Source organism: Amblyraja radiata, chromosome 2 (assembly GCF_010909765.2).
Source record: "Amblyraja radiata isolate CabotCenter1 chromosome 2, sAmbRad1.1.pri, whole genome shotgun sequence".
Lineage (NCBI taxonomy): Eukaryota > Metazoa > Chordata > Chondrichthyes > Rajiformes > Rajidae > Amblyraja > Amblyraja radiata.
The window spans coordinates 80,231,360-80,303,448 of NC_045957.1; the positions used below are offsets into that span (position 1 = coordinate 80,231,360).

The window sequence follows — 72,089 nt, forward strand, 5'->3', positions numbered from 1 at the left end:
TCAGAGGGTAGACAGTCAAAGGGTATAGCTTTAAGGTGAGAGGGCCAAAGTTTAAAGGAGATTTGCAGGGCAACATTTTTAACAGAACCCACTGTCAGGTGTGGTACCACCTGGCCGCAGGAGCAGTCCTCAGTGGAGGTCTCTCTAGAAGGGAGTCCTCCCCCTTTACATCCGGGACCTGGGGTGGAGAGTGTTGCACAGAGCTGTGGCATGTAACAGATATTTGAGTCGCTTCATGGACTCGCCAGCCGCCTGTCACTTCTGCAGCAAGGAAGAAACTCTGTTTGATGTATACTGTATATGGAGTGTGAGAGGCTGCAGCACCTGTTCGACTATCTGAAGGGGCTGCTTCTTAAGTTTTGGCCGCACTTTAGCCACATGTTTCCGATCTTTGGTCACCTGGTACAGGGGGGGAGGGTCGGGAGGGGGGGGGGGGAGGTCTCCCTGTTGGTTTGCTCCTGGGCCTGGCCATTCATGGGTACTGGCAGCGGGTAGTCGATGGTCACACCAGAGTCAGCTCCCTGCCCCTCTTCTGGGCCTAAGTCCATGCTCACGTGTGCCTGGAGCGTGAACACACGGTGTCTACAGAAACTCCGGAGGCCTTCTGTGAATGCTGGCCGCCACAGGTGGTCGAGCATATTATTGATAAAGATGGCGATATTTAAATTTGATAACTGTTTGTTTGTAATCTGCCAATATATGCAGTCTTTGTTCGTGTTACTTTTCTGAATTTTTGTTTGTTTTGAATAAGTATTTTGTATTATAAAATATATATCATATAACTATTAAAAGTTTGATCTTGTATGTGGATGTATTTGTTTGTGTGTGTGTTTGTGTGTGTGTTTGTGTGTTCTCACACCTTTGCGAAAAATCTACGTGGTTACGATAAAATATTTACATATTCTGGTTGACATTTTTCCCGTAGAGATTAAAATGTGCTTATCTGAAAATGTAATGCTTTATTTCTCAACTTATTACTGGAAATGTTTAAAAATATGACAAAACTTTGAATTTAAAAACGACTGCATTTCGCTGACGACGTCACAATGGGTCTGCTCCGTGCGTCGTCTTCCATGCGCTGTGAGTGATGTCACCCCCCCCCTCCCCGGTTATTCAAAAGATGCAGAAAGAACGAGCAACCCTGTACTGGAGTCACTCTCTCGGGTCGCTCTCTGGGGTCACGCTCTCGGGTTGATGCCTGCCTCTGTGTCTCTCTCTGTGCCTCTGCCCTCTCTGTGCCTCTGCCCTCTCTGTGCCTCTGTCCTCTCTCTCTCTACCACCCTCCCTTTCTAGCCGAGCCTGTGAGTTGGGGGCTATGAGTGAGTGGATAGGGTGGGGATGGGGGTGGTTGAATAAATGGAGCGAATGAATAATATTAATAGAATATCAAGGGGAGTGGTTAATGTGTGTGTGTGTGGGGGGTGTGGTTAGTGTGTGTGGGGGGTGTGGTTAGTGCTTTTATACATCTTCATAAAATGGGCGGTACAGTGTCGCAGCTGGTAGAGCTGCTGTCTTACAGCTTCAGAGAAACGGGTTCAATCCTGACCTCACGCGCTGTCAGTGTGGAGTTTCCACAATCTCCCTGTGACTGTGGGTTTCCTTTTGGTGCTCTGGTTTCCTCCCACATCCCAAAGACATGCAAGTTCATAACATAATTGGCCACTGTAAAAGAAAAGCCCCGATTGTGTAGGGGTGGATGAGAAACATAGAAACATAGAAAATAGGTGTAGGAGGAGGCCATTCAGCCCTTTAAGCCAGCACCACCTTTCATTGTGATCATGGCTGATCGGCCCCAAACCCATGCCTGCCTTCTCCCCATATCCCTTGATTCCACTCTTAGTGGAATCAAGGGATATCTAACTCTCTCTTAAATCCATCCAATGACGTGGCCTCCACTGCACTCTGTGGCAGGGAATTCCACAAATTCACAACTCTCTGTGTGAAAAAGTTTTTTCTCAGCTCAGTCTTAAATGGCTTCTCCTTCATTCTAAGTCTGTGGCCCCTAGTTCTGGACTTGCCCATCATTGGGAACATTTTTCCTGCATCCAGCTTGTCCAGTCCTTTTATAATTTTATATATTTCTATAAGATCCTCCCTCATTCTTCTAAACTCCAGTGAATACAAGCCTAGTTGTTTCAATCTTTCCTCATATGACAGTCCCGACATCCCAGGGATCAATCTCGTGAACCTACGATGCACTGCCTCAATCACAAGGATGTCCTTCCTCAAATTAGGAGACCAAAACTGTACACAATACTCCAGATGTGGTCTCACCAGAGCCCTATACAACTGCAGAAGAAAGTGGGAGAACATAGAACAAGTGTGATTGGGTGACTAATGGTCAGCGTAGACTTGGTGATTAGAAGGGCATGTTTCCATGCCGTATCTCTAAGCTTAACAAAACCAAATAAGATTACTCATCTGTCTACCCTCCGAAGATTAAATTCCGAGCTGCTCCAACCTCTTATAACTCCGGCTGTCAAATCTTGGGAACATTTTGATAAATCTTCATTGAATTTCTTTATCTTAATGAAGGTCTTTCCAAATCATGGTAATAAAAACTGAAAAAATAAGTTCCAATACCAGCTCACCCATGTCTAGTAAAATTACGACATAAAGTCCCAAATCATATACTCAATGCCCTGACTGATGAAGGCCAGCATGCTAAACACCCCATGTACAACCCTGTCTCCCTGTGACTCCGTCAGGGAACTGTGTACTTTTATGCTTAGGCCTCTGTTCTACAGCACTCCACAGGACCCTGTTGTTCACTATGAAAAACATACCCTAGTTTAACTTCCCAAAATGACACCCATGTTTTGATATTATTCCCTTATCTGAATAGAGTGGCATTTGCTAATCCTACTTGCTTATCAAGGTCATGCTGTAATTGTTGATAACTTTCTTCACTGTCGATGATACTACCACGTTTATTCAGAAGATTATAAAACTACAGGTTAATTGCTGCACTCATGAAAGACTACAGGGACAGCTAATGTTAAAATAGTGGAACCTGCCTGCACTCAAGCATCAAAAGGTTGAAATCAACAGATAGCTGATGTTGATTCTCCAACAATTTACCACTTCACGGTTCTAATGTTTGTGATCAGCAACTCTATTTATCTCTCTTTGAGCCACTGAATTGTTCTGAGAATAGATACTGTATTTTTGCAGGTTTGTTTGTGCGGAGATGTCATGCAGAGTTCTGCAAGGAGTTGCGCAAGACCAGACTGAATGCCCTGTTTCTGCAGTCACCTGGGCACTAGAACATCATGTTTTAAAAAATAAAGCAGTGAGGTAACAACTCAAATAAAAAATATTACATGGCAGAAGCAGACAATAAATTGGGTTATAATGTATGTGCAATGCATTGCATTTTGTGTAAGAAATAAAATGAGTCAGTCAATGGTTAAGAGGAAAGATTGAAGGCAAGAATGATCTTGGCAGAGAGCTCTGTCCGAACCTAACCCTTCAATTATTACTATGTCTTAATTTTGAAACACCCACTCGACACTGATCAAATTAAGATGGAATATGAGCATTTATATGATACTAGACCAAGTGCAGACCCGTTGGGTCTGTTTCCCCAATGGCATTTGCGGGGGGGCGGGGGGGGTTGAGAAGAGGGGAGGGAGGGGAGAGGAGGAGGAGGAAACGGGATAGATTTAGGAGGGAAAGGAGAGCGGGGTAGGGGGTGTGAGATGGGGAGAGAGATGTGGGGGAGGGGGGATGGGGAAGATGGGGGGGAGGGAGGGGGAGAGGGGTGGGGGAGAGAGGGGAAAGAGTGGGGAGGAGGAGAGGGGTAGGGGGAGTGATGGAAGAGGGACAGAGGGATAGGGGGAAGGGGGTGGGGGGAGAGAGGGAAGGGGGTGGGGTAGAGAGGGAAGGGGGCTGGGGGAGAGAGGGATGGGAGAGGGGTGAGGAGAGGGGGAGGAGAGAGTGGGAGAGAAGTGGTAGAGTGGGGAGGGAGGGAGGGGTAGAGGGGTAGCGGGAGTGGTAGAAGGGGGACGGGGGAGTGGTTGGAAGAGGGACAGAGGGGAAGGGGTGGTGGAGAGAGGGGAAGGGAGCGGAAGAGAGAGGGGTGGGGGAGGGAGAGGCGCGGGTAAGGGGATAGAAGTGGAAGAGTGGGGAGGGAGGGGTAGGGGGAGTGGTGAAAGAGGGACAGAGGGGTAGGCGTAAGGGGGTGGTGGTAGAGAGGGAAGGGGGGTGGGGGAGAGAGGGATGGGTGGGAGAGGGAGAGGGGTGAGGAGAGGGAAACATAGAAGCATGGAAATTAAGTGCAGGAGTAGGCCATTCGGCCCTTCGAGCCTGCACCACCATTCAATATGATCATGGCTGATCAACCAACTCAGTATCCTGTACCTGCCTTCTCTCCATACCCCCTGATCCCTTTAGCCACAAGGGCCACATCTAACTCCCTCTTAAATATAGCCAATGAACTGACCTCAACTACCTTCTGTGGCAGAGAGTTCCAGAGACTCACCACTCTCTGTGTGAAAAATGTTTTCCTCATCTCAGTACTAAAGGATTTCCCCTTTATCCTTAAACTGTGACCCGCTTGTCCTGGACTTCCCCAACATTGGGAACAATCTTCCTGCATCAGACAAATGCAATTCAGGACTTTTCTCTTCACAAGCAAAGTCAGAATGACGGTTAGTGAAGAATTCGAATATTCGCTGAGCGTTCAGATGCTGCGCGCGCCTCCTGCACCAAAGGGGGGGTGGGGGGGGGAGCATGTGTCATCACACACAAAGATCTTGTAGCGGAGAGCTCCGCTATAAGATCTTTGGTCACATACTAAGCACACGCCTCCACAAACAGATGAGCGTCTTCTTGAATGGAGAGCGCGTGGCCGCCTCCACAAACAGTCACACACACTGAGGACCCGCCCCCACAAAAAATATTTTGTGAGGAAGGGGAGGAGGAGGGTGGAGAGGGAGAGGGGGAGGGGAGAGAGGTGAAGGGGGGGCGGAGCGGTTGGAGCGGGCGTGCATGAGTTGAGAGAAGAGAAAAGGGCAGAGAGAGAGAGAGAGGCTGGTACAACAACAAAAAAGCTGGATAAACTCAGCGGGTGCAGCAGCATCTATGGACCGAAGGAAAAGGGCAACGTTTTTGGCCGAAACCCTTCTTCCGGGTTTCGGCCAAAAACGTTGACCATTCAATTAGCTCCATAGATGCTGCCGCACCCGCTGAGTTTATCCAGCTTTTTTTATGTCTACCTTCGATTTTCCAGCATCTGTAGTTCCTTCTTAAAGACAGAGACTGTGCACGGTAAGGGAATAAGGAGGGAGAGGGGGTAGAGTGTGGAGGGAGGGGGAGAGTGGAATTGGAGGGGGAGAGGGGGGGGGGGAGAGAGAAGTGGAAGAGAGGGGAGGGAGGGAGGGGGAGAGGGGTAGCAGGAGTGGTGGAAGAGGGACAGGGGGAGTGGGTGAAGAGGGACAGAGGGGTAGGGGGAGGGGGGGGGGGGGAGAGGGGAAGGGAGGGAGGGTGAGGGAGGGAGAGGGGTGGGGTAAGGGAAGAGAAGTGGGAGGGGTAGGGGAGTGGTGGAAGAGGGACAGAGGGGAAGGGGGCGGGGGAGAGAGGGAAGGGGGTGGGGTAGAGGGGGAAGGGGTGGAGGAGAGAGGGATGGAAGAGGGGTGAGGAGAGGGGGAGGAGAGAAGGGGGAGAGAAGTGGAAGAGTGGGGAGGGAGGGAGGGAGGGAGGGGTAGCGGGAGTGGTGGAAGAGGGACGGGGGAGTGGTGGAAGAGGGACAGAGGGGTAGGGGAAGGGGTGGGACAGGGAGGGGAAGAGAGAGGGGTGAGGGAGGGAGAGGGGTGGAGTAAGGGGAGAGAAGTGGAAGAGTGGAGAGGGAGGGGTAGAGGGACTGGTGGACAGAGGGGGTAAGGGAAGGGGGCGGGGGGAGAGAGGGAAGGGGGTGGGGTAGAGAGGGAAGGGGGGTGGGGGCAAGAGTGATGGGTGGGAGAGGGAGAGGTGTGAGGAGAGGGAAACATAGAAACATAGAAATTAAGTGCAGGCCATTCGGCCCTTCTAGCCTGCACCACCATTCAATATGATCATGGCTGATCATCCAACTCAGTATCCTGTACCTGCCTTCTCTTCATACCCCCTGATCCCTTTAGCCACAAGGGCCACATCTAACTCCCTCTTAAATATAGCCAATGAACTGACCTCAACTACCTTCTGTGGCAGAGAATTCCAGAGATTCACCACTCTCTGTGTGAAAAATGTTTTTCTCATCTCTGTCCTAAAGGATTTCCCCCTTATTCTTAAAGTGTGACCCCTTGTTCTGGTCTTCCCCAACATCCGGAACAATCTTCCTGCAGCTAGCCTGTCCAACCCCTTAAGAATGTTATACGTTTCTATAAGATACCCCCTCAATCTTCTAAAATCTAGCGAGTACAAGGCGAGTCTATCCAGTCTTTCTTCATATGAAAATCCTGACATTCCAGGAATCAGTCTGGTGAACTTTCTCTGTACTCCCTCTATGGCAACAATGTATTTGAGCATTGGGCATTGTGACATCACATGATGGAACGTTCACCACGGGCTGGGGCTCCTGCAAAGGCATATGTAAATGAATCCATTCCGATTGGACATCTGTGAGCATCAGGTATTGTGACATCACACAATGGAACGTTCACCAACACCTGGGGCTGGTGCTGCTTCTATGGGTGCGAAGCCAGTTTATTTTTGAAATATTGGGGGGGGGGAAGGATTTGATTAAAAACGTGTACTTAAACACGACGAAATGTAATGAGGAGCGGATACTTAGAAAGAAAAGTGAAATCTCTACCGAAATGGAAAAGATATCGGCGATTCTGCGTCTGGTTTCGGAGTTGCAGGGAATCAAAGGAAGAAATGCGGCCGGAAGCCGTACATGTAAATGGATCCATTCCGATTGGACGTCTGCGAGCATCGGGCATTGCGATTGGACATCTGCGAGCATTGGGCATTGTGACATCACACGATGGGAACAAATCGAAAGGCAGACAGGCAGCCGGACGGACGGCAGGCGACATGCACAGAGTTTTAAAGATAGATAGATATGTATCCACTCATCAATTACTTTACATTTATAAATGTGGCTGGTATTCATTACTTGGCAACTTTCCCAGACAAATATACTGCTGTGACAAGTATGCATAAAATCCCACTACATCAGAATGACCAGTCGGTGTGAAACAAAGGAATACTGGCTCAGGATCTATGAGTCGTCCCTCTGCAATGCTGTGATAGAGGGAAATGTTTAAAAAATAGTTTGGAGGTAGTTAAATTGCACTTAAGGTTCAACATTAAAATTGGAATTTTCGTAAAATATTAAACTACATATATCTGATAGAAAAGTCTGAGCATTAGGGATGTTCAGAATTACTCTGGAGAGCTATTATGACAATGAATTGAGTACTGCCGCAAAAATGAAATGCCAAGTGAAATGAGTTTATTAATAACTTAGCGTGATCAAACCAATGGTGGAATCCCTGAAGAACATTTGAGACATTGGGCTGAGAAGAACCAAATTTTTTGGAAATGATTTTACAGTGTTAACCGTTGGTTCCCTACTTTCAAATCAACCGAGTTGGCTTTCTGATGTAGGGAAGGATATTACTAGTTACTTACGTCAGGTATATGGGACTAGGGGAGATTATGTGTTCGGCACGGACTAGAAGGGTCGAGATGGCCTGTTTCCGTTCTGTAATTGTTATATGGTTATTATATGATTATATGGTGTGGCAGAATTGGTAGATCTCAAACCAGCAAACATCTAGTGCAGAACAAATACAGAGAATCGAGCTTGGAACTCTAGTTTAACGCTTTGCAGAGCCAAGAGAGGAATACAATACAATACAATACAAATTTATTTGTCATTTGAACCTCGTTGAGGTCCAAATGAAATGTTGTTTCTGCAGTCATACATACAAAAAGAAAAGACCCAAGACACAACACAATTTAGACAGACATCCATCACAGCGCATCTTCTCCTCGCTGTGATGGAAGGCAAAAACGTATCTCTCCCCTGCACTCCCCTCTCCCCCCCGATGTCAGTCAAAGCCCCCGGCGGGCGATGGTAGTTGTCCCGCGGCCATGAACGCCGCGCCGGGTGATGCAAGGCCGCGCTCCGGGTCTTGTTGTTGGAGCCCCCGTCGGGTGCTAGCAAAGTCCTGCGGCCATTCCAAGCCGCGCGGGGCGATGCCAGGCCCCGCTCCAGGTACTCTTCAACCCCGCAACTCGGGCGGGAGAAGTCGCCGCTGCAGAAGCCCCGAAAAGCGGTCTCCCAGCAGGTACCCGCGGGCTCCCAGTGTTCCTGTCCACCGGACCTGCGGTTGGAGCCTCCGAATCTCCGGGGGTCGGGTCACAGCAGCACGCCACCACAGCTCCACCCGCTCCGGACTAGGCCAGCTCCGCGATGGTGAGTAAATTCCGCAGCTCCGCGACTGGAGCCCCAGGTCGTTCCTGCTGGAGGCCGCTCCACGTTGCAGCCCCAACGACAACGGAGACCCGACAAAGAAAAGGTCGGGTCTCCCGTGCAGGGGAAAGATTTTAAAGTTTCCCCGACCCCACACACTTACCCCGTCAAAAAAATAAATAAAAACTACATTAAAAACAAGACAGAAAATAATAAAAAGACAGACGGACTGCAGAGGCCGCTGCGACGTGAGTCGCGCCGCCCACCGGAATAGATTGGGTAGATGCACATAATCTCTTGCCAAGAGTAAGGGAATTGAGGACCAGAGGGCATCGGTTCAAGGTGAAGGGGAAAAGATATAATAGGAATCTGATGGGTAACTTTTTCACACAAAGGATGGTGGGTGTATGGAACAAGCTGCCAGAGGAGGTAGCTGGGACTCTCCCAACGTTTAAGAAACAGTTAGACAGGTACATGGATAGGACAGGTTTGGAGGGATATGGAGCCAGTGTGGGCAAGTTGGGCCGAAGGGCCTGTTTTCACACTGTATCACTCTATGACTATGATTCTATACAGTCATAAAGTCATAAGGTCATTGGTAATAGGAGCAGAATTAGGCCATTTGGTCCATCAAGTCTACTCCGCCATTCAATCATGGCTGATCCATCTCTGCCTCCTAACTCTATTATCCTGCCTTCACCCCATAACCCTTAACACCCATGCTAATCAATAATCTATCTATCTTTGCCTTAAACATATCCATTGACGTGGTCTTCACAGCCTTCTGTGGCAAAGAATTCCACAGATTCACCACCCTCTGACAAAATAAATTCCTCCTCATCTTCCTCCTAAAGGAACGTCGTTTTATTCTGAGGCTATGACCTCCACTACAACTAGTAGACAATAGACAATATACAATAAACAATAGACAATAGGTGCAGGAGTAGGCCATTCGGCCCTTTGAGCCAGCACCGCCTTTCAATGTTATCATGGCTGATCATCAACAATCAGTAACCCATTCCTGCTTTCTCCCCATGTCCCCTAACTCCACTATCTTTAAGAGCTCTATCTAACTCTCTCTTGAAAGCATCCAGAGAACCGGCCTCCACCGCCCTTTGAGGCAGAGAATTCCAGACTCACAAATCTCTGTTTGAAAAAGTATTTCCTCATCTCCGTTCTGAATGGCTTACACCTTATTCTTAAAATATGGTCACAGGTTCTGGACTCTACCAACATCGGGAACATGTTTCCTGCCTCTAGTGTTCCCAAACTCTGAATAATCATATGTTTCAATAAGATCCCCTCTCATCTAAATTCCAGACTATACAAGCCCAGCCGCTCCATTCTATCAACATGTTTTCTATGTTTCGATGGGTTATTCATAGGGGACGATCAGTCATGATCACAATGAATGGCAGAGCTGGCTCGAAGGGCCGAATGGCCTCCTCCTGCACCTATTTTCTATATGACAGTCCCGCCATCCCGGGAATTAACCTTGTGAACCTATGCTACCCTCCCTCAATCACAAGAATATCCTTCCTCAAATTTGGAGACAAAAACTGCACAAAATACTCCAGGTGTGGTCTCACTAGGGCCCTGTACAACTGCAGAAGGACCTATTTGCTCCTATACTCAACTCTTCTTGTTATGAAAGCCAAAATGCCATTTGCTTTCTTCACTGCCTGCTATACCTCCTCATCCCCCGGAAGTGGCGGCGCTGTGATACGGCTGCGGCTCGCCTGCAGTCTGTCTGTTTTTACTTTTTTGTGTTGTTTTTTTTGTCTAGTTTAGTAATTTTTTTGGTTATTAGGTTGTGTTATGTATGTGGGGGGAGGGTGAAAGGGCTTTCTGTCTCTCCCTTCGGGGGAATGCGACTTTTTTGTCGTATTCCCCTTCTCTTCCCCCGTCTGCGCTGAGGCCTAATGGCGGAGCTGGCGGCCTCCAACCTGCGACCGACCTCGAGGGTCCGGAGGTAGAGCCAGCCAGGAATCACCAACGCGAGGCTGGCCGTCTTCGAGCTGTGGCGACGTCCGGGTAGCGGCACGACTCGGCGCTCCGGTGAGGGCGGACGGCGCGGACCTGAGACACTCCTGTGCGGGTGGCACGGCTACCGGCTGGAAGGCGCTCCCGTGTGAGCAGCCCGGTGCGGGGCTGAGACGCTGCCGTGTGGGTGGCCTGGCTACCGGCTGGAAGGCGCTCCGGTGAGGGCGGACCGGCTCCCGGCTGGAAGGTGCTCCCGTGGGGGCAGCCCGGTGCGGGGCTGAGACGCTGCCGTGTGGGCGGCCCGGTGCGGGGCGGAGACGGTGCTCCGGCGGCGTTCTGGCGGCGGCGACTTGGATCTGGGGCTCGGCCGCGGGCCAGTGGAGGAAAATGTCGGGAGCTCGCAGGTCACAGGCTGGTGCCTGTTTTCCAGAGCACCCGTTGCAACAGCTGCGTCCGCTGGACTGGAGGGCGGCAGCTTCGACCACCACTGGGCCGCGGAGCTTGAACCGCGGGACTGACTTACCATCGCCCAGTGGGGTATCGCCTCAGCGCAGAGGGAGAAGAGGAGGGAAGATACAGTAACTCTAAGACTTTTGCCTCCATCACAGTGAGGAGGTGTTTGGTGAACTCACTGTGGTGGATGTTAATTTGTGTTTATTGTGTTTTGTTATTATTACATGTATGGCTGCAGGCAACAGCATTTCGTTCAGACCGAAAGGTCTGAATGACAAATAAAGGATTCAATTCAATTCAATTCAAATCTTTGTCATGTTTGTCATGTACATCAATGATCTGGATGATGGTGTGGTAAATTGGATTAGTAAGTATGCAGATGATACTAAGATATGTGGTGTTGTGGATAATTAAGTACATTTTCAAAGTCTGCAGAGAGATTTAGGCCAGTTGGAAGAGTGGGCTGAAAGATGGCAGATGGAGTTCAATGCTGATAAGTGTGAGGTGCTACATCTTGGCAGGACAAATCAAAATAGGAAGTACATGGTAAATGGTAGTGAATTGAGGAATGCAGTTGAACAGAGGGGTCTAGGAATAACTGTGCACAGTTCCCTGAAGGTGGAATCTCATGTTGATAGGGTGGTAAAGAAAGCTTTTGATGTGCTGGCCTTTATAAATCAGAGCATTGAGTATAGAAGTTGGGATGTAATGTTAAAATTGTACAAGGCATTGGTGAGGCCAATTCTGGCGTATGGTGTACAGTTTTGGTCGCCTAATTATAGGAAGGATGTCAACAAAATAGAGAGAGTACAGAGGAGATTTACTAGAATGTTGCCTGGGTTTCAGCAACTAAGTTACAGAGAAAGGTTGAACAAGTTATGTCTTTATTCTTTGGGGCGCAGAAGGTTAAGGGGGGACTTGATAGAGGTCTTTAAAATGATGAGAGGGATAGACAGAGTTGACGTGGATAAGTTTTTCCCACTGAGAGTAGGGAAGATTCAAACAAGGGGACATGACTTGAGAATTAAGGGACAGAAGTTTAGGGGTAACATGAGGGGGAAGTTCTTTACTCAGAGAGTGGTAGCTGTGTGGAATGAGCTTCCAGTGAAGGTGGTTGAGGCAGGTTCGATTTTATCATTTAAAAATAAATTGGATAGTTATATGGACGGGAAAGGAATGGAGGGTTATGGTCTGAGTGCAGGTAGATGGGACTAGGGGAGAATATGTGTTCGGCACGGACTAGAAGCGCCGAGATGGCCTGTTTCCATGCTGTAATTGTTATATGGTTATATTATATGGTTATATCTGCATGCTTACTTTCAGTGACTGACGAACAACGACCCCCAGATCCTGTTGTACTTCTCCTTTTCCCAATTTGACACCATTTAGATAATAATCTGCCTTCCTGTATTTGCCAACAAAGTGGATAACCTCACATTTACCCACACTAAGCTGCATCTGCCATGCATCTGCCCACTCCCCCAACCTGTCCAAGTCCACCTGCATTCTAATAACATCCTCCACACAGTTCACACTGCCACCCAGCTTTGTGTCATCTGCAAATTTCCTGATGTTACTTTTAATCCCTTCATCTAAATCATTAATATATATTGTAAACAGCTGCGGTCCTAGCACAGAGCCTTGTCACTGCCTGCAAATCTGAAAGGAACCCGTTTATCCCTACTTTTTGTTTCCTGTCTGCCAACCAATTCTCTTTTCATGTCAGCACCTTACCCCCAAAACCATGTGCTCTAATTTTCCACTAATCTCATATGTCGGACCTTATCAAATGCTTTCTGAAAGTCCAGGTACACGACATCCACTGGTTCTCCCTTGTCTATTTTCCTAGTTACATCCTCAAAAAATTCCAGAAGATTAGTCAAGCATGATTTCCCCTTCGTAAATCCATGCTGCCTCGGACCAATCCTGCTGCTGCTATCCAAATGTGCTGTTCGCCACATCCTCTCCACATCCATTCAGAGGGAGAGTGTTTATATGGAAATGCTAAAACTGAGGTGATGTCCATACTCTCAAATGGATCTCAGTCATGAAGCAAAGCAGAGGAGTTATCCTGGACAATATTTATCTCTCATTCAACATTTCTAAAAACATAGACTGACTGTTTTCCAAATGCAATTTGCTGCATGAAAATCGATTGTCATGTTTATAAAATTACAACAACGATCACACTTCAACGATCAACTATCCAAATGTGCCGCTATTGCATCTTTTATGATTGACTCCAGCATCTTCCCACCACCGATGTCAAGCTAACTGGTTCTATAATTCCCTGTTTTCTCTCTCCCGCTTTTCTTAAAAAGTGGGATAACATTAGCTACCCCCCAATCCACAGGAACTGATCCTGATTCTATAGAACATTGGAAGATGATCACCAATCTGTCCACAATTTCTAGAGCTACTTCCTTAGGTATCCAGGATGCAGTCCATCAGGCCCTGGGGATTTATCAATCTGCAGTCCCATCAATTTACCCAACACGATGTCCTGCCTAATGTGGTTTTCTTTCATTTCCTCCGTCACCCCAGATCTTCTGGCCACTAGAACCTCAGGAAGATTGTTTGTGTCTTCATTAGTGAAGACAGATTCAAAGTACCTGTTCAACTCATCTGCCGTTTTCTTGTTCCCCATAATAAAATTCACCCTTTTCAGTATTGAACGGTCCAATTTTGGTCTTAATCCTGTTCGTAGACCTCCGACACAGGATTGTGTCGAGACACAGATCTGGGGAAGGGTATAAAACAATTTCTGCAGCATTGCAGGTCCCGAAGAGCACAGCGGCCTCTGTCATTCTTAAATGGAAGAAGTTTGGAACCACCAGGACTCTTCATAGAGCTGGCCACCTGGCCAAACTGAGCAATCGGGGGACAAGGGCCTTGGTGAGGGAGGTGACCAGAACCTGATGGTCACTCTGGCAGAGCTCCAGAGTTCCTCTGTGGAGATGGGAGAACTTTACAGAAGGACAACTATATCTACAGCACTCCACCAATCAGGCCTTTATTGTAGAGTGGCCAGATGAAAGCCACTCCTTAGTAAAAGGCACATGACAACTCGCTTGAAGTTTTCCAAAAGACATGAGAAACAAGATTCTATGGTCTGATGAAACCAAGATTGAACTCTTTGCCCTGAATGCCAAGTGTTACGTCTGGAGGAGACCAGGCACTGCTCATCACCTGGCCAATACCATACCTACGGTGAAGCTTGGTGGTGGCAGCTTCATGCTGTGGGGATGTTTTTCAGCGGAAAGATCTGGGAGACTAGTCAGGATCAAGGGAAAGATCAACGGAGCAAAGTACAGAGAGATCCTTGATGAAAACCTGCTCCAGAGCGCTCTGGACCTCAGACTGGGGCGGGGGTTCACCTTCCAACAGGACAATGGCCCTAAGCACACAGCCAAGACAAAGCAGGAGCGGCTTTGTGACAAGTCAGTGAATGTCCTTGAGTGTCCTTAAGTCCCCATCCAACCTGACAGAGCTTGAGAGGATCTGCAGCGAAGAATTGGAGAAATTACCCAAATACAGGTGTGCCAAGCTTGTAATGTCATACCCAAGAACTCTTGAGGCTGTAATCGCTGCCAAAGGTGCCTCAACAAAGTATTGAGTAAAGTGTCTGAATACTTATTTAAATGTGATATCTCAGTTTTTTTTTAATTTACTTTGCAAAAATTTCTAAACAACTGTTTTCACTTTTTTATTGTGGGGTATTGTGTATCGATGTTGATAAAAAAAAATAATTTAATCCATTTTACAATAAGGCTGTGACGCAACAAAATATGGAAAAGGTGAAGAGGTCTGAATACTTTCTGAATGCGCTGCAATCCATTTCTTTGGGTTTGCATTAATGGAACAGAGCACATTAATGAATAAAGAACTGAGCTATCCTACTGTTTGGGTAACATTTTCAGTGCAACCTAAAGTAAGTTTAAGAAATAAATGGTTGTGATCAGTAAAATATAGTGGAAAGTCTGCAGGGACTGAGAAAAAGCCAAAGTTCCAGTGTGGCAGGTTGTGCAGTGGAATGTTTTGAAGCCCACATGTGTTGAGAACAGGGACTTCAATGTTTTTAGAAAGACTTTTGAGAAAGTACCAGAAATTAGGTTGAAAAAATACAAAGTGCTGGAGTAACTCAGTGGCTCATGCAGCAACATTGGAGATCATAGATAGAAACATAGAAACATAGAAAATAGGGGAAGGAGGCCATTCGGCCCTTCGAGCCAGCACCGCCATTCATTGTGATCATGGCTGATCGTCCCCAATCAATATCCCATGCCTGCCTTCTCCCCATATCCCTTGATTCCACTAGCCCCTAGAGCTCTATCTAACTCTCTCTAAAATCCATGCAGTGATTTGGCCTCCACTGCCCTCTGTGGCAGGGAATTCCACAAATTCACAACTCTCTGGGTGAAAAATGTTTTTCTCACCTCAGTCTTAAATGGCCTCCCCTTTATTCTAAGACTGTGGCCCCGGGTTCTGAACTTGCCCAACATTGGGAACATTTTTCCTGCATCTAGCTTGACCAGTCCTTTTATAATTTTATATCCTTCTATAAGATGCCCCTTCATCCTTCTATACTCCAGTGAATACAAGCCTAGTCTTTTCAATCTTTCCTCATATGACAGTCCCGCTATCCCAGGGATCAATCTTGTGAACCTACACTGCACTGCCTCAATCACAAGGATGTCCTTCCTCAAATTAGGAGACCAAAACTCTACGCAATACTCCAGATGTGGTCTCACCAGAGCCCTATACAACTGCAGAAGAACCTTTTTACTCCTATACTGAAATCCTCTTGTTATGAAGGCCAACATTCCATTAGCTTTCTTCACTGCCTGCTGTACCTGCACGCCAAATTTCAGTGCCTGGTGTACAAGGACACCCTGGTCTCGCTGCTCCTCCCCCTTACCTAACCTAACCCCGTTGAGATAATAATCTGCCCCCTTGTTTTTTGCCCCCAAAGTGGATAACCGCACATTTATTTATATTATACTGCATCTGCCACGCATCTGCCCACTCACTGAACCTGTCCAGGTCGTCCTGCAACCTCCTAAAATCCTCTACACAATTCACACTGCCACCCAGCTTTGTGTCATCCACAAACTTGCTAGTGTTGCTCCTAATTCCCTCTTCCAAATCATGAATATGTATGGTAAACTGTTGCGGCCCCAACACCGAGCCTTGCGGCACTCCACTCGCCACTGCCTGTCATTCTGAAAAGGACCCATTCACTCCTACGCTTTGCTTCGTGTCTACCAACCAATTTTCTATCCACGTCAACACCCTACCCCCAATACCATGTGCTCTGATTTTAGTCACCACTCCCGTGCAGGACCTTATCAAAGGCTTTCTGAAAGTCTAGATACACTATATCCACTGGCTCCCCTTCATCCATTTTGTTTGTCACATCCTCAAAAAATTCCAGAAGATTAGTCAAGCATGATTTTCCTTTCATAAATCCATGCTGACTTGGACTAATCCTTTTACTGCTATCCAAAGGCCCCTTTATTACCTCTTTGAAACTCTTTAGTTTCGGCCCGTTTGCGGGGCCCGTTTGCGGGGTTCGGTGAGCCGCGGGACTGTTGTGCCATCGCCCGGTGGAGAATCGCCTCAGCGCAGAGGGAGAAGAGGAGGGAAGAGACAGTAACCCTAAGATTTTTGCCTCCACCACAGTGAGGAGGTGCTTGGAGGATACACTGTGGTGGTGTTAATTTGTGTTTATTGTTGTTTATTATTGTATGATTGTATGTATGACTGCAGGCACGAAATTTCGTTCAGACCGTAAGGTCTGAATGACAATAAAGGTATTCAATTCAATTCAATAGATTCTGGAGTAGTCAAACCTCTTTACATTCTGGAGTAGCTCCTGAGGATTGGAGGGTAGCTAATGTAACCCCAATTTTAATAAGGGAGGGAGAGAGAAAACTGGGAATTACAGACCAGTTTGTCTAACATCGGTAGTGGTGAAAATGCTAGAGTCAGTTATTAAAGATGGAATAGCAGCACATTTGGAAAGTGATGAAATCATTGGACAAAGTCAGCATGGATTTATGAAAGGTAAATCATGTCTGACAAATCTTATAGAATTTTTCGAGGATGTAACTAGTAGAGTGGATAAGGGAGAACCAGTAGATGTGTTATATCTGGACTTTCAGAAGGCTTTCAAAAAGGTCCCACATAAGAGATTAATATGCAAACTTAAAGCACACGGTATTGGGCGTTCAGTGTTGATGTGGATAGAGAACTGGCTGGCAGACAGGAAACAATGAGTAGGAGTAAACGGGTCCTTGTCAGAATGGCAGGCAGTGACTAGTGGGGTACCGCAAGGCTCGGTGCTGGGACCCCAGCTGTTTACAATATATATTAATGATTTGGACGAGGGAAGAAAGCGAATGATATGTTAGAATTAGAATTAGATTTAGAATTACTTTTATTGTCATTCAGACCTTACGGTCTGAACGAAATTTCGTGCCTGCAGTCATACATACAATAATACAATAATAAACAACAATAAACACAAATTAACATCCACCACAGTGAGTCCACCAAGCACCTCCTCACTGTGGTGGAGGCAAAAATCTTAGGGCTGCAGTCTCTTCCCTCCTCTTCTCCCTCTGCGCTGAGGTGATACCCCACTGGGCGATTGTACAAACAGTCCCGCGGCTCACCGAACCCCGCAAACAGGCCGGCTCAAACACCGCGGCCCGGGGTGGTCAAAGCTGCCGCCCTCACGTGAGTGCCATACCTCTCTCGAGCTGGGCCGCTCCGACGGGAGCGCCGTACCTCCCTCGAGCTGGGCCGCCCCAACGGGAGCGCCATTCCACCCTCGAGCTGGGCCGCTCCGACGGGAGCGCCATTCCACCCTTGAGCTGGGCCGCTCCGATGGGAGCGCCATTCCACCCTCGGGCTGGGCTGCCCCGACGGGATTCATAGCATACATAGCAAAAGTATTTGAGTATAGGGGCAGGGAGGTTCTACTGCACTTGTACAGGGTCTTGGTGAGACCACACCTAGAGTATTGTGTACAGTTTTGGTCTCCTAATCTGAGGAAAGACATTCTTGCCATAGAGTGAGTACAGAGAAGGTTAACCAGACAGATTGCTGGGATGTCAGGACTTTCATATGAAGAAAGACCGGATAGACTCGGCTTGTGCTCGCTTGAATTTAGAAGCTTGAGGGGGTATCTTATAGAAACGTACAACATTTTTAAGGGGTTGGATAGGGCTAGATGCAGGAAGATTGTTCCCGATGTTGGGGAAGTCCAGAACAATGGGTCACAGTTTAAGGATAAGGGAGAAGTCTTTTAGGACCGAGATGAGAAAAACATTTTTCAAACAGAGAGCGGTAAATCTCTGGAATTCTCTGCCACATAGATGTGGCCCTTGTGGCTAAGGGGGTCAGGGGATATGGAGAGAAAGCAGGTATGGGATACTGAGTTGGATGATCAGCCATGATCATATTGAATGGCGGTGCAGGCTCGAAGGGCCGAATGGCCTACTCCTGCACCTAATTTCTATGTTTCTATGTTTAATAATTGACTCCAGCATCTTTCCCACCGCCGAAGTCAGGCTAACTGGTCTGTAATTCCCCATTTTCTCTCTCGCTCCTTTCTTGACTAGTGGGATCACATTCACTATCCTCAAATCCACAGGAACTGATGCTGAATCTATTGAACATTGGGAGATGATCACCAATGCATTCACTATTTCTAGAACCACCTCCCTGAGAACCCTGAGATGCAGTTCATCAGCCCCGGGGATTTATTATCCTTCAGTCCCATTAGCCTACTCAATACTATTTCTCGCCTAATGAAAATTAGGCAAAGTTTTATCTCAAGATCCTTCTGCAGATGCATCCCGGCCCGAAAAGTTGTTTATCCATGTTCTCCAGAGATGCTGCCTAACCCAATGTGTTTTGCTCAAGTTTGCAGCAACTTCAATCACTTGTGTCTAGAAATCAAATTGGTTAGTTTGGCCTTGAAGGCAGAGCCAAGCTGTAGAATGCCAGGAGTGAATGAAACAGGATGAATAAATCTAACAGGAAATTGATCAAATTGAGTAGTTTTCCAACCAGGATAAGGCCCTTTAGAATCTTCTACTGCACTTAGCAGATGTAAAAATACTGTCTGTATCCATTGCGATGTTGCTAAATACGTGGACCCCGCTAAGCATGGGAGGAGGCAAGTTAGGTTCAAAGATTCAAAGGTTAATAGCGGGGTATGTTAGTGTTATTCTACAGCTTGTTACCGTATACATAAACAGCCTGGAATGGTGCACAGAAATAAACTCTCCAAACGTGACATCAAAAAGCTAGAAACTAGCTGACTGAACACAGAAAGATATTGATAAACTGAGAAGTTGATACACATATGGTAACATTCAATGTGGACCAAGTTTATAATAGAGGAAGAAACAGTGGCAATTTAAGCTGTCCTGTCTTTTTCCTTTGAGGAGACATGATGCAGGAGAGGGATTTGTGAGCACAGGAGAGATTACTTGAATTATTACATAAGATTGTGAAGCAATAAAGGATCTTATAACCATATAATATAACCATATAAAAATTACAGCACGGAAACAGGCCATCTCGACCCTTCTAGTCCGTGCCGAACACGTATTCTCCCCTAGTCCCATATACCTGCGCTCAGACCATGACCCTCCATTCCTTTCCCCGTCCATATAACTATCCAATTTATTTTTAAATGATAAAAACGAACCTGCCTCCGCCACCTTCACTGGAAGCTCATTCCACACAGCCACCACTCTCTGAGTAAAGAAGTTCCCCCTCATGTTACCCCTAAACTTCTGTCCCTTAATTCTCAAGTCATGTCTCCTTGTTTGAATCTTCCCTACTCTCAGTGGGAAAAGCTTATCCACGTCAACTTTGTCTATCCCTCTCATCATTTTAAAGACCTCTATCAAGTCCGCCCTTAACCTTCTGCGCTCCAAAGAATAAAGCCCTAACTTGTTCAATCTTTCTCTGTAACTTAGTTGCTGAAACCCAGGCAACATTCTAGTAAATCTCCTCTGTACTCTCTCTATTTTGTTGACATCCTTCCTATAATTAGGCGACCAAAATTCTACACCATACGCCAGAATTGGCCTCACCAATGCCTTGTACAATTTTAACATTACATCCCAACTTCTATACTCAATGCTCTGATTTATAAAGGCCAGCACACCAAAAGCTTTCTTTACCACCCTATCTACATGAGATTCCACTTTCAGGGAACTGTGCACAGTTATTCCCAGATCCCTCTGTTCACCTGCATTCTTCAATTCCCTACCATTTACCATGTACGTCCTATCTTGTATGATATAATAGAAAGGGACACACAAATCTCAGGTCTGTACCAAGTTTGAGCCCACCCTTGCCTTGACATTTGTGCAAACTGATGATATCTAAATATCAGGGAGGGTGTAATGAATAGATTGCTCACTTTAATGGAACAGTGATGATGAGATTGCTTGTGGAAATATTTATTATTGAATTTTAAAAGGCTCGAGGTGATCACTTTGAACTGTTCAAGATCCTAGTGGATTCAGAAAAAACAAAAAGGGAGCGGAGCTTAATGTAATTTAACATCGACGGAAGTTCTCAAGATGTCTCTACCACCAATAGGTGGTTCTCCTTTTGCAGTATCGTTTTTTCTAGATACTGTAATATCACTATTTTTATTTTTATGTCACTTTACACTTTTCTGGTTTTCTCTCTAAGGTTACTTCCAAAAGGGATATACCAACAGAATTTAGTAGCTGCGAGTACCCACCCAACACCTAGAAGCCTGAGGTATTGTGTTGCACCATATGACATAAAGGTACCAAAGTAATTCATATTGCAAGACGATACGCAAAAGAAAATTGGAGGAATCACGTTTTGTCGCTGGAACATAAGGGGTGCTAATGAGCCAATCAAAAGGGGTAAGATTCTTGCCCAATTAAAATCACTTAATGCCGATATAATTTTCTTACAGGAAACATACTTGAAACCGCAAGCTCAGACCAGGCTGAAGGCAAATTGGATCGGCCAAACATATCACTCCTCCCATATCTCTAAATCTAGAGGCGTGGCAATTATAATTCGCAAAGGCATACCATTTAAACCAAATAATACAATAGTAGACAAGGAGGGGAGGTATGTTATAGTTACAGGAGAGATACATTCTACTTCACTTACTATGGTAAATATTTATGTGCCTAATTTTGATAACCCTCAATTTTTAAACAAAATCCTGAATATAATCTCCGAGTTTAATTATCAAAATGTGATAATTGGGGGAGACTTCAATTGCACCCTGGATCAATGCCTGGATAAATCTGCACAACAAAAGAGGCTTAACGTAAAATCAAAATCCAGTGAACTCTTAAATACATACATAAAAAACACAAATATAACAGACGTATGGTGGATTGCAAACCCAGCTGGAAGGGAGTATTCCTTTTACTCAATGGTACATAAAACCTACTTACACGTTGATTATTTCCTAGTGGACACAAAATTAATTCCCTTCACTACTAATCCTAAATATCATAATAGTATCATCTCTGATCACTCATCGTTAACTTTTTTTCTAAAACTAGAAGGAATGCCCAATAAAAAATCATTTTGGAGGTTCAATCCCCAAATTTTAAACAACCCGCAGGGTTGTACATATCTAAAACAACAGATGGAACTTTTTTTTGAGACTAATGACATCCCAGGCATATCACCCTCTTTATTATGGGAATATTTTAAGGGATTTATCAGTGGATCTATAATTTCATACCAAGCTTTTCAAAATAAAGAGAATAAGACCGAACAATTGCAACTAGAAGAACAAATTAGACAATTGGATTTAGACAATGCGAAATATCCAACCATAGACAAACACAATAAGATAACAATACTGAAATTTAAACTAAACAGAATCTTATCTGCAAGAGTTATCAGACTATTTCAAATCACAAAGCAGGAAAATTTCGAATTTGGTGATAAACCACATAAACGTTTGGCACGTCAACTGAAAACTGGAAAAGGATCATACGATTACAAAAATTTAATCAGATAAAGGTGAATTGTTAACATTACCTAAAGATATTAATAAAAGATTTGCTTAATTTTATCAAAATTTATATACATCCAAAACATAAATAGATAGCATTAAAGTCATAAATTTTTGGGATAACTGCAACCTCCCAAAACTCAATCTGTTGGAACAAGAGGAATTAAGAGCTCGGGTTTCAATTAAAGAAATAGAAGAGACATTAAATTCACTGAAGAACGGTAAAACGCCAGGACCGGATGGATTCAGTAATTAATTCTATAAAAGATTTTACGAGATAATCTCACCACGTTTACACAAACTTTACACATACGCTTTTAAAGAACAGACATTACCAGAAACATTAGCGGAATCAACTATCACACTTATACCTAAAAAAGATAAAGATCTAGAAGACCCTGGTTCATAAGGAGCTATTGCACTGTTAAATACAGATCAGAAAATACTAGCGAAAACTCTCGAAAGAAGATTAAGCAAATACGTTAGTAAATTAATAAATGCGGATCAAACGGGGTTTATACCCAAGAGACACTCATTCAATAATCTGAGACGTCTTTTCAATATAATGCATTCACATAAAATTGAAGAGGAAGATTTATCAATTATTTCATTGGATGCAGAAAAAGCATTTGACCAAGTAGATTGGGAATACCTCTTCAAAGTATTACAAAAATTTCAAATGGGAGAGAATTTTATCTCATGGGTAAAATTATTATATGACAAGCCTACTGCTAGAATATTGACCAATAACATACTGTCTCCGAAATTTCAACTATCCAGGGGCAATAGACAGGTTTGTGCATTATCACCCCTGCTATTTTCTCTTGCGAAAGAGTCCTTAGCAGGAAGCACGACTCGGCGCTCCAGTGAGGGCGGCCCGGCGCGGGGCTGAGACGCTCCGGTGGCAGCGGCATGACTCGAGGCTGGGATGGCGCTCCCGTGAGGGCGGCCCGGCCCGAGGCTGAGATGGTGCTCCGGTAGCTGAAGCAGCCCGGCGCGGGGCTGAGACAATGCTCTGGTAGCTGAGGCGGCGTTCTGGTGGCGGCGACCAGAATCCGGGGCTCGGCCGCGGACCAGTGGACGACATCGTCGGGAGCTTGCAGGTCACAGGCTGGTGCCTGTTTTCCGGAGCTCCCGCGGCAACAGCTGCGTCCCCTGGACTGGAGGGCGGCAGCTTCGACCACCCCGGGCCGCGGAGCTTGAACCGGCCCGTTAGCGGAGCTCGGTGAGCCGCGGGACTGACTTACCATCGCCCGGTGGGGTATCGCCTCAGTGCAGAGGGAGAAGAGGAGGGAAGAGACAGTAACCCTAAGATTTTTGCCTCAATCACAGTGAGGAGGTGCCTGGTGAATTCACTGTGGTGGATGTTAATTTGTGTTTATTGTGTGTTTTGTTGTTTATTATTACATGTATGGCTGCAAGCAACGACATTTCGTTCAGACCAAAAGGTCTGAATGACAAATAAAGGATCTAAGTAATCTAAGTCTAAGTCTAAGTCTATAAGAATGCATCCGAATATCCACAGTTATAATACTAAACACTCTAATAATAATAATATATCACTATATGCAGATGACGTACTATTATACATTACAAAATCGCAAATTAGCATACCAAACATATTAAATTTAATAGAGGAATTCGGTTCCTTCTCAGGATATAGAATAAACTGGAACTAAAGCGAAATCATGACAATAAAACCTCAAGAGCCGACACACCTTTTAAAATTTCCCTTTAGAATTGCTACAGAAAAATTTAAATATCTGTGTATCCAAATTGCCAGAAAATACAACTCTTTATTTAATGCAAACTATTTGCCCTTACTTACCAAATTACATGCCTTGACTCAATTTTGGAAAACACTTCCGATATCTTTAATAGGCAGAATAAATTCTCCCACAAATTTTGTACTTATCTCAATCAATACCAATATACCTACTCGATTTAAACTCGATTCCCACATCATGAATTTACTGGTTGGACAATTCAGCCCAACAGGTAGACTGGATAGTAATGGAGAGAGAGGATTGTACTCCTTTTAACATAGGAGCGATCCTTCTCTCCCCAATAAAATTGAATAATACAATGTACAAGAAAAATCCTATTATCCATAGCACAATACGAATTTGGAAACAAATAAAATAGTAAGATTAAACGAGAACTTACCAGTTTGAAGTTTGATCTGTATTTTATGAGGAGTTACGATGAGGGATTACGTGAAGAACCCGCTCAGTGCGCAGGCGCGGCATACTTCCAAGCAGCGGTGTGGAATCACAGATAGACACAGTTATTTTGAAGTAAACATAGTAAAGATAAGGAGACATCAATTTATTAGTTTGATCCATATAATGAGGGTGGGAGCGGAGGGCACGTAATCCCTCATCGTAACTCCTCATAAAATACAGATCAAACTTCAAACTGGTAAGTTCTCGTTTAATCTTACTATTTTACTTCGGAGTCACGTGAGTGACTACGTGAAGATTTCAAAGCTCTGTGATTTCAAACCGTGTAACAGTTTCATTTCACTCACTGCCGAAGTTCTTGAGGGAGGAAGTGTTATCGTAATGAACCAATGAGTCTATTTGTAGAAAAACACAATGGTATTTTTTAAACAATAACAACAAAGAATTAAGTTGCTCCCCTGGGCTTAAATTAAATATTTGCAGTTCGTAAATCTTTACTGCAAATAAACCAGGTTTTGCCAACGGCTTATTATAAAATTTCTGAACGGTCTTTTCCCTTCCCACCATCCTGCTGTAGCCAGGATGTGGTGTATAGGCATGTCCATTCTTTAGCCGTCGACATGGATGCTGCCCTGGTGGAATAAAATTTGTACATGTTAGTGTTTATCCCAGCAGTTTCTAGCACCTGCTTGAGCCATCTCGCAATGGTTTGGCTCGTACCCCACCATAAGGTTTTTGTGACTGACCCACAAGGCTTTTCATCTCCCTCGAATATTCTGGTTGTGTCTATGTAGGATAGTAGGTAGGTCATGGCACATAACTGTGGTTCTGGTGGGTAAGCCACGACTGGATTAGGTGTTCCTGGTCTGCTCTGTTTGACCAGTCGCTGGATAACGACAGATCTGGTCTGGAGCTGTGATCATGTTGTCCAGTCGCAATAGGTGTAGTGACTGGACCCTCTGAGCGGATACAAGTGCCATCAACCTAAGCGTCTTTAGTGTAGCTTGCTCGAGGCCGGGGGATCTGGCTGGTGGCCATTCCCTGAGATATGTCAGGACCACACTGATATCCCAAATATGGGTATACCTGGGCTTAGGGCTTGATATTGTAAATGCCCTTCATCAGTTTTACCACCAGTGGATGGGATCCCATCGCCTGTTGTCCTGCCGCTGGTTTGAGATAAGCAGAAAGAGCACTCTGCGCTGTGTTGATGGCACTGTAGCTGATCCCTACATCGTGGTGTAGATGGCCAGGAACTCCAGTATGTTGGTGGCTGTAGCTGTTGCGTATGTTGTCCATGTTTCCTGGCAGTACTTCTCCCTTTTTTGATGCTGGTTAAGTACTGCCTCTTGGTGGACGTTCGAAGGGATGCCGACATGGTGGTGATGGTTTGTTTGGACAATCCCAGTTCCAGGTAAGGTCTGTTCAAACTTGCAACCCTGACGTTTAATTTTCTCATGGCATGGGTGTTTAGCTTACCTGGTAGGTAAGTAGCTGATAGCCAAATATGTCTTTCGACATACCATTGCCAAATCATGTTGACCAATTTGTCGCATGATAATGATTTTATGCCACCCATATGGTTAATATAAGCCATCACCGTAGTATTTATCAATTTGTAACCGAACATGCAAGTGCTGCATATTAGATACATATGCTTTTAAACCATAAAAGGCGCCCAACATCTCTAGATAGTTAATGCCCAGTGTAAGTAGTAATGATGACTCTAGTTTAGTCCATCTACCATTTGTGCTGGATATGGAGTTAGTCGCTCCCCAGCCTTGAGCACTGGCATCTGTTTGAATAACTAAAGTAGGGTTAGTGATAAAGATAGGGCTGAAACTATGCCAAACGTTTTCTGCCCACCACTGTAGCTCTGATATTGCTTCAGTGGGTAAGTTCATGACACGATCATAGTGACCTGTATGTCGTTTTATTGCCCGTACCTTTGCTCTCTGTAAAATTTTTTGATAGTGCAAAGGTCCGAATTGTGTAGCCGGAAATGCTGCTACCATTTCCCCAATTACTCTTGCTACTTGTCGAATAGTTGGTCGCTCGTTGACCATTAATTTGTTGCATGATTGTGCTAATTCAACCATTTTTGCCTTTGGCAAGGTAACAGTCATATGGACTGAGTTAATTGTGAAGCCCAGGTAGTCCATGATAGTGGATGGCTTCAACTTAGATTTATCTGGATGTAGGACGAACCCGAGTTTCGAGGAGCTGTTTTGTAGCTGATACTGCTGCCACAGCCAATTCCATCGTTTTCCCTACTATGAGAATATCCTCCAGATATGCCATGACCATATGTTTTTGTTTTCTTAGTGAATAATCTTGGGCTGAAGTTCGCCCATAGAGCAATGCTTTGTACCATCCAGATAAATTTTAGGTATCTGCGATGATCCTTGTATATGGGTACTAGATAGTAAGCATCTTTAAGATAAATGCTTGCCATGAAGTGTCCTTTGGAATTCAGTTGTTTGGCAGTAACATATGTCTCCATTTTGAAATGTATATACTTAACAAATTTGTTTAGTGATGTTAAGTCAATGATGATGCGACAGACACCATCTTTTTTGGTTTTAGTGAATATATTCGATACAATTTCCAAAGGTTCATGTTTGGTCTTTTAGATGACCCCCTTTGTGATAAGTCTCACCAGTTCAGCTTGTCCCTCACGTTTCTCTTTGACGGAGGGAGAAATACCCTTTGGGGCCATTGTTGAACTGGCGGCGTTTTTTCTGACATGAATTGTATTTTATATCCTGTAATGTTGTTGAGTATATACTTGTCACTCGTGACCATACCCCATGCTTCTTTAAACAAGTGTAATTTCCCCCCTGTTAATAAAGCACCCTTATTCTCTATATGCTGGTAGGGACCAGACCCACCTACCTCCATGGTTATTGGCGATTCTGTTTCTTCATTTTCCTGAAGATTTTGTTCTGACGTGCTGGCGATGTTGGGGGGAGGCGCATTTTCCAGAGGGTCCGCTGCGGGCCCTGATCTGAAAGATCTTTGGGGATAATGTGCGGACCCCAAGCGTTCACCAGTCCCATATTGCGGACGTCGACTGGTGGATGCCGTGGGGTGCTGCCACTTGGGTATCGGAGGTCTTGGTTTGCTCGTCCCGGGGCCTGCCCTCATTAGGCCGAAGGTTTTTGATGCTTCCTGCATCTCCTTCAGTTGTTATTGAAATCTTTCCCAAATGGCAGCGCGTCCGTCTCCGCAGCTGGGGCTTTACACAAGCCAACAAATTTGGGATTGAGGGCAGGTCTTATGTTTCCCTCCTTCTCAAATTGTGTGGTACACATTAATGCCAGCACATCCTGCTGGCAGGTATCCATCTCCGTGGTCTCCACGGAACGAGCAAAGGCTGTGATGGCTGACGTCAGGAGCCTTAGGATCCGCTGTAGTTTGAGTTCTTGGGTCTGGATGTGTGACCCACATACCCCCAGATTTGGCTGTTGACACTTTTTACTTTGAGGGCCTCACCGTTTTCTGGTGCTGTGTTGTTTCAGCACCTCAGCGAGCACCTTTTCCAGTAATGGTTGATGCTGGCCGCCATTCTTGGTTCCAGCGGTGCTCCAGCCCGTGGGGTTGCTACAAGCGGTCCATCACACCCAACAGCTCTTCATGTTCCTGCACCCCTGGCATACTCCCGAATTCGTCCGCCTGCCCCTGTTCCAGACCAGCCCAGCCCTGGTCACCAATGCTAGCCTCCAGTAATGAGGGAGCAAAGGGCAGTGCATGAGGCACTGTGGAGGGGGTGCCTGACCTCCCTCCGCGAGATCGCTCTTTCTGCGCATCTCGCTGGAGCTGCTCCAATTGCTGTTGGATGCAGCTCAGGCGGCTGTCTCTCCTCCATTTAGGTGGAGACATGTCCCCGTCCGACGAATCGGACGCCACCGGCCGGATGCCTGTTCGGATGGCTAGACATCCAGCCCGCAGTTCAGGCACTAGCGGGACTGGGCTCGGCGCGGTGATGGGGATAGCGGGGCGACCGGTTATTGTTCCTACCGCCTGTTGCTGCCCCCCCTGCAATGGAACGCTCCTCCGCTGGAGTCGAGCGGGGGACAGGTTCTTCTGGAGCTTTTGCCTTGTAGATGCGAGAGCGCCCCTCAAGCAGCGCGTCTCGCAGGCATTTGCTCCGTGAGCCGCTCCAGCGGCTCAGGCGGCTCTCTCTCCCCCCGTGCGGGTGGAGAGACGTCCCGTCCGACATCGGGAAACACCTGCCGGATGCCTCTCGAGTGGCTATGCGTCCAGCCCACTGCTTCAGGTACTAGCGGGAAGGCCTCGGCACGGTGTCGGGGAATTACGGAACACCGGGTCGCTCTTACCGCCGTTGTTGCCCCCCTCCCCAACGGGAAAACGGGGGACAGTTTTGTTCCAGAGCCTTTTTCTCTGCCTGTAAAAACACAAGCAGAAAAAGGCTCACCTGTAAAAGAAAACCCGACCTCAGGATACTCACCTGACGGTCCGGTTCATGCTGTAACGAGAGTGCCTAGCTCCCGTTGCAAGCCGCTGTTGCACTGCTGGCGTAATGCCGTGCCTGCGCACTGAGCGGGTTCTTCACGTAGTCACTCACGTGACTCCGAAGTAAAATTAACTCTTAAATTAAGAAACCTATCGCTTCTCTCTCCTATAGCTAATAATCCGTCGTTTAAACCATCTATTATCGACAAAACGTTTACTCACTGGGAAAGAATAGGAATTAAAACATTTGGAGATATGTATGAAATGGGAAACCTTTTATCATTCCAAACATTACAAGTCAAATACAATTTGAAAAGTAATCAATATATTAGATACCTTCAAATTCGAGATTACTTGAAAAAACATACACAAGAATACCAAACTCTAACGTCAGATCTATTAGATGAAGGCATAAACAGAAAGGCGGAATTAAATAACTTAATATCATACTTGTATAATATCATTCTAAATATAGAGATACCATTGTCAGATGCAATTAGAAGAGAGTGGGAACAAGAACTATGCATAAAAATTTCTAAAGACAGATGGGATAAATATCTGCTATATGTACATAAATGCTCGATTAATGTAAGACATATCCTAATCCAATTTAAAATTTTACATAGACTATATTACTCGAAAACCAAACTGAATAAAACTTTTCCAAATGTTTCCCCCATCTGTGATAAATGTTTATCTCAAGATGCAACTATAGCACACTCCTTCGTCTCCTGCATAAATCTCCATAAATTTTGGAAAGAAATCTTTGAAATCTTCACAAAATTATTTTTTTTAAATTGGACCCCAACACAGAATTGATTATTTTTGGAACAATGAAAGCCTGCTCTGAGCTAACTTCATTTCAAAATTGTTTCCTTAACTATGGCTTGATAACGGCAAAAAAACGTATACTCAAATTTTGGAAAAATGCACCCACCCCAATTATTAAAATGTGGCTCACAAGCATGTCTGAAACGTTACATCTCGAAGATATGAGATTCGTCCTAGCAGGAAAATCAGAGCAATTCTTAAAGATATGGTCTCCTTTCATCGATTTATTACAAGTATAATATGGTGCACCATAACTCTGGAAATTAACCGTTTCAGAACTGGGTGAGGAGTGTGGAAAGATATGAAGTTGGTATATCCCTTTTCTTTTCTGTTCTGCTTTTTTTTCCTTTTTTTGTTTTTCCTTTCTTTCCTCCTCTTTTTTTAATATCTTTATGGGTTCTTTCTCTCTATCCTTCCACGAACTATCCATTTTTAACTGCTGGAGTGGTACTCCAGGGGTTTACACATCACTACTTTCCTTAATCTTCTCCTTTCTCTCTTTTTCTTGCTTCTGTTGTTCTTGCTTCTTGCTTCTCTATTGTTAAAAAAAAAAAAAAAAAAGACAAATATTGTAGCAGATGGAAAAGATTTGTCAGCAAATCTGAATGGAAAAGAGTTTTAGCTATTTCATGGACATAACGATGGAGTGCTGACCTAACTGAGAGCGCTCAGACTTTAGCTGATAGCTTTGTTGTCAGTTGAAGTGGATTATTTGGTGTTCTATGGCTGGGACAGTGATCTGTTTTCTCGGAATGATTGATTGAAGAATTGACCAGAGCACAGATTCTCATTTATGTTTACTTTAAGGTTTTTTAGTTTTAGTTTTAGAGATACAGGGTGGAAACAGGCCCTTCGGCCCACCGAGTCCGCATCGACCCGCGATCCCTGCATATTAACACTATTCTACACACACTAGGGACAATTCACATTTATACCAAGCCGATTAACCTATAAACCTGTACATCTTTGATGTGTCTCAGAGAAAACCCACACAGTTAAGGGGAGAACATACAAACTCCGTACAGACGGCACCTGGTCGGGATTGAACCTGGGTCTCTGGCGCTGTGAGAGCTTTAAGGCAGCAACTCTACTGCTGTACCACTGTGCCGCCTGTGAGGGGTAGATGGGATCTTTGCTGATTGTCTCTATATGCATCTCTGTATACCTGTAACTTTGTCCAGCCCATCAACTATCTGATATGTCTGCACTCCTCTATGCCAGACCTTCTGCACATCCTTAACTTTAACAGCTGCATCTTTAGTTGTCATGTGTTCAGCTACATAGACTTGAGCTCTGGTATTTTCATCAGTTCATAAGTCATAAGAGCAGAATTAGGCAATTCAGCCCATCAAGTCTACTCCAGCATTCAATCGTGGCTGATCTATTTTCCCTCTCAACCCCATTCTCCTGCCTTCACCCCATAACCCCTGAAATCCTCACTAATCAAATAAAACCCAATCATTTGGCCACTACGGCTATATGTGGCAATGAATTCCATAGAGTCTTGATGAAAGAAATTCCTCCTCTTCACCTTTCTAAAGGTAAGTCATTTCATTCTGAGGCTGGGCCCTCTGGTACTAGACACTCCCACCAGTGGAAACATCCTCTCCACATCCACTCTTTCCAGGCCTTTCACTATTCGGTAAGTTTCAATGAGGTCTATCCTCATCCTTCTAAATTCCAGTGCGTACAGATTCAAAGCTGTTAAACGATCATCATACATTTTGCATTTTCAGACTAAACCATCTCCTTTTGCTGGCCTTCTCTGCTTCTGAAACACCAAGATATGGAATGTGACAGTTTGGTGACATTACTTGGCCTGGACTATTGATTTGGATGTCTGAATTCAACACAACAGCTGGGAACTTGGGTTCGAAAAAACTTATCACACTAATTAGGAATAGGTAATGAATGTTGACACCAAATTCTGTGAATTAATATATATTTTTAAATGTCTTAATATTTCCTTATGTAGCATAATATTAGATTTTGTTTCATCACAATTATGTCAAATATGTTGGAACATGCTGCAATGTAAAGACCATGAGAAATACAAGGTGTGACTGGTTTTAAAAATGAGACAGCATCTTCAACAATCCAACACTTTCATTCTCCAATACTGTAAGAACAGTTTTGATTATACAGTTATTTACAAAGAATAGAATTTAGATTGTTACTTGAGTTGACAGAACTGCCGACAGAAGCATTAGAATTGTAAGTGTTTTGGTTTGACAAATGAATTTGCACTCAGAAAGATTACACAGCTGGCAAGCAAATCCTTTTTAAAATTTGAGACTTGTGTTAGTGGAGCGAAAGCTGCTGACGAAGTCATCATCTGTTGATATATCTACAATATATGGCAGCTTGATGCATTTTCCATACTCTCTTTTAAAAAGTAATTCTTTCATAGGGACAGTCATTCAGCATGGAAATAGGCCTTTTGGCCCAACTCATCCATGCCAGCAAATGTTGTAACTGAGCTTCCTCCCTTTGCCTGCATACCCCTCTAAACCTTTCCTTTCCATGTATGTGTCTAAATGTCTGTTTAATGGCACTATTATTTCTGCATCCACAGCTTCATCTAGCAGCTCAATCTATATAAGCACCACCCTCAGGAAACAAATATCTCTCATGTCTCTTTTAATTCTTTGCTCCCTCACTTTCAACCTATACCCTCTAGCTGGATTCCTCTGACTATTCACTCACAGCGGAGTTGAGAGTTATTGTGGAGGAGGCTATTCTCTCTGACTGAGGTCTGTGGGTCAGAAAGTTGAGTATCCAGTGGCAGAGGGTGGAGCTGATTCCTAGGTCCAGGATTTTGGAGATGAGTTTGAATGGGATTATGGTGTTGAAGGCAGAGCTTTAATCAATAGGCAGAGTCGATAAATAGGAATCTAACGTAGAATCCAGTATCTGGGACTCACTGGATGATGTCATTACTGCACGCTAACTTACTTTTCCTTCACACCAGGATGATAGTGGTCTTTTTGAAGCAGTTGTGGACCTCAGAATAGAGTAGTGAGAACAGTGCGGGGCGCCGCACGATTGGCATCCCTGCCAACAGTCTGTCTGTTTTTTCGCCTTCTTAAAATTTTTTGTGTGTGTTAAAAGTTTGTGTAAATGTTCTCTGGTTTGTTTTATGTGGGGGAGGGGGAGGGGGTCAGGGATACTTTTTTTCATTTTCTAACCTTGCTGGAGATGCAATTGTTTTCCGGGTCGCATCTCCAGTCACTCTACAGCCTACCATCGATGAAGCTGGAGACCTCCTCGAACTGACTTGAGCCCCCCCACGGTGTGTGGACTTACAATCAGTGCCGATCCCTTGCCTGGGATCGCTCCAACTACAGCCCGGGGACTTTACCATCAAGAGCTCGCAGTCTCGGGAGAGGCCGAGTCGGGAAGCTCCAATGACACGGAGGCTCGACCAGCCCCAACACGGGGTTCGATCGTCGGCGCGGGAGAGCTGACATCCCTCTGATGCATGAGCTGATCACCCAGACGAGCAGGGCCCAAACTACGCTGGCTATGGGAATCAAGATCGTCCCATCAACGGAGGGCTCGAGTCCCCTGACCGTGGGAGAGCATAGAAGGGTAGAGATTTGAACTTTTTTCCGCCTTCAACCACAGTGGAGGAGTCACTGTGGTGGATGTTTATGTTGAAATGTATTTTGTGTGTTACGTTACTTTATATTTATTTGACTGACTTGGCAAATGAAATTCCTTGTATGTTGCAAAACTTACTTGGCTAATACTTGGCTAATAAAGTATTATTATGATTGTGATTGTGATTGTGCTGCCCAGATCACACAAAAATAAATCTTTGTTAAAAAATGCAGAAGACTCACAGACAAAAGAATGAATAACCAAACATTTCTTCATACCTCTGCCGGCTCCTGGGTCTGCTGGGATGAGGAGCAATGTTTCAGAGAGTTCTCACCTGCATGTATAAATATGGATATGTGGGGTAGGAATCAGATACATTATCATTATTTATAAATTATAAACCACTCGGTGGGAAAAATGACTACAAACACTCTCCATTTGCCTTTTTCTAGACTTGTCAAACTCAACATCAAGTCTAGTTCAAGCTGTCTTCTGGTGAGATTTAATTTGAAAGACATAACTTCCTATGAAGTACTCACCCATGGGAATTTATAACTAGTTGTGGTTTAATAAAGGATGATGTGGGTAAAATAAACATCCATGGATAAGACTGGATGTGAAAGTTAATTAGTTTGAAGGTCAGACTTTTTCCACTTAATCCTGACCAGATTATATTTGTTTCAGGTAAACACTTCCTTCAATATCCTTTGCTGTCAATATAGTACTAAACTAGGAAGAGAAAACGCATTTCCACTGCATACTGCTTGATTTTCTTGATTCAAGTTATCCCCGACATTCTCCTTCATATAGACCTTATTTTCCTTCAGATAGATTCTTGATTAGACAATAGACAATGGACAATAATAGACAATAGACAATAGGTGCAGGAGTAGGCCATTCAGCCATTTGAGCCAGCACCACCTTTCAATGTGATCATGGCTAATCATCCCCAATCAGTACCTGTTCCTGCCTTCTCCCCATATCTCCTGACTATGCTATTTTTAAGAACCCTATCTAGCTCTCTCTTGAAAGCATCCAGAGAACCTGCCTCCACTGCCCTCTGAGGAAGAGAATTCCATAGACTCACCACTCTCTGTGAGAAAAAGTGTTTCCTCGTCTCCGTTCCAAATGGCTTACTCCTTATTCTTAAACTGTTGCCCCTGGTTCTGGACTCCCCCAACATCGGGAACATGTTTCCTGCCTCTAGCGTGTCCAAACCTTTAACAATCTTATATGTTTCAATTAGATATCCTCTCATCCTTCTAAAGTCCAGAGTGTAAAAGCACAGGTGCTCCATTCTCTCAGCATATGACAGTCCTGCCATCCCGAGAATTAACCTTGTAAATCTACGCAGCACTCCCTCAATAGCAAGAATGTCCTTCCTCAAATTAGGGGACCAAAACTGCACACAATACTCCAGATGTGGTCTTACTAGGGCTCTGTACAACTGCAGAAGGATCTCTTTGCTTCTATATTCGATTCCTCGTGTTATAAAGGCTAACATGCCATTCGCTTTCTTCACTGCCTGCTGTACCTGCATTCTTACTTTCATAGACTGATGAACAAGGACCCCCAGATCCCGTTGTACTTCCCCTTTTCCCAACTTGATGCCATTTAGATAGTTATCTGCCTTCCTGTTTTTGCTACCAAAGTGGATAACCTCACATTTATCTGATTTAAACTTCATCTGCCATGCATCTGCCCAGTCCCCCAACCTGTCCAAGTCACCCTGCATTCTCATAGCATCCTCCTCACAGTTCACACTGCCACCCAGCTTTGTGTCATTTGTAAATTTGCTAATGTTACTTTGAATCCCTTCATCCAAATCATTGATGTATATTGTAAATAGCTGCGGTCCCAGCACCGAGTCTTGCGGTGCCCCACTAGTCACTGCCTACCATTCTGAAAGGGACCCGTTAATCCCTACTCTGATTCCTTTCTGCCAACTACTTCTCTATCCATGTCAGCATTCTACACCCAATACCATGTGCCATAATTCTGCCCACTAATCTCCTATGTGGAACCTCATCAAATGCTTTTCTGAAAGTCCAGGCACACTACATCCACTGGCTCGCACTTATCATTTTCCTAGTTACATCTTCAAAAAATTTCAGAAGATTAGTCAAGCATGATTTCCCCTTCGTAAATCCATGCAGACTCGGACAGATCCTGTTACTGCTATCCAAATGTTCGGCTATCTCATCTTTTATAATTGACTCCAGCATCTTCCCCACCACCGATGTCAGGCTAACTGGTCTATAATTCCGTTGTCTCTCTCCCGCCTTTCTTAAAAAGTGGATAGCATTGGCTACCTTTCAATCCACAGGAACTGATTCTGAGTCTATAGAAAATTGGAAAATTATCACCAATGCACCACGATTTCTAGAGCCACTTCCTTAAGTACCCTGGGATGCAGACCATTAGGCCCTGTGGATTTATCAGCCTTCAGTCCCATCAGTCTATCCAACACCATTTCCTGCCTAATGTGGATTTCCTTCAGTTCCTCCGTCACCCCAGATCCTCTGGCCACTACTATATCAGGAAGATTGTTTGTGTCCTCCTTAGTGAAGACAGATCCAAAGTACCTGTTCAACTCACCTGCCATTTCCTTGTTCCCCATAATAAATTCACCTTTTTCGATCTTCAAGGATCCAACTTTGGTCTTAACTAATTTTTTCCTCTTCACATACTTAAGAAGCTTTTACTATCCTGCTTTATATTCTTGGCTAGCTTACCTTCGTACCTCGTCTTTTCTCCATGTATTGTCTTTTTGGTTATCTTCTGTTGTTCTTTAAACATTACCCAATCCTCTTGCTTCCTGCTCATCTTTGCTACGTTGTACTTCTTCGCTTTAATTTGTATACTGTCCCTGATGTCTCTTGTCAGCCATGGTCGCCCCTTTCTCCCCTTGGAATCTTTCTTCCTCCTAGGAATGAACTGATCCTGCACCTTCTGTATTATTTCTAGATATACCTGCCATTTTTGTTTCACTGTCATCCCTGCTAGTGTATCTTTCCAGTCAACTTTGGCCAGCTCCTCCCTCATGGCCCCATAGTCCCCTTTATTCAACTGAAACACTGACACCTCCGATCTACCCTTCTCCCTCTCCAATTGTAGATTAAACGTGACCATGTTATGGTCACTACCTCCTAATGGCTCATTAACCTTGAGGTCCTTTATCAAATCCGGTTCATTACATAACACTAAATCCAGAATTGCCTGCTCCCTGGTCGGCTCCATTACAAGCTGTTCTAAGAATCCATCACGAAGGCACTCTACAAAGTCCCTTTCTTGGGGTCCAGTACCAACCTGATTTTTCCAGTCTACCTGCATGTTGAAATCTCCCATAACAACCACAGCATTACTTTTGCTACATGCCAATTTTAACTCCTGATTCAACTTGCACCCTATGTCCAGGCTACTGTTTGAGGGCCTGTAGATTAGTCCCATTAGGGTCTTTTTACCCTTACAATTCCTTAGTTCTATCCATACTGACTCCACATCTCCTGTTTCAATGTCACCCCTTGCAAGGGACTGGATTTCCTCACCAACAGAGCAACCCCACCTCCTTTGCCCACCTGTCTGACTTTTCGATAGGATGTATACCCTTGAATATTCAGTTCCCAGCCCTGGCCCTCTTGCTGCCATGTCTCAGTAATTCCCACAACATCATACTTGCCAGATTTTAACTGAGCCTCAATCTCGTCCCCTTTATTTTTTATACTTCGCGCATTCATATACAGCACTTTGACCTCCGTATTCACTTCCCCCCTTGCACCACTCGCAATTGGCCCTGACCTTACTCTGTTGTCCCTTCTCGAGCTTTCCTTCCCATTAATTTGAGAATCTTTTGTAATTTTGCCTGAAGTCACTTCCTCTTCAACTCCATCTTTATAGTCCCAATTTGTCAACCCCTTCCCCCCACTATTTAGTTTAAACCCACACGTATAGGCGTAGTAAACCTGCCTGCCAGAATGTCAGTCCCGCTCCAGTTAAGGTGTAACCCGTCCCTTTTGTACAGGTCACCCCTACCCCAGAAGAGATCCCAGTGGTCTATAAATCTAAATCCTTGCTCCCTGCTCCAGCCCCTCAGCCTCACATTCAGATCCCCTATCTCCCTGTTCCTGTCCTCACTAGCACGAGGTACTGGAAGCAATCCAATAATATACAATACAATATACAGAGATAACCACCCTGGAAGTCCGGCATTTCAGCCTTGTTCCCAAGTCTCTGAACTCATGTTGGAGAACCTCCTTCCCCTTCTTCCCGATGTTGTTTGTGCCTACGTGCACCACTACTGCCGGCAGTTCACCTTCTCTCTCGAGGATGTTCTGAATTTGGCTCGTGACATCCTGAACCCTGGCACCAGGGAGGCAACAGACCATCCTTGCATCTCGTCTGCCGCCACAGAATCTCCTGTCCGCTCCTCGGACAATGGAGTCACCCACCACTAGGGCTCTGCCCGATGTCGGTCTCGCCTGTCGAGTCCCATCTCCAAGATTGGAGCCACAGACGTTTCTGCCGCTCGGACTGGAAACATCGTCTTGACGGAACATTTCCCAAGAGGGCGTACCTGTTTTCATTAGTCACAGCCACCTGGGTCTTCTGCAATCCTGAATTCCATCCTTTCTCTCCATCACACACCTTGGTTCTTCCCGTATCCTTGGTGTGACTACCTCACTGTAGATCCTGTCCCGGAAACTCTCGTTTTCCCAGATGGCCCTGACATCATTCAGCTGATTCTCCAGTGCCCCAGCACGGTCCTTCAGGAGCTGAAGCTGGACACACTTGCCACAGTTGTAGCAGCTAGAGGCTCCATCGTGTCCCTGGGCTCCCACATTCTGCAAGCCTCAAACTGTCTAAACTGCCCCGACATGTGTTCACTACGTTCCGTTCTCTCGAGCTTTGTGCGTAGCCTCCTCTCCTCAGTCTCCTCGCCAAAGACTCACACTTTACTCACCAAGGCACTTCCCTCACAAGGCCGCTCCCTAAGAGCCATCTTGCTTATATTGACCAATTTACCAATTTACCAATTGCCTAATTTACCAAATTACAAACCAAATTCCTCAGTTTTAAACTGTTTTCCTCCTCACTTCTAACTCTCCTCTCACTCGGGCTAGAGCCAATCAGTGCTTTTTCCTGCTTCTCTTTGCTGCTGTTTCTTAAAATCCCCGGAAGCTCTGAGTTAAGTCTGTCTGTGTTTTGCATCTCTTTTTAAACTATTTTCCCCCTCTGACTCACTTCTAACTTTCCTCCCACTCGGGCTAGAGCCAATCAGTGTTTTTTCCTGCTTCTCTTTGCTGCTGTTTCTTCAAAATTCACGGAAGCGAATAGTATGGGTGTTAGGCGTGATGGGGAGAAGGCAGGAGAATGGGGTTAGGAGGGAGAGATAGATCAACCATGAACCATGAACCGAATGGCCTAATTCTGCTCCTATTACTTATGGCCTTATGACATTTTAAAGGCCTAAACCTTCCAGAAGATATATCTTATTTATTTTTTCATTCATGAATATGAGTGTTACTGAAAAGATCTGCATTTAACAACCATCCTTTATTTCAGTAACGTGCTTCAGAGGGCAGTTAAATGTGTTTGTTTCGATCTTTGACAAGACCAGTGAAGGATTACATAGAAAATAGAACAGCACAGCGCTCTCAGTCTGAAGAAGGGTCTCGACCCAAATCCTGTTCTCCAAAGATGCTGTCTGACCCGTTGAGTTACTCCAGCATTTTGTGTCTATCTTCAGTGTAAACCAGCATCTCCAGTCCCTGATATTATATACTTCGATAAGATCACCCTTCAGCCTCTTCCGCTCCAAGGTATAAAGCGCAAGCCTAACATAGTAGTAGTAATGGTATCTAGTTTTTAGGATTTTTTCAGGATCCTCATCTGCAAGCCATTTAGCCCAGGGAACTTATTAGTCTTTGGACACATTTGTTTACTATTCTCCCTTACATGCCCATCAATTTCCCCACTCCCTTCCTGATTGTATTTCCACTCACATACACTGAAAGGTAGATTAAAGTAGTCAATTAACCTACCAGAATATCTTGGAGATATAGAACGTAACTACAGCAACCAAGGGACATCCACATGTATGTACAAACTCCACCAAAACAGCACTGGAGGTCAGGACTGAACCAAGGTTACTACATCTATGAAGCAGCAGCATGCCATGTTGTTCCAGTGTGCTATCATTGTAAAAGAGCAGAGGATATCATTACAGAATTGTTCAACAATAAAATGCATTATTAGTACCAGCAATTGAAACAAACACAATGTAAATGAACAATAGTAAATTATTGAAGCAATGAAGATTAAAGTGACAGAGACATACTGTAACTGGTCTGTTAGATCGGGACTGCTCCTCCAATGGGGGATTTCATTGTGGGCTAGTTGGACGGAATGTCTAATATTTGAGCCAACACATTTAGGAAAAGCAGACTCATAAAATCTAAATTTAAGGAACATATCCCACACAAAAGTGATTCTCAACAAATCAAAGAAAATGATTAAAAGAGACAGGGAAGAGGAACAAGAAAAGAAAAGAGGTTCAGTTCAGTTACAGTTTAGTTTAGTTTATTGTCACGTCTACTGAGGTATTGTGAAAATCTTTTTGTTGCGTGCTAGCCAGTCAGCAGAAAGACAATACATGATTACAATCAATCCATTTACAAAGTATAAATACATGATTAGGGAATAACATCTAGTGCAAGGTAAAGCCAGCAAAGTCTGGTCAAGGATCATCCAAGAGACATCAGAGGTCAATAGTAGTTCAACACTGCTCTCTGGTTATGGTTGGATGATTCAGTTGCATGATAACAGCTAGGAAGAAACTGTCCCTGAGGCTCGTGGTGAGAGTTCAACAATGGTTATAGGTTGCAGCCAAAACCTTCAAGCTGCAGTGTCAATGACGGAATCATGGTCTGTGACAATATTAGTGCACACTAGACTCCACAAAAACGTCAGCTTTGCTAAGGTCAATCATGCGCAAGTCCCCAGGTCACATTCCCAATGAGTACATTTTCACCTAGAAGTGAAAGCAAGTGGGACTTAACCTAAATAAGATCACTTTCATGAATAATGTAGGTATCAAAAGCACATATTGTAGGAAGGAACTGCAGACGCTGGTGTAAACTGAAGATAGACACAAAATGCTAGAGTAACCCAGTGGGACAGGTAGATTCTCTGGTGAGAAGGAATGGGTGACGTTTCGGGTCGAGACGCTTCCTCAAAGCACATGTAATTGGTTTCTGTTTCTGGAAAGTATGGGATGAAAATTAACCCTAAGACTGCCTTCCAGCCATAATTATACTACTGGCTTGAATTTTAACTTAAATTGAAATATTCTTACAACAAAATTAAGATTAAACCATTAGAATAATTTTTATTGCAAAATTCAGCAATCAGTCTTGTACAATTGTTTTGCTTCTCAAGAATTCAGTCAAATGGATCATGACTTAATATCCATTAATAACTAATGTCTGTTCAAGGTACGTTGGCTTCTACACCCAACTTGGCCTCAATGCTTGGATATCACTCAGACCTCTATGCTGGAACACTTTTGTAATATCGACCCCGTTGTGCATAATGCATCTATAATAGATTTTTTATACAAAATTCAAAAATATATCCCAGCAAACTGGATGTCAGTAATGAATTAGTAATGTGAAGTTACCATGCAGAAATTCAGCCAACCTCTTAGTAAGCCACAGATATATTAACATGTGCATTGCGCCAAACTAGCTGGAAATACATTAAACACCACTGAGCAGCCAAGCTTTCATTTCTGTGACCACATTTAAAAAAATTGTGATAGTAAATTCTATTATGTGTACATATGCTGCAGGAAGGTGAATACTTAGTCTGTGGATGGCACATGGCCAGACTGACTGATAGATACTCTGGGGATATACTGTATACATTTTCACAGTTTTGCAACATCGCAGTAACGGATCAGGGAATATTTCTGCAGAATCCTCCCCAAGCAGATTAAATTCAGAAAGTCAAGTCCATGATAAGGTAAATTGCTTCTAGTTTGTGGAAGGTGCAGTTTAAACATAGCCAGTTTCCTTACTTCATCCATCTGTTCAATTCCAATAAGCATTGAGTTTATCCAAAATTCAGTTGTCCGTATCTAATCTTGCCCTAATTCCTTCTCATCCATCAGCCACTGTCCTCGTTGGTTCTACATTGGTTAACAATCCAGCAATATTCAACTATAAAAATCTCAGTCTTGTTTTCAAACCTTTTGTTCCATTTTATTTCCTGTAATCTTCTCCAGTTTAAAGCAGAAATACCATTTCCCTTCAGTTCTGGATCCTTGTGTATTACCCATTATAATATTTCAACAATTGAAATAATGCCTTCATTGGGTCTTTACATTGGATTTCTTCCCTAACGTCTCTGCTTCCTGCTCGCTTTAAAGTTGCCTTGGGATTTCCATCTGCAGCATGTCTTCAATAACTCTTACCAACTTCTATAGATGTACTGTAGAAAAAAAAAAACTATTGAGGTGCATTACTGCATGGTGTGAGAACAATTCAGCCAATGACCAATATAAATCGTAGAAAGTTGTGGATGTACCCAGTCCATCACACAGACCGCCCTTCCCATTATCAATAGACAATAGACAATAGACAATAGATAATAGGTGCAGGAGTAGGCCATTTGGCCCTCCGAGCCAGGATGAACATTCACTGCAATCATGGCTGATCATCAACAATCAGTACCTCGTTCATGCCTTCTCCCCATATCCCTTGACTCTGCTATATTTAAGAGCTCTATCTAACTCTCCCTTGAAAGCATCCAGAAAATCGGCCTCCACTGCCTTCTGAGGCAAAGAATTCCACAGATTCACAACTCTCTGGCTGAAAAAGTTTTTCCTCATCTCCGTTCCAAATGGCCTACGCCTTATTCTTGTGGCCCCTGGTTCTGGATTCCCACAACATGGGGAACATGTTTCCTGCCTCTAACGAGTCCAATCCCTTAATAATCTATATGTTTCAATAAGATACCCTCTCATCCTTCTAAATTTCAATGTATAAAAGCCCAGTCGATCCATTCTTTCAGCATATGACAGTCCCACCATCCTGGGAATTAACCATGAACCTACGCTGCATTCCCTCAATAGCAAGAATATCCATCCTCAAATTTGAAGACCAAAACTGCACACAATCCTGCAGGCGTGGTCTCACCAGGTGTTGAAATGATCAGACTCACACATAGAGATTAGAACCTATAGTCTTTTATCAGTAATTCTATGGAGGAAACACCTTGTGCTTTCGTCTCCATGGTATACAGCTAATCTAAGAGAGAGAGAGAGAGCACACTAGCAAGCTTGTAGGTGGTAATCACCAGATCAGCAGTATGGGTGAAGATCAGGACTAGACTTCCTATGGAATGTCCCGCATGCATAATCTGTGTGGTAATATCTATATTGCTAAAAGTCTGTTCTTGACCGGTTTTGGCCATCTGTGTTGCGATGTCCGAGAGAACGCCGCCACCTATGGCCATCATCTATGGCCATAATTTTTGGCCACCTCGCTCAGAGCCCCCCTCCGCCGCATGTGTGCCGAGGATTTTTCCAGTCGATGAAAAATGATAGATATATTAATGATTTTACAAAATTCCCCATTCTCTCTGCTGCCCCCGCTGGCGGCAGGGGGGATGGACTATAAAACCAGGAAGTGGTGTGCCTCAATTAGTCTGCAAGCTGGAGGAAGGCAGAGGGTCACGTTTCTCTGATCTGTGAATAACAGTGAACACATGTCCACACAACTGTGAGTAAGTACCCTTAATGTTGTTTGAAAAAGAAAATATGGTTAAAGTAAAAAAGCACAGCCTGCAAATGGTTGTTTGGGGGGTTTGGGTTGAAATCAAAAGGTACTCTCTCCCCCCCCCCCTCTCCTCTCCCCCCTCCCTCTCCTCTTCCCCCCACTCTCCTCTCCCCCTCTCCTCTCCCCCCCCCCCCCTCTCCCCCCCCCCTCCTCTCTCCCCCCCTTTTTCTCTCCCCTCCTCCCCTCCCCTTCCCCCCCTCTCCCCCTCCCCCCCTCTCCTCTCCCCCCATCCCCTCTCCTCTCCCCCCTCTCATCTCCTCTCCTCTCCACTCCCCCCTCTCTCTCTCCCCCTCCCTCTCTCCTCTCCCCCTCCCCCTCTCCTCTCCCCCTCTCCCCTCCCCCTCTCCTCCCCCTCTCCTCTCCCCCATCTCCTCTTCCCCTCTCGTCCCAGCCCATCTCCTCCCCCCTCTCCTCTCCCCCCTCTCCTCTCCCCTCTCCTCTCTCCTCTCCCCCCTCTCCTCTCCCCACTCTCCTCTCCCCCTCTCTCTCTCTCTCCTCTTTTTCTCCCCCTCCCCTCCAGCTCCTCCCCCACCGTCCCTCCCCTAAACCCCCCTCCCCCCCCACACACCCCTACCCTTTTCCGTCCACCACCCCTCCCCCTCCCTGCTCCCCACCTCTCCCCCTCCCATCAACTCACCCCTCTCTCAGCACACCCCCTCACTCCTCTCTCCCCCCCCTCTCCTCTCCCCCCCTCTCCTCTCCCCCCTCTCCTCTCCCCCCCCTCCTCTCCCCCCCCCTCCTCTCCCCCCCTCTCCTCTCCCCCCCTCTCCTCTCCTCTCCCCCTCTCTCTTCCCCCCCTGTCCTAAACCCCCTCTCCTCTCCCCCCCTCTCGTCTTCCCCCTCTCCTCTCCACCCCCCTCTCCTCTTACCCCCTCTACTCTTCCCCCCTCTCCTCAACCACCTCTCCTCTCCCCCCCTCTCCTCCCCCCCCCTCTCCTCTCCCCCCTCTCCTCTCCCCCCTCTCCTCTCCCACCTCTCCTCTCCCCCCTCTCCTCTCCCCCCCTCCCTCTCTCTCTCTCCTCTTTTTCTCCCCCTCCCCTCCAGCTCCTCCCCCACCGTCCCTCCCCTAAACCCCCCTCCCCTCCACACACCCCTACCCTTTTCCATCCACCACCCCTCCCCCTCCCTGCTCCCCACCTCTCCCCCTCCCATCAACTCACCCCTCTCTCAGCACACCCCCTCACTCCTCTCTCCCCCCCCCCTCTCCTCTGCCCCCTCTCCTCTCCCCCCCTCTCCTCTGCCCCCTCTCCTCTCCCCCTCTCCTCTTCCCCCCTCTCCTCTACCCCCCCTCTCCTCTGCCCCCCTCTCCTCTCCCCCCTCTCCTCTCCCCCCCTCTCCTCCCCCCCCCTCTCCTCTCCCCCCTCTCCTCTCCCCCTCTCTCTTCCCCCCCTGTCCTCACCCCCTCTCCTCTCCCCCCCCTCTCGTCTTCCCCCTCTCCTCTCCCCCCCCTCTCGTCTTACCCCCTCTCCTCTTCCCCCCTCTCCTCACCACCTCTCCTCTCCCCCCCTCTCCTCTCCCCCATCTCCTCTCCCCCTCTCTCTTTCTCCCCTCTTTTTCTCCCACTCCTCCCCTCCATCCCCTCCCCCACCATCCCTCCCCTAAACCTCCCTCCCCTCCACACACCCCTACCCCTTTCCTCCACCCTCCCTGCTCCCCACCTCTCCTCCTCCCCTCACCTCTCCCCCTCCCCTCACCTCTCCCCTCCCCTCTCTCCCCCTCCCCTCACCTCTCCCCCCCTCTCCCCCTCACTCTCACCTCTCTCTCTCTCTCCTCCCCTCCACCCCCACCTTTCCCCTCTCACCCACCCTCCCTCTTCTCCTCCTCACCACCCCCTCTCCCTCTTGCCCCTCTCTCTGTGTCTCTGCCCCTTCTCTCTCTGCCCTCACTCTCTACACCACCCCCCCTCCCCCCCCTCTCTAGATGTGACTGCAAGTTGGGGGCTATGTGTCAGTAGATAGGGTGGTTATGGGGTAAAAGGAGCAAATTAATAATATTAATATAATATCAAGGGGGATAATTAGCGTGAGTGCGGGGGGGGGATAGTTAGTGTGTGTGACGCTGCATGCCACCTCCCCCCCCCACAAACGCACGTTGGGGGAACAGACCCAACGGGTCTGCATTTGGTCTAGTGTATATATATATATATATATATATATATATTATCGACACACTAATCTACATCTTTCCTCCTAAATAATTAAATGCAACTGTAAAACTATTGATTACATATAGTATGTGTCAATAAACTGGAGAAAGTTCAAACATAGCTCAGGTATTTTACGGTGGGCTTACACATACGACCCGCTTGCACGCGGTACAGTCTTGCATCTTCTCCCATCACCGGAGACGCGATTGGTGTTGAAATAGGTGTAGGAGATAGAAGCAGCATTCCCGGTGATGAAATAGGAGACTTTGACACAGGTGGAGGTGGCGTGGCTATAGGCGAAGTTACCGGATCAGAAACATGTTGTCGTGCTGGTAAGGTCAGGCCGATGCCGCTGTGTTTGGATGGAAGTGGATAACTGTGCAGTCAGGATAGTACAGAGGTGGCAGGAGGTGCTGTCTATTACGTCTGTAGGTGCCGCCATCGGCATTGACCAAGTATGAACATGGCTCGGAGGCAGTTCCATAAATTACACCAAGGCGGTCGTGACCTTTGTTGGTTTGCAGACGCATCACCTGTCCCTCGGCTAGTGGTGGAGTGGTGCTCATCTTACCATACCACCCTTTATGAACGTTGCCTGGACTGGACGTCTGATGGTGAGAACACATGCGGTACCAGTGCCTGATTCGCCACAGGCAATGTTGCTCGGGTCTGCCTTGACATCAGAAGCTGGGCAGCAGAACCCAATATCGGGTCGTGGGAAATGTTGCGCAGGTTAAGCAGGTCCAGGTACACATCTGACTTTGCTCTGTGGGATCGTTCCATCAATTCTTTGGCACTCCTGATGGCACGTTTGATATGGTTCACTGCTTTAAAAACAGATACTCACAAACACGTTAGGAAAACCAACTCAAGCTTTACTGATCATCAGCTGGCAGAAGTGACGGGGATACACCAGTCAAGTAAGCAACAGACACTAGATTTCCCCGCGCCACCACTTCAATGAACAAAGATTTGCACAGTGTTTTATACTGTGTGTCACTTAGTCACATTCCAAAGATGTTAGTCATGGTCACAAGATGCAGCTAATACACATCGCCGCAGGACGAGTCTGAGCTTGTCTCTTATCAATTAATAGACACATTTCAAAGGCATCTTATCAGTTGGTACTTCCAACACAAGACATTTCAAAGGCATCAGTCTCTTTTCAGATGATACTTATCAGAAGTAGACAAAAGTGCTGGAGAAACTCAGCGGGTGGGGCAGCATCTATGGAGCGAAGGAAGAGGTGATGTTTCGGGACGAGACCCTTCTTCAGACTGACTTCATCAATATCACCACTAACTTCTATCCGGCACTCAAATTCACCTGGACCATCTTCCTACCATTTCTAGACCTAACTTTCTCCATCGCAGGTAACAGACTCCTGACTGACATCTACTATAAACCCATTGACTCCCATGGCTATCTGGACTACACTTCTTCCCACCCTGCTTCCTGTAATGACTCTATCCTGTACTCCCAATTAATTTTCTCTCGCTTTCTCTTATCAGATGATACTTTCAGGACAAGACATTTCAAAGGCATCGGCTATTGTCTCGATATACATCAACCTGAGACAAGCCTGGGCTTGTATCTTCCTCTTGGAATACAAGCTACAACCTGGTCAAGTATTCTAGCCACTTCCATTCTGATTTGGGCGGCCAAATGTGTAATGTATGGAGGAAGCATCGGGATAAAAGTGCAACATTCTCGGTCAATTATGGCACACGTCCCTCCTTTTACTGCTAGGATAAAATCTTGGGCCATTCTGTTCTGTAATACTACAGTTCCTATAGCTACTATCTCAGCTGTTACCCCTTCTATCTCATTCTGGGTTGCACTCAAAGAGGCGGCAATGGCATTCGCAATCATCTCCATAGCGGAGGCCATATTAATGAGTTCCCGTGATACTACCATACAACCATAGTATGGGAAAAGGATCATAAATAAATGCTCAGCCTTTATTAGGCTTCGCTTGGAAATCCCCATGTGCTGGTGTAATTGGTTCATGTTTCTCATGTGTGGCACCACATATATAACATAACAACACCCTGACATGTGATGGGGTCCTTTTAGTTGTTCCCAAGTTGCCCCTACTGCCCGCGACATTCCTGGTAACCATGGGTAGGCCCAGGATCCACATACAAAATATGTGCCATTTACCAATTCGGGGTGGGCCGTCAATGGTGGCTGACTGGGTTGTCATACACATACTGTTTCCCAAAAATACACCAGTGCCTTGGTTGTGGCAAAAACAGGTAGTATTAACTGGCCTGTGCGGATCTCTTAATATCTGCAGTCAGGGTATATCTGCTGCGCTAGTCATCTTTAATTTACAATCTTGTTTAAAGGGAGGGGTGCACCATCCCTTAATTATATTGTATCTCGGGCCTCCATAGGTGATGTTTATTGTTACGTTTATGTTATTTGTTATCCATATGATTTTTAGGCAAGACGTTTTTTTAGTGGAGTTACAGAAGCACCTCAGTGCCAGTCTCTCGGTAAGGTTTAGTGAAATGGGGACCAAGGGAATTCCTTCCTTACTGTTAGTCGGAACACCGGTGCATACCCAACATTCAGTCCCATGTGCCCGTACGGCAAACTCATGGCTCATAGACAGATAGGCATTAGTCCATGCTACTTGGGCCATGGTTAGGACCGTCAGCTGAATGAGCAATGCTCGTGCCATTCTTGCATCCAATCATCTTGCAGTCGGAGAGATGTATCCAACACGGGTGATTTTCAACCTTCACTGCTGTCGGTGTAGTCAGCAGCACCTGATGTAAGGCCCTGCCTGGGTCTTGATGTAGGAGCCCCCGGAGGGCGCTGGCAAGCCCCGCAGCCGTTAAAGCCACGCCGGGCGATGTAAGGCCCCGCTCCGGGTTGTTTTTCAACTCTGCAATTCGGGCGGGAGAAGTACCGTTGCGGAAGCTCTGAAAAGTGGTCTCCCACCAGGGACCCGCAAGCTCCCAATGTTACCGTCCACCAGGCCTTCGGCTGGAGACTCCGAAGCTCCAGAGTCGGGTCACAGCCGCGCGCCACCACAGCTCTCCACACTCCGAAGCCGGCCAGCTCCACGATGGTAAGTCCGCAGGCTACGCAACTGGAGCCCCCAGGTCGTTCCGGTTGGAGGACCCTCCACCGTGCTGGGTCCCAACGACAATGGAGACGCGACAGGGAAAAGGTCGTGTCCCCCGTACAGGGAAGAATTTAAAAGTTTCCCCCACCCTCTCCCCCCCTCCCCCCCTTCAAGTCTCTACACATTTACTTGCCTGGAGACAGGAAACTTGGCTGCTCATTTGCATTCTAAAAGACAAACACTATGATCACATCAAAACAAGCTTTCCCAAAAGAAAATCAGTAATCCATAACTTTGCCAATATCCTTACTCCCTTAAAAAAATAGATCATTATTAAGAAAAAACAATTTAAAAAATATTCCCAATTGTTCCAAACTATCTCCCCAAATTCACAATTTCAAATTCCTAGTATAAATGTATACTGATCACAATTTTCCCAAATTAACATTTTTTTTCCTGCGATATTGGCAGCTCCAATCTCACTTTAACCAGGATGCAAAAGCATCCAGGTCCCTTTTTGAACTCCGCTCAAAAGATTAGAAATAGGGAAAAAAAACTTTAAACTTCGATAAGACAAAACAAACTGCATAATTGCATTTCTCCTCTGTTTAATAGTTAAAAGAAAACAAAGAATAAACAGTTAATGTCCATATAAATAGATAAGCATATCCAAAGAACAAAGGAAAATAAAATAACTGTGTGTGACTCCACCCCCACACAACTACATCTTCTTAAAGAGACACTACCTATTAAAACATTTTTTTCTGTGACATTCACTCAGAAGTTGCCACACCTCATGCAATATGCTAAATCACAGATATTCACACATTTTAAAACAATAACATTCTCACTCAAAAGTAACAATTATGCAGACCTCAAGGAAATTATTCAAACTCTTAAAACTTTGATACACCCAAATGCACTCATAAGCTTGCCCACCATTCCACACGCGATGTACTGAATTATGTTTTTTTTTCTTTTTTTATTGCTTACAAGTTTATTTGTGTTTGTATTTTTTAACATGTTCAATAAATTAATAATTATTTAAAAAAATAATAAAATATTTTTTTTTTAAATTAACATGGAATTACTTTCCCCTTCTCAACTCTCCCTCAGCCCACTGGCTCCTCCTCTTCCTTCCTTCTTCCCGCACCCCCCCCCCACCATCACATCAGTCTGAATAGCCAAAACATTGCCTATTTCCTTCGCACCATAGATGCTGCCTCGCCTGCTGAGTTTCTCCAGCATTTTTGTCTGCCAAGGAATACACGTTTATGTCCTGTCTCTCGATAGCAGGCAACATTATTCAGAGAAGATGGTGTGGGAGACACATGGAAAAGCTCTGGCTGTAAGTTCTCTCGCTGGAACAGGTGGACAGATTGCTTTGTCTGCACTCTGTTCCCACGCGAATGGCAACAACGAATGTAGTGATTCCTGCGCTTACAGTAATGGCAACGTTTTCCATAGGCTGGGCAATGTTCACGAACACCTGTATGCGAAACTCCACAGTACACACAATTGTTAATGAACTTAACACCAGATCTACCGGGAACCTGAAAACTGGCGTTGGGCCTGATAAAACTTGCCGGCAACATTTACATCATAGGAAGAATGGGGACCTGACCCCAGAGTTTTAGTATGAGAATCTGTCATCTCTCTGCATCACATAAAAGATCATCACGTACCTTATTACTGAGAATTCCATAGACCAGTCTATCACGAATCAGACTATGACATAAATTGTCAAACTCGCAACAACTGGCGATGTGTTTGAAAGAACTGATGTACACTTCGAAAGGTTTGCCTTGCCTCTGGCTGCACGAAAAAAAATTATGGTGATCCATCACAAGATTAATGCATAGCTCACCCAGCTGTCTGAACTTGGGTTCTTGTATAGAACTCGTGTTCTTGTATAGATTCAGCCGGAACTATCTGGATACCCGCTGCATTAAACTGTGCTGGGGCGCAGTGAAATCTTCAAGCACGTCGAGTGGCCTCTGTACTGGCCAGGTTGAGGAGAATGGAGGCCCAAACATCTGGAGCAGCGCATGATGCGCGGCGAGAACATACACAGTGAAATCCTCTTCAAAGATGCGCCAACGCTCGACGAGGACACTATTGAACACTAAAGTTTCAGGCTTATGAAGAGTACCAGCCATAGTAAATCAACAAACTGAACAAAAAAAACTAAAATAACCTGAAACCAACTAGGCGAGTAAAGGGTCCGGGAGGTCTGACACCATGTTGAAATGATCAGACTCACACATAGAGATTAGAACCTAGAATTTTTTATTAGTAATTCTACTGAGGAAACACCTTGTGCTTTCGTCTCCACGGTATACAGCTAATCTAAGAGAGAGAGAGAGAGTACACTAGCAAGCTTGTAGACGGTAACCACCGGATCAGCGGTATGGGTGAAGATCCAGACTAGACTACATAAGAAATGTGCAGGAAATATTCTAAAAAGGAACAAAGCCAAACAATGACTTTGTCTGTTTAACCTTTTGCTGGTCAGCTGTCACTTAATCTTTTTTGCACCAGGACTCAGCTGGTCAAAGGATGCTCCATGACTTTAAAGCAATAAGTGGGAACGCAGTCCAAAGAGATGTGGCTGAAAAAGGCAGTGGGTGGGGGTGAAAGTTACGATGGGGACCATGAGACAGCAACATGGGTACATAAGAAGATAGCTCCTTTATCCATAACCATTCCGGGGGGGTTATGGATTAAGATTCAAAGGTGACATCAATATTAACAAACCAACTTCAATTATATTTGCAAATAAGAGATCCAACTTTCTACCACTTTTTCTGTTTAGAAATGTTTCTTAACCTCAAGCTGGTTCTATTTCCTAGATAACAATGTCTACTCATGGAGTGATAGAATCATAGAGGGTCACAGCACAGAAACAGGTCCTTCAACCCACCAGATCCATGCTGACCATTCATTAACACTCATTTTACATTTATCTAATATTTTTTTTCCATATCAGGATATCAGGTCCTCCAGATTCTACCACTCAATGACACAATAGTGGTAATTTACAGTGACGAATTAACCTATCAACCTGCACATCTGTGGGATGTGGGAGGAAACCAGAGGACACAAATGAAACACTTGCAATCACAGGAAGAATATGCAAACTCTACACAGATTGCAACCAAGATTTAGATTGAATCTTGGTCTCTGATGCTTTGAATATTTCAGAACTCCTGTAACACAATTCCCATTAGAATATGGAAATGATAAATGAAAACAATTATCATTTGCAAAACAGCAAGACAACATTGATTTCTTGTGTGATGGGAATTTTTTTGAATGCTGTATCTAATAGGAAACCAATTAAAAAGGCCACTTCTGAGGAAATGGACAAAGCAATGCTGGAATTGAGCAAAAAAGTGGTGAAGAAAAAACAATGATTCAATTCAATTGTACAAGAATAGTTTATTGTCACATGCAGGCCTCATCGAGGCAGTACGTAAAGAGTTACCACATTTCTGGCGCTGACTTACAAAAAGGTAATCGAAGTCTTATCTTCGGTTTGCAGCGGCGATCCAGGCCTGCCACCTGCCCTTTTGTTCTCGGCAGTCCCCCACCGGGTCCCCCCTACATTCTTAGCAGCCCACGGTTGGTCGCTGGTCACTCCTCGTTCTCAGCAGCACAGGACCCCCCCCCCCATGCTCTTGGTGGCATGAGTCCCTTCTTGCTTTTAGTGGTGCGGGTCCATCTGCGCTCTTGACGGCGTGGCAGCATACTTGCTCTTGGTGGTGTCAGTCCTTACTTGCAATCCGTGGCGCGGGTCCTCCTTACGCTCAGAGCCTGGAATTAATTTTACCAAGTACGTTTTTTTTTACATTTTGGGATCAGAGCAAATTTTTAAAAGGTTGTGAGTAATAAATTAACATCACATTGTGGAATCTGAAGTACATTCAAGAGAAGAAGCACAGATAAATCAGGAACTGATAGCTTCCAAGTTGAATATATTTGAAATGAAGGGTAATAAAACAAATTAACAGTGCAGATGATTATAGCTTTTGAGATTGAATGACATATTCCATCGGTATGGTAAAACTAGACTAATTTTCAGGTGCTTTCCATTGTAAGCAGCTCATGTTAGGTCCAATTCTGTATGTGCTGGTCTGTGTGGCACAGCAGTAGAGTTGCTGCCTTACAGCGAATACAGCGCCGGAGACCCGGGTTTTGTATATTCTCCCCGTGACCTGCGTGGGTTTTCTCAGAGATATTCGGTTTCCTCCCACACTCCAAAGACGTACAGTTATGTAGGTTAATTGGCTTGGTAAATGTAAAAATTGTCCCTAGTAGGTGTCAGATAGTGTTAATGTTCGGGGATCGCAAGTCAGCGCGGATCCGGTATGCTGATGGGCCTGTTTCCACACTGTATCTCTAAACTAAACTAAACTAAAATATTAATGAAAATGCCAGTATCATACAGGTATCATCAGGTACAGGTACATATTGGTCGGCTTGAGCAAGTCAGGCAGAAAGGCCTGTTTCTATGCTGTATGACTCCATGACTCTATAAATCTGGAGTGATACAGCATGGAACAGGCCCTTTGGCCCAACTTCCCCACACCGGCCAACATGTCCCAACTACACTAGTCCCACCTGCCTGCGTTTGACCCTTATCCCTTCAAACCTGTTCTTTCCATGTACCTGTCTAACTGTTTCTGAAATGTTGGGATAGTCCCTGCCTCAACTACCTCCTCTGGTAGCTTGTTCCATACACCCACCACCCTTTGTGTGAAAAAGGTACCCCTCAGATTTGTGGGAAATTAATTGCAAAGGCACTTGCAGGGATACTTGGATCATAGCTAGCCCCAGGAGAAGTTCTGCCTAATAGAGTCATAAAGTCGTAGAGTCATACCGCTTGAGATCAGGCCCTTCGGCCCAACTTGCCCACACCAACCAACCAACCATCTATACCTGCTTGTGTTTGGTCCATATCCCATTAAACCTGTATTATCCATGTACCTGTCTAAATGTTTCTTAAACATTTACGATAGTTGCACTTTGGTATGTGAAACCAGGGCAGGACTTACACAGCAAATGGTGGAGAGATCCGGAGAGTTGTAGAACAGTGAGATCAGGGAATACAGAAGTCATGGGTCCCTGAAAGTGGCGAGTCAAGTGGACAAGGTAGTGAAAAGTACTAAGTTGGGTTTTTGTGGTTTCAAAGATGATTGTGGTTAGGCCAGTGTAAGATATTATAGCTTTAGCATGTATATAAAAACAAAGCATAGGTTTTCAGTACACCTGTTGCCAGTGTGGGTCTTCTTTATTTTACAAAATACGTTGTGCATATTCATACATATTCACGAGAATGATAAGATATTGAATATGTCACATGACACAAATCATACTCAGTTCTTAAAGGGCCTGTCCCATCTGGGCGTAATTTGTGCATCATTTACGAAACATTATTTACACCTCACGGTGAGCATGGTGCGCATTACGCGCGCATGGTGCGTGGTGACGTAGGCAGTGACTGAAGGGGCTGAAGGGGCTGCTCATCAAGTTCTGGTTGCATATTGGTCCCATGGTCCCAGTGGGGAAGGCCGATCCGGGGGGGGGGACCTCTCATCACCCCCCCACCCCCCCAAACCCCCCCAAAACCCCCGCCCAACCCCCCATCGTGCGCCCCCCCGCCCCCACTTCCCGCACTCCCCCCACCCCTCCCCCCCCCAGTGTGAACTCTGATGTTGCACCCTCCCCCCCAGGGTGAACGCCAACAATGCACCCCCCCCCCGTCGTTAGGGGAGGGGGCCCAACGGGTCCCACTTGGTCTAGTAATATTTTAAAACTAGAGTGCATTAGCTTAAGCGGCCTTTTCACGGGGCGAGTTGACGCAAGATGTCACCAGAGTGAAGAGGTCGTGGTCCAGCACGAGTCTCGCACGATATAACGGCAGTAGATAAAGAGTTCCCACGGTACTCGGCATTTCTGCTATTTGTGCGAGTGACTTGTCCGTTTCCCGAGCATTCCCGTTAAATCTTGAATGAACATCGTGAACTACACGTGACACAAATGATGTAACTTTTTTTTTCACACACTATATATATCCTCCCTTGGTTGAATTGGCTCATTTGGAAACATATTTTACTGTGTATGTGGGAGACACAGATGGACTGAGCACAGTACCTCGGTCTTACTGTGTGTGGGAGAGGGGGAGAAAGAGACGTACACTCACAGAGGCAGAGTCTCTCAGCCTGTGTAAGAGGGAGGGAGAGAGAGAGAGGCACACACAAGGTGGATGTGAAATCTCACCTGCCTGTTTCAGTGACAGACACCCGCCGTCAGTAAATGAAGACACCCCCATCTGTCTCCCCCTCCTCTCCCTCGACTCCCCCACCTTTCTCTCCCAACTCCAGTCCCGTCCCGACCCCCTGGGAAACTGAATAGAGCAACAGTCAACTGCTGCCTGTGCGCTGATATGACAATAAAGGCTACTTTACTTTACTGAGTTAAAGAGTTCCCACGGTAGACTGTAAAACTGGGACCCTGGTTCTGGACTCCCCCAACACCGGAACCCTTCTTCAGACAGACTAATCGGAATTGAGTCTGAAGATGTGTCTCGTCCCGAAACATCAGCTTTTTTTCTCCAGAGATGCTGCTTGACTCGCTGAGTTACTCCAGCTTTTTGTGTCTGTCTTCGGTTTAAACCAGCATGTACAGTTCACTCCTTACACGGGTCTCTGTACAACATTGATTGGTAGCGTTCCGGACCCCTGGACCCGAGGACTCCGACCTGTATCTCTCAAAGAAGTACATGTGAAAAATTTCTCACGGACCATAAAAATGCGTAACCTTTCAGTAAAGTCCCTTTTAAAGTCTCTTTATTTTCTTGAATCTCATTAACATAACTCATGAATAAGTTGATGTCCATATGCGGATGCAAATCTTTATTTTTATTTATTTTTTAAATTCAATCCCACATAAGATAATTTTTACTCACCTTCTGTCCCCTCTGTCCAGCTTCCGGGTTCGCAGGAGTTCCCACGGTACCCGCAAGAGTTATTACGGATATCGCACTGGCCACTACGTTCATATAATGTTGCAATACTCAACCACAAGTGCACAAGTCAATCTTGGAGAAATTCAAACTTTCTTGAATTTTCTCCCGAGTGACCAAGTTACACGATGACCTGCCGTTAGCGCTACGGTGGTCCACGGTAGTCCACGAATGCCGCACTGTTATCGCACGAGGTTCCCACGATGTTAAACTCCGGTTAACTCTTGCGTCAAGTCGCCCCGTGAAAAGGCCGCTTTAACATCAGAGGAAAGAGGGATTTTAGAGGGACCTCGGGAGACATTTTTCCACTCAGAGAATTATCCGTATCAGGAATATGCTGTGAAAGGATATCATTACGACTTTTAAAGTACATTTGAACAGCTATACGAACAGGAAGGGTTTAGAGGGCTATGGCCAAAATGAGACTGCCCTCTATGCTAAATTATTTGCATGGACAAGGTGGGCCAAAGGGCTTGTTTCCACACTGCATAGCTCTATGACGATTTGACTCTACTAACAACCTACATAACACTTTAAAATGTTGCATAGTTAGATTATATTTTTAAATAGCCTGTAATGCAAAGGCTAACTAGACAATGCTTAAGGGAAATGATAATTTATGACAGAGAAAGCAAATTCACTGCAAGACTGCTGAAATAAATATATTGAAGGCAGAGGGGTTTTATGCACAAACGTGCTCTTTGATACACTTTGAATGGATGCATGATGGAGTGCTGGGCCTCCTGCTGTGAGACAGCAAACCCCCAGTAAAATGTTAGAAATAGTCATTCAGTAGGTATGTTGCAAAGCCTACCTGAAGCGTCCTTGAAAATCTTCCGTTGTGGGTGTGCGCGATTTTGGCGCCGTTTAGAGGGGGCGGGTTTAAAACGCGATTTTCTCTAAGCTGTTCCAATCGAAAATGTTCAGCCTAGTTAATTATTAACGAAAAATCGCTGGAAGACCCCGTCGCAAAAGCTATTATTAGGTTTAAAGGCCTTGAATAATAGTTATAGTAGTTTAAAAATCAATCTTTAAACCCGCGACCGTCACCAACCGCTGGGTCTCATAAAGCAAATAGCAGAAGTTAGGTTGTATATTTTTACATTAAAAAGGGCTTCTAAAGATCCCGTTATACAAAGTTTACTATTGCGAGTAGCTCAATTTGGGCCCATTATATCGCGCAGTATTTTTCTCGGCATTTGAGGGCACAAATCTACCGCAATGTGAACGTTCTAAACCAGCGCGTTCCACAGGATCCCACTGGAAAGCTGATTTAAATGGGCATTTATTTACAGCAATTAAACACTAAATTCCTTCCATTTGGCCTATAAATTAATGTAAATGAGATTTAAAAATCATGTTTTATTGTGAATTATTTGTGAATATTATTTGGACATTTAGGCTATTTAAAAATGTTAATCATTTATTAAGAAATGGATAGATGTTTAGATCTAGTAATTGAAGTCTGAAATTAGCTACAATTAGGTAACTAACTAATTATATGCTTTAATTTCAGGTCATCCAAGTAAGATTATTTTATATTTGTTTCAGAATGCTTCAATCTATGATAACTGAAAATTTCATTCAGTTCTCTTAATTTTTAAGAAAGTTATGGGCTTTTGACTGTTCACGATCACAGCTTTTTTGTTATGTCCATAGAAAATCAATAGGGAACAAGATGCTCATTTCCCAGTATGAAAATGGCCATAACTTTTTAAATACTTGAGATATGAAAGTGAATTAGGTGTCAAATTAAACTTATTTTTATGCTTTATCTGATGGGATAAATTACAGACTTGATTTTTAAAATCTCAAAATTTTGTAACATTGCTACATTCAGGGTGGTTCTCCACTCGTTTTTTAAAGACAGATGAGAGGAATGAAGCTGGAATTACCATGAGCTTAAAAAACAACTTAGAGTGGAAGATAGTATTCAACGTCGAGCTGCAGTCTATAAACACAGCCTGACGTATGCGTTTTTATTGTCCAAGTTTTCCAGTGCAGAGTGTAGAGCCAGTGAGATTGCATCCTCTATTGACCTGTTGTAGCGGTAGGCAAATATAATGGGTTGAGGTTTTTGTTGAGGTAGGAGTTGATATGTGCTATAACCAACCCCTTAAAGCACGTCATCATCACAGATGTAGTGCCACCAGCCAATAGTTATTGAGGCTTGTCACCTTATCCCTCTTGGGCACTAGTATTATTAATGCCATTTTAAAGGTGGAAACCTCAGACCTTAGTAATGAGAGGTTGAAGATATCCGCAAAACTCCAGCCAGTTGGTCTGCACAGGTTTTAAGAATATGACCAAGTACACCATCAGGTCTAGATACTTTCCGAGGGTTTACCCCCCTGCAGGATCTTCTGATGTCAGCCTCTGTGACTGTGATTGTAATACTATCGGGGATTATAGGGGCATGGGAGGACACATTGGCATTCCCCATATTAAAGCTTTCATAGAATTCATTAAACTCATCTGGGAATGATGCTTTGCATATGCAGACAGATGAGATTAGTTGATATTCACCACATATTCAGTATGGACATTGAGGACCAAAGGGGCCTGTTCCTGTGTTGTACTTTTCCATGTTGCATGTCCTGATTGACAATAAGTCCTTGTTTCTGGTGAGCTCTTCCAGCAGAGAACAGGTGCACATCCAGACGTAAACTCATAAAGTTCTCCCTTTGATCTTCTTTTGAAGAACCAAGATCAAAAGGAAGGAGTAATATATACCACGGTTGTGAGTGACTGCTTTATGGCAACACACCCGTACAGTTCTGACAAAGGCTAGCTTAAAGGGAGATTGATGGTTATATGTCATTAAACCTTCCCTTCATAGACACTGCCCAATGTACTCATATTCTAGCCTTGTGATATTAACTCTTATAAGTTAATTAATTTCATAATTGGAACTAATATGAGGTATTCCTAACCAGCAGAACATGTTGTTATCTTTACTCTTGTTTCTACTATTTGGTTGCAATTGAGTGGTGTTGAACTTCAGAGGTGTCTGATGGAATTCCCCATCACAACCAGTGTGGTAAATTGATGGCAATGATTGCTCATCTATGTTGAAAGCTGTTACTTTCCTGCCCAAGGAGAACCTTACCTTCCAATAACGTTGCAGGCATGGAGTGGAGGAGAAAGAAATATATGATGGGGAAGTGGCAAATTGCTTGCTCTGTAGTCTGATCTGTTGCAGTGTGGTATTAAGCCCTACCACTCATCATCACAACATGGGACAATTTACAGTCGCCAATTGATCCACATGACTTTGGGATGTTGGAGGTACTGACACAGGAGAAACTACAAATCCTGCACAGACAGCTCCAGAGGCCAGGACTGAACTTGTGCGATCCATGAGGCTGCAGCTCTATCAGCTGTGCAACTGTGCTACCCCTGCCACTCGTTTGCTTAATATTTGAGGACAGTTCATGGAGATTTAGCCTCTCCACATATAATCTGCATGCTATAGAGAGTTAAAGTATTTGATGCTGTAATTAGGTAGTGCTAATTGTCACGACACAATTGCTTGTTAAAGCATAAGGGTACAGAAATCATTCTGAATTATTTGTCCGTATGATATGTAAAATCTCAATGAATGTATGGGCAAATCTGTCATCTACTGAGTCTGTTGGATGGGGAGAGAGCGGGCCAGTGACCCAATGAGGGTCAGAGCAGCTTAAGGTAAAGGAATGGTCTTCACTGCAGATTCATACCTGCAAGGGAGTTGGTACCTTCATCGATGATCAGAGCATGGAATGATGAGGGCAGTGTTTTATGCACATAACAAATGGAAGGTATGGTGCATGTGGTGTGGATGATAGAAACTAATGTTGTGCACAATAGGGTGAAGGGGGATATTTTTGATATCTGGAACCTTGGATCGAGATTTGGGAAATGGTCTCGAATCAGGTTTGTTTCTATTTGGGTTAAATATGTTCACGGATTTATTTCCATTACGACAAAGACTTTCCAGAAATGAAACAGAAATGTGTTTTCCTGCATTTTTCTTAAAAATATTGTATGGAAGAATTTAACAGAGTATGAAGACTACAAAAAACACCAGATCTACATTGTATGGATTAATGGAGTTGAAAATAGTAACTTATGTGCTAACCTAGAGCATCATAGTGGCATTTATCAGATAATACTGTAAAGGGCCTGTCCCACTTTCACGACTTAATTCAAAACCTCTGCCGAGTTTAAAGGACCTAAAAAAAATCAAGATCGTGGTAATCTACGAACTCCTACGACCTTCCACGACTATGTTCACGAACTACGAACTCCTACGGGTATGTCTACGAATTCCCACAACTATTTTGATGCCCTCCTTACGAGTAAAAAGTTGCAATTTCTTTCATCTCGACCAATTTTTTACTCGTGGACATTTTGTATCAGGCTGGAAAAAACGTCCCGACTTACCTGTTGCCACGAGTACCTACAGCTAGCATAACGACCCGCTACGATATATCTACGAACTCCTACGGCCTCCTACAGACTAGTTACGAACATTATGCCAGTTTGAATCAAGGGGAAAACTCGGGAGAATTTGTGAATAACTCGTGAAAGTGGGACAGGCCCTTAAGTTTATGTTTACACACGATGACATATCTACCAATTAAACTATTGCCCTTATGTTTATTTATGAAGTAATCTATGTTAAGTTTTTACACAACCTTCAAATGTTTTCAATTCAATGATCAAACATTGTCTGGCTTGTTGATTGACAATTTTTGATGTTAGAAATTCAAATTGCTTGGCTGAATCCAGTTTAGTGCATTACATTCCCAGCTGAAATTCAGTTTGAGGCTAAATGAACACAAGAAAATAGGAGCATGCATGGATCATTTAGCCCCCAAAGTTTGCCCCACAATGCAATATGATCTGATCATGGCTGATCTGATGCTGACCACAATTCATCTTCTGGCCAGTTCTTCATAACTCTCAGTCCCTTGATCATTCAAATAGTTATCTATATCTTGCTTAAATACATCAAATTGTTTGGCCTCCATCATTATCAGAAGCAAACGCTTACGGTGGTTCAGTACCCTCTGATAGCGGCAAAGTATCGCAGTGGGTAGAGCTGCTGCCTCACATCACCAGAAACCTGGGTTTGAGGCCAGACCTCAGTTGGAGTTTGCACGTTCTCTATAGTTCAAGGTGGGCACACAGCTCTGAGGGTTTCTGTAACTTGACTTTGGCAGTGAGTAAAGGGGATCACCTAAATATTGGAAGACCGAGCTGAAGGATAAGGCAGAAAATGTTAAATGTTTGGAGGAAACAGGTTTTCTCAAAAAGGAAAAGGATGCGTGATGTGGGATGGATATTTGTCATGGCACTATGTCAAGAGTGAGTCACAAATGAAAAACTTGGTAGTGAAAATGAAAGATTAAAAAATGTTAACCGCCTTTGGAAAAGCACGGCGTGTCCTTGACTGAGATTGCAAAGGCTACGCTGAAAAGGCCAGACAAGATGGAATTGAAACTAATCAATACCACCAGTAAATTTGCTACAGTTAAACAGCGGAATACATTAATTGAGAAGGAGTAGCGGGTGGACCAAGTAAAAGCACAAGTTATGTTGTAGCAAGATGACTGGGACCCTGACCACTGAAATGGAGATATTTCATACTCAGATGGGACAGACAGAGATAATAAACTCAGCTGGGTCCTCTGTCTGAAACCGCAGTCACCACTATTTGGGAACATAGTACCAGAGAATTATGAGTCTTAGGTGCCAGATTGAAACAGCAACCGGGCGAGCCGATGGCTACTTGGCTCACCCAGCTGTGGGATCAGGATGCGTGGCATCCTGCTGGGGCAAGGCAGTAGTGAAGACCATAGCAGAAGTTGTGCGGCATGGGGGCACAGCGGTAAAATTGCTGCCTGACAGCGCTTAGAGCGCCAGAGATCCAGGTTCGATCCTGACTATGGGTGAGGTCTGAATGGAGTTTGTACATTCTGCATGTGACCGCGTAGGTTTTCTCCAAGATCTTCGGTTTCCTCCCACACTACAATGGTCTGTAGGTTAATTGGCTTGGTAAAATTGTAAATTCTTCCTAGTGTGTGTACGATAGTGTTAATGTGCAGTGATCATTGGTCGGTGTGGACTTGGTAGGCCGAAGAGCCTGTTTCTGTGCTGTATCTCCAAACTAAACTAAACTGGAGACAGTAGAGAGGGAGCAGATTACAACTAAATCTGTCAAAGTAAACCTGGAACAAAGCAAGACAGAAAATATAGGGAAAAGGCAGGCAAAAAGTGAACAAAGTAAGGTGCACTCAGAAAGAGATGTTTGCATATCAATTAAAAGCTGGGATGGAAGAAACACCTTTGGGGTCCTGTGTGTCCTTTGGAGACAGCAATGTGAGGAAGACCAAAAAAGGAGAAGGAGGAGAAGGTAGTGAAGCACTCTGCACCTCTCGTGCCACATCTCCACCTAAACCTGAAAGAGCTTAATCAATTGTGGCATCTCAGCCATCCCTTAGACTAGGGCTCTCAGGCTCAAGTACGAGTAATCCCCATCCCTGGAGTAATACCACAGAGATCAAAGGCCATATGTTCCAATAACGTCATAGTGGAGAGGGGGAAATATACAGAGGGGAATGGTGTTGGTATGATATGAGATGATATATGATATATGATGTATGATCCATGATGTATGATGATATGATATGATATGATATGATAACGATATGATATGATATGATAACGATATGATATAGCATGGAAACAGGCTCTTTGGCCCACAGAATCCATGCTGACCATCAATCACCTGTTGATAGACACAGAATGCTGGAGAAACTGCGGACAGGCAACTTCTGTGGATTGTTTAGGGTCGAGACCCTTCTTCAGAATGAGAGTCAGGAGAGACAGAGACACAAAGATATGGAAGGGTGTGTGAAAACGAGACATCAAATCAGATGAAGCTCAAGGAAGTGTCAGCGCTTCTCCGGAAGTGGCGGCGCTGCCTTAGCAGCTGCGGCTCGCCTGCAGTCCATCTGTTCTTTCTTTTTCTGTTGTTTTCTTGTCCTGTTTTAGCTTGTTAATTTGAGTTATTAGGTTGTGTATGTGTGTGTGTGTGTGGGGGGGGGGGGGGTGGGAGAAAGTTGTTTTAGTCTCTTCCTTCGAGGGGATGCGACTTTTCTTGTCGTATACCCCCGTCTCCGTCTGCGCTGAGGCCTAATGGCGGAGCTGGCGGCCTCCAACTGGGACCGGCCTCGGGGCTCCAGAGGCAGAGCCAGCCAGGACTTACCAGCACGAGGTTGGCCGACTTCGGGGCTGTGGCAGTGTTCCGGCGTTCCGGCAGCGGCGACCCGACTTTGGAGGCTCGACCGCGGGCCCGGTGGACTCGGCCACGGCCCCAGTGGATTACATTGTTGGGAGCTCACAGGTTGGTGACCTGTTTTTCCGGAGCTCCCGCAACAACAGCTGCGTCCGCTGGACTGGAGGGCGGCAGCTTCGGCAGCTTCGACCACCCCGGGCCGCAGAGTTTGAACCAGCCCGTTCGCGGAGCACGGTTGAGCCGCGGGACTGACTTACCATCACCCAATGGGGTCACAACATCGGAAGCCTGGATCGCCTCAGCGCAGAGGGAGAACAAGGAGGGAAGAGACAAAGACTTAAGACTTTTACCTTCCATCACAGTGAGGAGGTGTCTGGTGAACTCAATGTGGTGGATGTTAAATTTGTGTTTATTGTGTGTTTTGTTATTTTATTTTATGTATGACTGCAAGGCAACAAAATTTTGTTCTGACCGAAAGGTCTGAATGACAATAAAGGATATTTTGACTTTGACTTTGAACATATAGAATCGATCATTGTTAGCTGGGGTAAGTGATAACAAAGCATACAAATATATAATGTAATCAGGAGAACAATCAGACTGGTCGGAGAACTAGGTTGGGGAAGGGATGGAGAGAGAGGGAAAGCAAGGGTTACTTGAAGTTAGAGAAGTCAATATTTATACCGCTGGTTTACAAACTGCTCAAGCGAAATATCACCTGTTGACACTAATTTTATGTTATCCCACTTTTGCATCTACTCCCTATACATTAGGAATAATTTACAGAGGCCAATTAACTTACAAACCTGTGCATCTTTGTGATGCGAGAGGAAACCAGAGTGCCCGGAGGAACCCTACGTGTTCACAGGGAGAACGTACAAACTCTGTACAGACAATACCCTGGATCACATAGTCAGGATCGAACCCGTAACTCTGGCGCTTTAAAGCAGCTACTTTACCACTGTGCTGCTGTGCCGCCAAGAATTGTGACTAAATTAATCTTTTACTTATCCTTTTACTATATTTCACTATACTTTAATAAACATAGATTCTTGAAGTAAACTTATTCGCCATCTCAAAATTCTCAAAACCTGCTTATGTCATTGCAGTTTCAGTTGCTTTAAGCAGAGGAAAAACAAAACCAGTACATTACTTTGTTAAAAATATGATCGGAAAATACCTCACAAGCCAGTCTCAACAGTGGCAGCAATTACATTTTAAAATCTATCTGACAAAATCACCTAAAACTGCTGCTCTGAAGGTTTTTAAATGTGTTTGGCATAAAAACTTGAAATAACTTTTCAATATCACAAAGTCTGTGTGGTAACCTTATGACCAGATTTTCTCTGCTCTAATATTGATCCAAAGACCCCTGATCACAGCTGCCTAATGAGCAGCCCTGGCGCTTCTCATCAACTGGAGAAGCAATCAGGGAAACTGACTCAACTGTCTTAACATCTTCTGGAGACTTCACAGATGGGGCAAGGAACTATTATCAATTATTTGCCTTCAACATCTGACAACCTTCAGTGCAACCAATTGTTTCCTCAAAGTATTAAATGTATTTGCTCATGTTTCCAGTATCTGCATTTTCTTGTGCATCAATATTGGCAGAGTAGACTCAATGGACTGAATGGCCAAATCTGCTCCTTGAACTTATGAATATATTCAACTTTGTTTTGACATTGTCAGAATCCTGAGGATGAACTGAGTTCTTGTTAAAGTTATTGGAAGGCTTTTGTTGAAATATATTAGTTTATATTGAAATAAAGAATGAGCTGGAAAGTCCCAGCAGGTGCGAAGGAGAACCCAAGTCTTAATGAGTCAGCTGAAAGAGGTTAGACATTTAATAGTTTGGAGGTAAGCATCCAGAAAAGGAAGTAGCAGAAGGTGAGGGAAGAACAAAAGGGAAAATCACCAACATCATGGAGGGAAGAAGTAATATAATGTCAGTCAAAGCATTAACAAAATAGTTTGACACAAAGTGCTGGAGTAACTCAGCAGGACAGGCAGTATCTCTGGAAAGAAGGAATGGGCGACATTTTGGGTCGAGACCCTTCTTCAAAATGGGTGAAACATCACCCATTCCTTCTCTCCAGAGATGCTGCCTGTCCCAATGAGTTAACCCAGCATTGTGCGTCTTTCTTCGGTGTAAACCAGCACCTGCCGTTTCTTCCTACATTTTAACAAAATGGTAATGAAATAGGTAAAGCCACAAAAGATAGAGGAGCTGTAAAACACAATAAAAAAACAATTAATTTGTTGAGAAGTGATTTGAATTTCCTTGTTAAGAAAAATAAAAACATTGTTCTTTCTATTAAGATTGTGAGAATTTTGCCAAAGCATATTGGAATGCTGCTTTCCCTGATGATTCTAAATATCACTTGAAACATCAAAAGTAGAATGAACATGATGACTACAAATTGAATGAATGAATGAATGAATGAATGAATAAGTTTATTGGCCAAATATTCACATACAAGGAATTTGCCTTAGTGCTCCGCCCGCAAGAGACAACATGACATACAGCGACAGTAAGGCATGACATAAAACATTAAATATTAATAATAAAACATTATTGATTAAACATGTGTATTAAATATAATACCATTCTAAAAGGAGGCTACAGATTCTTGGCTATTGAGTAGAGCTACTAATGGTGGAAAAAAGTTGTTTTTATGTCTGCCTGTGGCAGCTTTGACAGTCCGGAGTCGCCTTCCAGAGAGAAGTGAATCAAAGAGTTTTTGGCCAGGGTGAGAGAGGTCAGAGATGATCTTACCCGCTCACTTGCTGGCTCTTGCAGTGTACAGTTCATCAATGGAGGGAAGGTTGCAGCCAATAACCTTCTCTGCAGCCTCTGGATGTCATGCTTCGTGGCTGAGCCAAACCAGACCATGATGGAGAAGGTGAGGACAGACTCTACGACAGCTGTATAAAAATGGACCATCATTGCCTGTGGTACATTGTGCTTCCTCAGCTGTCGCAAGAAATACTTCCTCTGTTGTGCCCTTTTGACTGTGGAGTTGATGGTGGCTCCCCATTTAAAGTCCTTGGAGATGATGGTTCCCAGGAACTTAAAAGACTCCACAGATATGACTGTGGTGTTGTTGATGGTGAGTGGGGTGAGGGGCGGGGGAGCTCTCCGAAAGTCTACAACAATTCAATTTTCTTAAGAGCATTGAGCTCCAGGTTGTTGCGATGGCACCAGGATGCCAGTGGTGTCACTTCCTGTCTGTAGGGGGGGGGGGATAGTGGACGAGACGGCAGTTTTTTGCAGTCAGGCTGTAATTGGGTGTTAAGTGGTGATTAGAGAGGGTTGGGTGGGAAAGGGTCCAGTCTTTTCAGACTGGAGTCTTGCTTTGAATAGACATGAAGTGGTGATTGGGGAGGAGTGGGCGTAGAAGGGTCCAGTCCAAAGATCATAGAGCGTAGCAAGTGATTCCACTCGACGAAAAAGCCGTAGTAAGTCATGGGTAATCTTTAACGCCATTTCTGTAACCAGCTTCCGTATCCACTTTAGTATCTATGCTTTGGTCATGACATTTTCATATTACTATCATTTTACCAAATACCACACAAATACCACACAAATCGTCTTTTTTTCGGCCTCTAGTGTGAAACCCCACATCGTCCCCTCTCTCTCTCTCTCTCGCTACGTTATCTCTCCCTGTTTAATTTCAGTCTCTCCATCTGCCCACCTCTCCGACCCACCTGCCCCCTCTCTCGCTCCTCTCATGGCCTCACGTTCTGACCCGCTTGTCCCTGCAGTTCTCTCTCTCTCCTCCCCCGATCTCTCCCGCTACCCTCTCTCTTGCTGTCTCTCGTTCTGACCCCGTCCTTTCCCTCGCTCTTCCCCTTCCCCTCCCCACTTTCCTTTTGTGACCTCTCTCCACTCCCCTCTGTCTCGCAGTGTCCACCTTCACCTCTTCCCACTGTCCATTCTTCCCTCCCTCTCCCTTCTCTCCTCTCCATTCCCTTCTCACTCCTCTCTCCTTCCCCATCTCTGTCCCCCTCTCTCCTTTCCACCCTTTCTCCCGTTCCTCTCTTCCTCCTCTCTCTCACCTTCCCTCCCTCTCTCTCCCCCTTTTTCCCCATCCTATCCTCCCCCTCTCTCTCCCTCTCCTCCTGTCGGCTTCCTCCCTCCCTCCCTCTCTCTATCTCTCTATCTCCCTCCCTCCTTTTCTCCCTGCCTGCTCCCTCTCCCTTTCTCTCTCCCACTCTCTCTCTCTGCTCTCTGTGACAAAGATCATAGATGCTCAGTGAGTTATCTCACGCTCCCCAGTGAGATGATTCCGCATGTGATTGTTTACCCCTCTCTGCGCACATCCTGTCCTGGAGCAACAAATGCGAAGCATGAGCGGAGAGGCAGAGAGGGTTCGCCTTTATAGTGAGGACAGTTTCTCTCTGCTGGGAACAGCGTCTTGCGCAGGGAGCGCCAGGATCGGTGTCACTGTCGCGGGTGTCGTTTCCATTGGAAACGTTGTTACCGGCCGAGAGATGTCGAAGATGGACTGTTAGCGCTGGAGCTACTGTGGGATTCTGGTAGCTGGATACGCAGTCTGCGTGCAGGGCTCCAAGCAAAGATACTATTAACATAGTATTATAAGTGTATTATAATAAACATAATATTACACAGTGTCCAAGCAGAGATACTATAAACATACTATAAACATAGTAAACACAAACTGTTCCCCCGCAACCCTGATTACACTGCGAGAGGCATAACTGAAGTCGGGTCGGGTTTATTGAAATAGCGGCGTTACGCTCCGTTGTGTACTGCACGTCAGTCCATTGGATTTTGCAGGTGTGGTCTATCTTGCTCCGCTCCACGATCTTTGGTCCAGTCTTTGCGGACTGGGGTCAAGCTGTGAGTGGGTGTGAAGTGTTGGTTGGGGTGGGAAAGGGTCCATTCTTTTCAGACTGGAGTCTTGCTTAAATAGGTGCGAAGTGGTGATTGGGGAGGTGTCGGTGTAGAAGGGTTCAATCTTTGCAGACTAGGGTCTGGCTATGTTGGTTGGGGAGGGGGTACCAGTATTACGTTTCTGCTTGTCAAACCTGCAGTAGAACTCATTCAGGTCGTTGGTCAGCTGATGATTGCCAAAATTCCTGCCCATTTCACACATAGTAAACTTGAAAAGTTGCTATTTCTGATGTTTCTTTGTCCCCTTGTCAAGATCAGGGCACAACTAACCTAAGCTGCACCATGGAAGCATCTTCACCATACAAACTATAGCAATTCAAGAACAAATATGGACAAGAAATAACTGTTAATCTTGTCTGCAACATCCACATCCATAAATAAACATTAAATCTCGACATAATTTATAACTAACAACAATAAGATTATGACTTTTTCCCACACCGAGGTCACTTAATCTATTATGCCTGTACCAGTGTACCAGACTGTACCAGACGGTACCACCAGTGTACCAGACTGTACCAGTCTCCTCTGACAGTGGCATATAATGAGAATGTCACGCGCTTGCACCCAATCAAGTTTCATTGTTGTTCACCTGTTTATCTAATTCCCTCTGAAATGTTGCAATTAATTCTGCATCAACAATTGAGTGAGCAGAAGCATTCTCATTTTATTAGGTTTTGTGTGAAGAAAATCCTTTGCTTATCCCCTTTTCAAATTTTGGCACTAATTATGTATTTATGACACTTTCAGCTAACGCGAAAATAAGTGACAAGTGAAATACAGACCAATAGGATGTAACCTTCTCTCTTACCCATTTAAAATGTTTTGTGAGTTTGAATCCTTCCTTTTATTCTATTTTAAGTCATTCTTGCCTTGGCAAATACAACAGAGCCATAGTTTTGTGCTAGTAAACCCTCACAACTATGTTTTCTTAGAAATAGTATTACCTTAATGAATATACTTTGTGTTTTTTCCAATGTTTGTTAAATGATAGTATGCAATAGCTCCATGAAGTAGGCTAATTACAATTGAATCTATGCTTCATACCAATTTACTTTTAAGCTCCTAGTAATTGAAAATGTAAAGCAATGACTAACATGAACGCAATTTGTTGTGGTGATAGGGTGAGGGGGAGCGGGGGTTACATCTTCAAATAGATTTGAGCATTATTTTTGATTCGCCAAACCTGTAAACTTCAATATTAGGCTTAATTGCTTACAAATCAATCCACTGGGTTTAATCCACTCAGATAAACGTTACTGTTTTCCTGACGTGGAAACAAACCCCAATTACTCAGGCTGAGAGAGTGTAGGCCAAGATTGACAAACAGAATAAACAGGGGTAAAGAAGCTTAACTATTAAAGCTACGCAGCTCAGCAGCATTGACAAACCACATTTTCCCAATTAAGGACAGATCCATTCACTATGTCTCTATATTTTCCATCTTTTTCCACAAACATATATCTATGCTAGCAAGTGCCTTCGCCGTCTAATCAAATGCCCTACACAGAAGTTTATCAAATACTTTTTGAAAGTCCAATAGATTGCATCGGTATACTTGGCAATTAATCTACATGCCTGAATTTTCTTGAACAATTAATTAAGTTGATTGAACATGGTCTAAATCTTAAAGCCACCTTGGCGGTCTCCAATTTGTCAAACAATGATGCTGCTTATTAATGTTATTCTTCATATTTCTCCTGCAAATTAATTGGCAGTCCATTTGGTAGTGGTACAAAGATGTAAAATCATTGAGGTGATGAAAGGGAAGATTGGACAGAGTATAAATTAGTTTTTCATCATTACCAAATGTGCACAGCAAATGAGAGACTCATGTTTTAGGGTGATTCTTCAGTAATGCCCCTATCCAAGTTAGGAAACCTGAACAGAAACCTCTGGAGACTTTGCGCCCCACCCAAGGTTTCCGTGCGGTTTCCGGAGGTTGCAGGTGGTTGCCGGAGGTTGCAGGTAGTGGAAGCAGGTAGGGAGACTGACAAAAACCTCCGGGAATCTCCGGGAACCGCACGGAAACATTGGGCGGGGCGCAAAATCTCCAGAGGTTTCCGTTCAGGTTTCCTAAGTGGGACAGGGGCATGTGTCTACTTTTAAGTTTCTGGAAAACCGATTATAAAACTTAAATTTATGCAACTTTGAATGTTGTTTCACATAGATGAACATCTCTACTATGGGAAAAATTTGTTTGGCGCAATCTTTTAGAGAATCTAATTTTTTTTCCCTCTCTTTCCAAGTTGGCCATTGCATTCAGTCAAATCCGTCGCTTTTTTATGATAACCAACACTAAAATATAACTGATTTTAAAATTCCTAGTCTTTCAAATTATAGAGTATCTTCCTCAAATAAACCACCAAAAAAGTACTTTTTCAGTCTAACACATTGATTTTAAACTTTTGTAAGTTTACTGCCGAACAAAGTGGTGATTTTCGGCAAAAATGGTAACCGTGACATAACTTTTCACCAACTTCCTCTTAAACAATATTAACCAGATGAATAGGCAGAATCATACTGTTCATTTATCAATTAAAATTGATAGTTATGGTCAATGTTGTTTAATTTTAAACATTATGAGCATAAAATACTCATGTGACGGATATGACTCAGCGTGATGGGGATGATCAAGCTTGGGGGTGTCACGTGACGTGGATGACTAAAACTATCTTAAAGGGCCTGTCCCATGTAGGCGATTTTTCAGTGGACTGCCGGCGACTGTCAAGTTCAGCACTCGCCTGAAAAACCGAGAACTGGAACGGCGACTGTCAGAGGGGAACACACACACACAAACAAATCACAAAGGTGCGGCCAGGGAAAGCGAGGGAGCGCTACATGGCGACCCCACTACAACTGCACCTATGACTACAGGATTATCGATTTCTCCATGGCGACCAATTTTCGGTCGCAGAAAATTTTTCAACATGTTGAAAAATTTGCAGCGACCATACTGAGGCTGCAACTTGTTCCCAGAATGTGGGAACTCCTCGCAACCATGAAGGAGCCTCACCAGAGACCACCAGCGAACATGTGGCGACCATGTGGCGATCATGAGGCGAGCGCAGAGTCACCTGCACTTGCCTAAAAAGTTGCCTAAGTGGGACAAACCCTTAAGGCTCCAACAGTTTGTTAAAGGTTGAGAACAGGAAGCAATATATGAACAGGGATTAGTGTTTCCTCAACACTGGTGTTTCATTCATTTTTATCAATTTTTCATGTGAAAATACAAGGCAGCTACTGTAGACAAAATCTTGTTTACTCAGTTGATGACGTTTCAATACACTGTATAACAATTTTGAACTGTTCTCAAAGCAAATACAATACGTGTATAACAATTCTAAAATAACAGGTTTAAACAGTTTTCAAGCCAACTTTCAATTATAACTATCTTTAACAGTTTTCAAACCAACAAGGGAGAGAATTATACCATTAGCAGAAATAACGGTCTCTTGGCGTAGTCTGGCGAGAATCTTAAGCTTGTTAATGGAGTGGGTGAAAATGCGAACCAGACCTTACCAAGAGACCATTACTTCTGGAAATGTTCTTGTTTGAACCGATAAATCACATTAATTCACATTACATTACCCATAGCACATCTTAAGGATTGTAGCACCATTATGGGAAGTGTGCAACTTAGTATGAATGTAGGCAATGTTTATACAATATTGCCAAGATGTATAAGAATTTCTTTCCAGAAATCTACAGCAATCTGGTGATGTCTGTTGTTCACCTTCTCAGGTGGTGGTATCCAAGTTATGACATTGTCATAATTATACCATACCTTGTCTTCCCTCATTGGCCAAAATAATCAATTTTTCCTTCTCTTGCCATGGAATTCATCTCTATTGAGTCTTCATCTATAATCATCAATAACGCCCGGATAAGGCTGACCCTCATACAATATTACACATAATTCACCAATCTTGGCATTTGCAAATGTCACAGGCTTCAGAATGCTATCTTGTGATTTTACTGTCCTTTCTTTAGTTGTGCTTTCTTTGGTTGTCATTTTTTCAGTTATGCTTCCTTCAGTTGACTTTTCTTCTGTTGTGCTTTCTTCAGTTGTCCTTTATTCGTCTTTTCCTTGGTTGTCTTTTCCTCCATTTTTTTTTTCCTTTTGTCTTAACCTGGCCTGTGTTGTTTTGAAGCAGGGTATGCCTTTGCAAAAGCAACTTAGCTCTCGATGGTCAACGATCTCAAGATCATTGATGAACAGGACCTGCGGATCATACATAAATATTACAAAATCATACAAAATCATACAAAAATATTACAAAAATACAAAAATATAAAGGGACTCGACCCTTTGTGTATGCAATAGGGGGGGTGGAATTTTGAATGTGATATGAGGCATATTTGTCTTTGCAATATCTACAGTTATAGGATTTACTGTTTTCCATTGCAAGATTTAATGTTATGCAAAAAAGCCAGAAATTATTTTTAAAAACTCGCTTGATGTATTTTCATAGTTCCCTGGACCAGGATCAGGTCTGTCAGTGTTTTGTTATCGGACTGTTTGATTTCCTCCTCTGTCACTTGAATCGGGTATACTTGTCACTTGCTTGAGGGACTCATACAGTTTATGTGCATTTGGGATGTCTTTTCCTTGTGCCACAAGATTGTCAACAGTTCTCTTCAAAACATCTCCAACCCCATCTGGTGCCCCCTTCCCATGTCCTGCTTCCATGAAGTTCCAAGTCATCTTCAGAAATCCCATGCTCTTCGGGATCGTTGAACCCAGCCAGAAGTTATTTTTGTTTCTATACTGTGTAGTTGGCTTGTCCAAAATGAAGTGCACTGGTG

General features: G+C 44.6%; 1 long non-coding RNA gene across 1 annotated transcript; it reads right to left on the reverse strand.

Moving 5' to 3' along the window:
* Nucleotides 1-20,338: 20,338 nt before the first annotated feature.
* LOC116990939 lies at nt 20,339-47,019 on the reverse strand. Its single transcript, XR_004416665.1, has 4 exons — nt 46,880-47,019; nt 44,716-44,725; nt 37,428-37,433; nt 20,339-20,349 (listed from the first exon to the last, which is right to left on the reverse strand). It is a non-coding gene; the product is annotated as an uncharacterized LOC116990939 (long non-coding RNA).
* Nucleotides 47,020-72,089: the final 25,070 nt, after the last annotated feature.